Source organism: Coenobita brevimanus, chromosome 30 (assembly GCF_032717465.1).
Source record: "Coenobita brevimanus isolate Jiangsu-jjx chromosome 30, ASM3271746v2, whole genome shotgun sequence".
In the NCBI taxonomy this organism is placed as follows: Eukaryota; Metazoa; Arthropoda; class Malacostraca; order Decapoda; family Coenobitidae; genus Coenobita; species Coenobita brevimanus.
Genome location: NC_136983.1, coordinates 39,040,752 through 39,112,840, shown reverse-complemented (window position 1 = coordinate 39,112,840; position 72,089 = coordinate 39,040,752).

Sequence of the window (72,089 nt, the reverse complement as noted above, 5' to 3'; positions counted from 1 at the left end):
AGTATACATGTACCAAATTTGGTGCTTTGGGCCAGCGTGTAACGATTTGGTCATTTTTTGGCCATAAGCCACCCCACTAATGTGAACTCATATAAAAATGAAAACCATTATATACTATAGCCCATTGATTTATGATGCTTGTCTCCTGCCCACCCAATCCGCATATTAAGAACAGAAATTACAGGTCTGGAAATAAATATATACCTACCGAAGTATTTTCGTCCATGATGAAAGCAACAGAGAGGTCCTGTGACGAAGCTTGTAACACGGCATTCAGTATCTCCACCGTCGTCACAACTGAGTTAGTGTCCTCTGTACCTTCAAAATTATTATCCTTATCATCATCATCACTTATCCTGGGGTGATCCCCTTAGCCTCTTCAGGACAAGAGGCCTTCATTAAGTTAAAATATAACTGACATGGGGCCAAATTCTTGTCGCAGAAAGTCCCTAGCATCTCTTCCTTTGAGGGCGTCCACACGTGTGCTGGACCAAGTGCTGGCAACATGTAAACAACACAATACAAAACATGCTGTAAACAAGTTCCGAACAGCTGATTCCAGATCATGCTGGCAACATCATGATAAGTCTCGGCTGTCTTATATGGAAACATTGCATCATCTCTGCTGCCAGTAGATTCGAAGCTGTACCGAAACATGTTTGTATACAACTGTCCAAATACTGCTGCATACATATATCCTAACATGGTGCCAGCTGTGTTGTCAAAACATGTTCAAGAACAAGTGTGGACGCGCTTTTAGCAACTGCTTTTCTTTATGGCTGGTTAAGGTCCTTTCGTACGTTATTTGTGCAGAGTATCGGCGATACTTGAATGATTTATCCAAAACGAAGGAGGACAGTAAGGTGAAAAAGCAAAATAAATCACCTAGAAAAAGAGGTTAGGGAGCTTCCTTAATTGATGAGAAAACGGAACATTATAAAGATAAGTAGAAAAATGATTAACCCCTTTGCTTCTATGGATGCTTCGTAAGCTGAATAAAAATGTCACGTCTCAGTTTCATTGCGTAAAGATCTGTTTCATGGTTTTAAATGCCACTGCTCAAACGAACCGATACGTCATTATTATTTAACGGTGCATCTCGAGACCATTCCGTCGAATTACTTCTGGAAAGTGTAACATTTTGAAGATACTGCATGGTTCTAAATCCAGGCATTTCTTTTATGATTCTGATACTGCATACCGCTTTGCTCCTGGGTCCCTGTTCTCCTCAGTTAAGGAAGTCCCTTAACACCTTTTCCTAAGCGACTTATTTTGCTCATTAGACCTTACTGCCCTTCTGCTTACCTAAATCATTCTAATATCGCTGTAATCTGCATAAAGAATGTGCAAACGGATATTTACCAGTCGTATCCAATAATGAATGTCAAGGAATAGGTGCTAGGTTGCCTCCTTATCCGACGAGAATCCGGGCCTTGGTCATTCATGTTGCTGCTGGCAGAGTGAGGGAAGTTTGTTATTTTCTTGGTACATTCAGTATTATCAGTCTCTCCCTGCACACACTGTTATCAGTGTCTCTCCCTGCACACACTATTATCAGTGTCTCTCCCTACACACAGTATTATCAGTGTTTCCCTACACACACTATTATCAATTTCTCTCCCTACAAACAGTATTATCAGTTTCTCTCCCTACACACAGTATTATCAGTGTCTCTCCCTACACACAGTATTATCAGTGTCTCTTCCTGCACACACTATTATCAGTTTTTCTCCCTACAAACAGTATTATCAGTTTCTCTCCCTACACACAGTATTATCAGTGTCTCTCCCTACACACAGTATTATCAGTGTCTCTCCCTACACACAGTATTATCAGTGTCTCTCCCTACACACAGTATTATCAGTGTCTCTCCCTACACACAGTATTATCAGTGTCTCTCCCTACACACAGTATTATCAGTGTCTCTCCCTTCACACAGTATTATCAGTGTCTCTCCCTACACACAGTACGAGTATTACCAGTGTCTCTCCCTACACACAGTATTACCAGTGTCTCTCCTTCTGGCACCTTGCCAAAAACCTTTCTAACAACTTTACCTCATCATCCTTCACTCCTCTTTTCTGCTCTCATGGGTCTGTAGCCTACCAATTTCTTCTACTGATAAAGCAGATCTCTTCGCACAGACTTTCTCCTCCAATTCCACCTTAGACGATTCCGGTGCTGTTCCTCCATCACTTCCCGCCTCTGACTTCCTCATGGCTGACATTAAAATTTCTTCAGCTAATGTATTTTCTGCTATCACAGACCTTAATACTAATAAGGAATATGGGCCTGATGGAGTCTCTCCTGTTGTTCTCAAGAACTGTGCTTCTGTGCTTACACCCTGCCTAGGCAAACTCTTTCGCCTTTGTCTATCAACTTTTACCTTTCCTTCTTGCTGGAAGTTTGCTCTCATTCAGCCAGTCCCAAAGAAGGGTGATCACTCCCAACCCTCCAACTATCGTCCAATTGCTTTAGCGTCCTGTATTTCAAAAGTTTTCGAGTCAATTCTCAATAGAAAAATTTTAAGGTATCTTTCCTATCACAACCTTCTTTCTGATCGTCAGTACAGGTTCCGTCAGGGACGCTCCACTGGCGATCTTTACACCAACCTTTCAGACTCTTGGTCATCCTCCTTTCGGGACTTCGGCGAAAGCTTTGCCATTGCACTTGACATCTCAAAGGCTTTCGATCGAGTCTGGCATAAATCTTTAATTTCCAAACTGCCCTCTTACGGTTCTATCCTTCTATCTGTGCCTTCATCACTAGCTTCCTTTCTGGTCGTTCTATGGCTGCAGTTGTAGACGGCCATCGTTCTTCTCCTAGATCTATCAACAGTGGTGTTCCTCAGAGTTCTGTCCTATCACCAACTCTCTTCCTTTTCTTCATCAATGACCTTCTAAGCTGTACATCTAACCCTATCCACTCATACGCTGATGACTCCACCCTTCACCTTTCCATTCGGTTCCCGCAACGCCCATCTCAGCAGTTACTTCAACAAACAAGGGATGAGGCTATGGCACACCTAATATCTGACTTGGCTCATGTCTCTGACTGGGGTAAAAGTAATCTGGTTGTTTTTAATGCATAAAAGACTCAGTTGTTGTTGTTGTTTTTTTTATGCGAGGAAGAAGGAACCAAAGGCCATGAGCCTGCAGTAACAGTTCCCTCCAAGAGAAAAACAAAATACAATATAGAGCCAAATTCAAGATCCGATCATTTTGAGATGCCTGGACACACTGCGTTTGAAAGACTGGAGATCATTGGCAGCAGGAAATACAGACAGAGGGAGACAGTTCCAGAGCTGACCTGTTGCATAAATGAAAGACTGGGAGTAACGGTTAACTCTTGCATTAGAGAGTTGGACAGAGAAAGGATGAGAGTTTGGTGCCAGACGGGTGCTACGCGCCCGTCGTACAGGTGGAGTAATGCAAGCAGACAGTTCAGAGGAGCAGTGACCATTAAGGTAGCGATAGAAAAGACATAAAGACGCAACAGTGCGGCGAAGAGACAGAGGTTGAAGGGAGTCAGTAAGAGGAGGAGAGTTAATGAGATGAAAAGCCTTTGACTCCACCCTATTGAGAAGAGCTGTATGTGGGGAGCCTCCCCACACATGAGAATTGTACTCCACACAGGGGCGGATAAAACCCCTGTATAGAGTCAACAATTGCGCAGGGGTAAAGAAAGAATGGAGTCGGCTTAGCACACCCAATCTCTTAGAAGCAGATTTTACAAGAGATGTAATATGATCTTTCCAAGATAAGTCCCGAGTAAATGAAACCCCAAGCATGTTCAAGGATGATGCAGGATTAAGCTGAATATTATTAAACATTAGTGGGTATACCTGTGGAAGATTTTGTCGGGTTGATAGGTGTAAGAACTGAGTCTTAGATGCATTAAAGACAACCATATTATTTTTACCCCAGTCAAAGATACGAGCCAAGTCAGACATTAGGTGTGCCATAGCCTCATCCCTTGTTTGTTGAAGTAACTGTTGAGATGGGCATTGCGGGAACTGAATGGAAAGGTGAAGGGTGGAGTCATCAGCGTATGAGTGGAAGGGTTAGATGTACAGCTTAGAAGATCATTGATGAATAAAAGGAAGAGAGTTGGTGATAGGAGAGAGCCCTGAGGAACACCACTGTTGATAAAACTAGGAGAAGAACGATGGCCGTCTACAACAGCGGCTATAGAACGACCAGAAAGGAAGCTAGCGATGAAGGCACAGATAGAAGGATAGAAACCGTAGGAGGGCAGTTTGGAAATTAAAGATTTATGCCAGACTCGATCAAAAGCCTTTGAGATGTCAAGTGCTATGGCAAAGCTTTCGCCAAAGTCCCGAAAGGAGGATGACCAGGAGTCTGAAAGGTAGGTGAGAAGATCGCCAGTGGAGCGTCCCTGACGGAACCCATACTGACGATCGGAAAGAAGGTTGTGATAGGAAAGATGCCTTAAAATTTTTCTATTAAGAATTGACTCGAAAACTTTTGAAATACAAGACGTTAAAGCAATTGGACGATAGTTGGAGGGTTGGGAGTGGTCACCCCTCTTTGGGACTGGCTGAATGAGAGCAAACTTCCAGCAAGAAGGAAAGGTACAAGTTGACAGAGAAAGATGAAAGAGTTTGCCTAGGCAGGGTGTAAGCACAGAAGCACAGTTCTTGAGAACAGGAGGGACTCCATCAGGCCCATATGCCTTGTTAGTACTGAGGCCAGTGATGGCAGAAAATACATCAACTGAAGAAATTTTAATGTCAGCCATGAGGAAGTCAGAGGGGGGAAGTGATGGAGGAACAGCACCGGAATCGTCTAAGGTAGAATTGGAGGAGAAAGTCTGTGCGAAGAGATCTGCTTTATCAGTAGAAGAAATAGCTACAGAACCATCAGAGTAGAAAAGAGGAGGGAAGGATGAGGAGGTAATGTTGTTAGAAAGATTTTTGGCAAGATGCCAGAAGGAGCGGGAAGAATTCGAGTTGGAGAGTTGAGAGCATTTAGTATGGATGAAATTATTTTTAGTAGAGCGAAGAACAGACTTAGCACGATTCCGGGCAGAAACGTAAAGATGATTGTGATTCAGGGGTGGGTTGGCTCCGGTACCTTTTGTAGACCCTCTCCTTGTTGCGGACAGCATTAGAACAAGTGTGATTAAACCAAGGCTTTCTTGCGTTAGTCAAAGGATATGAGAAAGGAATGTATGCTTCCATGCCCGAGAGAATAACCTCTGTAATGCGCAAGGCACACTCAGATGGCTCACGGCCATGGAAGCAATAATCATTCCAGGGAAAATCAAAGAAGTACTGCCTGAGGGCCTCCCAGTCTGCGGCTCCAAAATGCCACAGACGACGTTTCCCTGGAGGGTCCACAGGCCGTACCGGAGTGATAGGACAGGTTAAGGTAATAAGGTTGTGATCGGAGGAGCCCAACGGAGAGAAAAGATTAACAGAGTAAGCAGAAGGATTAGTTGTGAGGAAGAGGTCAAGTATGTTGGAGCTCTCTCCAAGGCGGTCAGGGATACGGGTAGGGTGCTGTACAAGCTGCTCTAGGTCATTAAGGATAGAAAAGATGTAGGCTTGTTCACCAGGTGGATCCGTGAAAGGAGAGGAGAGCCAAAGGTGGTGGTGAACATTGAATTCTCCAAGAATGGAGATTTCAGAGAAAGGAGAAATGGACAGAATGTGTTCCATCGTAGAAGTAAGATAGTCGAAGAATTTTTGATAGTCATTAGAATTAGGGGATAAGTAAACAGCACAGATATATTTAGTCAGAGAATGACAGGAAAGCCGAAGCCAGAGTGTGGAGAATTCAGAAGAATCAAGTTCAGGAACACGAGAGCAAGATAAGTCGTTGCCTATATATACACAACAGCCACCTTTGGCTTTGAAATGAGTATAGAGAAAGTAGGAGGATACAGAAAACGGTTTGCTGTCAGTTGCCTCAGACAGCTGAGTCTCCGTTAGAAAAAGAAGGTGAGGTTTAGAGGAGGAGAGGTGGTGCTCAACAGAGCGAAAGTTAGAGGAAAGGCCGCGAATGTTGCAGAAATGAAGAAGAAGAGAGTCGGACAATGGTTCCAGGCACCTTGAGTCGTCACCGGGAGAGGGGCAGATGGTGGGGGCATTTATGTTCCCCCCCCCTGGGGACTCCGAGGCTTGACAAAACGACGCCATTTTTGGTAAATTTTGAATAGGAAGTGTAGTGTGTACTGTGCATGTAGTTTGGTGAAGATAGTTAGAGAAATTGTACTGGAGAGCATGCTGGTCTACTCTCTGTGTAATTGAGACACTGAAAAAGCTCAGCAAAGGGGGATGGTCAGGAACTAGTCCTGAGGGCTGATGAAACGGGAGCTCCGACAAAATCTTCCTCAGGTGTACCTACTAATGTTTAATAATATTCAGCTTAATCCTGCATCATCCTTGAACATGCTTGGGGTTTCATTTACTCGTGACTTATCTTGGAAAGATCATATTGCATCTCTTGTAAAATCTGCTTCCAAGATATTGGGTGTGCTAAGCCGACTGATTCTTTCATAACCCCTGCACAATTGTTGACTCTATACAGGGGTTTTTATCCGCCCCTGCATGGAGTACAGCTCTCATGTGTGGGGAGGCTCCCCATATACAGCTCTTCTCAATAGGGTGGAGTCAAAGGCTTTTCGTCTCATTAACTCTACTCCTCTTACTGACTCCCTTCAACCTCTGTCTCTTCACCGCACTGTTGCATCTTCATATCTTTTCTATCGCTACTTCAATGGTCACTGCTCCTCTGAACTGTCTGCATGCATTCCTCCACCTCTACGACGGGCGCGTAGCACCCGTCTGTCCAACTCTCTAATGCAAGAGTTAACCGTTACTCCCAGTCCTTCATTTATGCAACAGGTCAGCTCTGGAACTGTCTCCCTCTGTCTGTATTTCCTGCTGCCTATAATCTCCAGTCTTTCAAACGCATTGTGTCCAGGCATCTCGTAATGATCGGATCTTGAATTTGGCTATCTATTGTATTTTGTTTTTCTCTTGGAGGGAACTGTTATTGCAGGCTCGTGGCCTTTGGTTCCTTCTTCCTCGGATAAAAAAAAAAAAAATTACCAGTGTTTCTCCCTACATACAGTATTATCAGTGTCTCTCCCTACATTCAGTAATATCTGTGTCTCTCCCTACACACAGTATTATCAGTGTCTCTCCCTACACGCAGTATCATCAGTATCTCTCCCCACATTCAGTATTATCAGTGTTTCTCCCTAAATTCAGTATGACCAATATCTCTCCCCACATTCAGTGTTATCAGTGTCTCTCCCTACACACAATATTACCAGTGTCTCTCCCTACACACAGTATTACCAGTGTCTCTCCCTACACACAGTATTATCAGTGTCTCTCCCTACACACAGTATCATCAGTGTCTCTCCCTACACACAGTATTGCCAGTGTCTCTCCCTACACACAATTTTACCAGTGTCTCTCCCTACACACAGTATTACCAGTGTCTCTCCCTACACACAGTATTATCAGTGTCTCTCCCTACACACAGTATCATCAGTGTCTCTCCCTACACACAGTATTGCCAGTGTCTCTCCCTACACACAGTATTATCAGTGTCTCTCCCTACACACAGTATTATCTGTGTCTCTCCCTACACACAGTATTATCAGTGTCTCTCCCTACACACAGTATCATCAGTGTGTCTCCCTACACACAGTATTACCAGTGTCTCTCCCTACACACAGTATTGCCAGTGTCTCTCCCTACACACAGTATTATCAATGTCTCTCCCTACACACAGTATTACCAGTGTCTCTCCCTACATTCAGTATTATCAGTGTCTCTCCCTACATTCAGTATTATCAGTGTCTCTCCCTACATTCAGTATTATCAGTGTCTCTCCCTACACACAATATTACCAGTGTCTCTCCCTACACACAATATTACCAGTGTCTCCCTACATTCAGTATTATCAGTGTCTCTCCCTACATTCAGTATTATCAGTGTCTCTCCCTACACACAGTATTATCAGTGTCTCTCCCTACACACAGTATTATCAGTGTCTCTCCCTACACACAGTATTACCAGTGTCTCTCCCTACACACAGTATTATCAGTGTCTCTCCCTACAGACAATATTACCAGTGTCTTTCCTTGTATTCAGTATTATCAGTGTTTTTCCCTGCATTCAACATTATCAATATCATCAGCGTTATCAGTATTTTCAGTCTCTACCCACAATCAGTATCACCAGTGTCTTATCAGTGAGGATGAACTGTTGCTTGAAATAATTATAAGGAACTTTGTTATATAACAGATAAAAAGTATTGTGCTGATACTGTGCTTATCTTTTTAAGGAGAAAATATGGCAAACAATACTATATAACCCAACAGATCAGATAGGCAATAGAGCTTATGGTTTTTGTTTCACACTCTGGACATAGACTTCACAGCCCGTTCTGAAGGCCCAATAATACATCCTTCTAATATGCACCTTCCACATGTTACCACTTTGGCGCTAACACCCACCGTCCATACTGAATACATTCTAGGGCTGTCTCATACAGGACTGGTGTATTGGTTTTAGCGGGGATATCTTTACAACAGGTCGGCGGGTCGTCTGATAGGTCAGTAAAATTTGCTTTAATGAAATCCAAATCCTCATACGGTTCACTCCCCCTGCCGGGATTCGGGCTTGGGTCCATTAGGATTACAGGCCACCTCTCACGCTTTTATATACATATATATATATATATATATATATATATATATATATATATATATATATATATATATATATATATATATATATATATATATATTTCATACTAGCTTTACCCTCAGTTGTTTAGTGTGTAAAAAAAAAACATACAGACTGACAGACAGAAATAAAACCAAGGATGGGTTCGGGGTCGTGTATTAATTTCATTCGGTTTTTATGCTTGTTTGTTTTCCTGTCTGTCTGTTTGTCTGTCTGCTAACAACTTTACGCGAAAACTACGGGTGCGACTTTGACAAAAATTAAAGGGACGATGGGCAATGACCTTCTGATCACCTGTATAAATTTTGGGCCAAATTGGGCCAAAGCCTAAGCTGTAGGTCCAAATAATGTAAAATAAAAAAATCGTTGTTTCGCCATAAACATGAAACAAAATCCTAAAAGTGCATCTTTCAAATATGCATCATATAACATGCCTCATTACATCAGGGGGGTCATCCCCCAGTCAGCGGTAGGGGGTTCAGTACCAGGTAGGTCGGGCCTAAAATTTCAGATGGGCATAAAATCGTAAATTTTCTCCCGATTTAATCGAAAATTGATATGTGACATCTCTGCCTAGATATCCTGTTGTGGTTATATATCAGCGCTAAAATGACTGCCGGGGACGGGTTTGCTGTGCCTTGGCACCGCTTCTTGTTTCATTATTAAAATTAACATTCAATTTCTGAAAAGGACAGTTTTTAAAGAACACTTATGACCCGCAATTACTCCAGGCGGTATATTCGTGTGGTTAGGAATTAACCAACACCTGTTCCTTACCGGTTTATTTCCAATTCTGCCCCGTTAATATAAACCTATTTGTTATTCGTTCAGTCTATGTCGATATTAAAAAGATACAAGAACCAAAAGGATAAGATTAATGGGTACTTCGGAAAATGGATCGCCGCGGAAGAGGTGCTAGGGAACCTCCTCCTTAACCGACAAGAATACCAGCCTCAGAGACGTGGTGGATAGTGTCAATGGACCTTATGAAGATGAGATGTTTGCAGGCGGATGATTCACTATTTTGTGTTTTTAATTTGGTGGTATCATTAGGAGTTTAATTGATGCAGCCATTTTTACCATGAAGAATGTGAAAAAAAAGTTTACATCTTAAAGAATATTAGACACAAGCTTTCATTTTAAAGACCCAGTTAAGGTACCCTGAAAACGTATAGGACAGGTTGATTTAATGATTGAGTAGGAATCAGTTCGTATCTGTAACCACTTCATTATCATACCAAACCATATTCACAACTACAAGACGGGGCGATGAGAGCGCCAGAAGCAAAGACAAAGACAGAATTGGAAAGGTATCAGATTGCATGCACAGTGAATTGAGCGATAAAATCATTTACACATTACTTAAGACATCGAAATTCTGGTTATAAGTCACTATACTCCGTTTTTTTTTTTTTTTTTTTATCGAGGCGAAGATGAACTTGACAGATTGGTGATTATTGGCTGATTGCAACATTACTTCATAATCTAGCATTATTAACTGACAACAAATATCTGAGAGGGAAACATGGGCAAGTAAATATTTTTTGGACATGTTGCATTCAGCCAGTCATCATCAACCTGTCAAGTGCATCTTCGCCTCAATAAAAAAAATGGAGTATAGGAACCGATCTGCCCATAGGTACTGTGGTATACATACACGTATAACACACACGTGATATGTCGAATGCAAAGTAACCTGATAAGTGGCTATACACATACTTTGAGGAAATATTGATCCATCGGCGGCAGAGAGGACTGTATATTCCAACTCAAGCAGCAAGAAGAACCAACACACCATATCTGCCTTCATGCAGGACACTGAATTACTCTTGGGTTCAGCTGATGGTCGCTGTATGAAGGGAATTGTATAAATAGCCAATACCCTTTTCACCCTAACTTGGCCTTGATTTTCGTCCTTTTGCAGCTTATTTCACATAGCTCATTGACAAAAGAAAAGAATACTACAGCTCTTCATCCTTTCCTTATCACTTATTCATGACTAGCACCATAATCTAATTAACTGTCACAACTCAACACTGAAGATGGAGAGATGGCGGTTTTAGGCCAAGTTAGAGTAAAAAGGGTGTATATATTGCAGCAGATGTCGTGCTATTTAATACGTGCATTATAACCTACAGCTAATAGTAACCCTTTCTTATGATGACTGGATGAAAAAGTACATTCTCCTGACGTCAAGACTTGATTGATAGTCAACGTCTCATATATTCAGCAAAGTAACATTAATATCAATTGTATGTATCATCATCATCATCATCATTATCATCCCGTTTCTTTTTCCTCTCCAGGTGTGAGGCGAGGTAGGGTCCACAGAGTAAGACTCAGGAAAACCACGACAGAAGGAGAACTAACGAACAATATGCACAGTGAAATGGACCACACACTCAGGACGGTATTCGCCTGTGGTTAGGAAGCATACTGACTTCCGTTCCTTATCTGTTTATTTCTGATTCTTCTCCGTTTCTGTATTGTTGTGTCTTATTCCTGCAATCTATGTCGACATTAATAATATACACGAAGCAAGAAACATGATAATAATGGGTAGTTTGGAAAATAAATCGTTAAGGAAGAGGTGCCAGAGGTACCCGACTAGAATACGGACCTCATTCACTTACCAGTTAAGCCCTCGAATCCTGACACCACCTCACAGGTATAACCACCCTCACATATGCACTTTAATTCACCACTCAGATAATGTAAATCCGCTGACTTTAAAACAAAAAAAGAGGGGGGAGGGTCTCTTGCTGTGCACTCGTCTGTACAAACTTCAGCCAACTAGCTTATACCCTTGTCAGTTCCCTTGCCTCCTCATCCTCCTTACATCACTTTCTCACACCTCCGTGATCTGCGTTGCCTCCTCCAAACGTACATATCCAATATACTATACAACTAGCCGTGTGTCTGTGTGTGCGTGTATCTGGGGCAGCCGAAACTACACATTCAAATCGCACCAAAATTGGCACAAAAATCGCCAAAAAAAATCGCTGATGTGAAAAAACTAGGTCCCGTCGCGATTGAAAACTTTTACTATATGTAATGAACGATCACATTTTGACCAAAAAACGCTGCTCCCAGAGCCCGGTATAGGATCTCTGTAGAATTTTTTGCCAGAGGTAGAACTAAAATAAATTGTAGCAGTAGCCGTGTGTCTAGACAAGTGTGTACTTCGGACTTGCGTTTGGACAACTTGGGTTCCATTCCCGAAGCAGCAAATAACACGATCAATTGGTTAGCTGCAAAAAATCCAGCACATAAACGCAAGAGCCCTCAGCAGGACCAAGTGCGAGGGACCCGAAGGGCTCACGAGCACTTGTTTTAATATTATTTAAGGGGTCGTATTATGGCCGGAATTATGGCTAACCCACCTCAATTTACCACTCCGCAGTTCCTACTAAACACTCTCGTTCACTGGCCACCAAAGACATTAAGTTTTCTGTATATTTGGGAATGGTTGCAGGAATCAGATGACAATGAGGCCGGACAGCCGTTTCGTGGGACACGTGGCAGTATAGGGAGGCTTCGACCAAAGATCTTAGCTCTTTCAACCCTGTCTCAAAATGTGACCGAGAGACCGGTGGGCTCCCTCCGTCTTTGTTAGGAGTTATCAGTTACTATGTTAATCATATTTACATTAATAATTGAAAGTACGATTTACTACTTCATGAAATCAACAACATAAAGGTAACTTCAATACTCTGAATTAGTTTTGCCGAAAAAAAAAATAATTTTTTATCTTCATAACTGAAAATTCCATACACTCAATACTCTCTTTATCGGAACATTTCATACTAGCCGTTCCTAATCCGCAGTTTCAATCCAAAAAACATTAATTTCTGTACATTGCATTTAACCAATATTTATTTCACTTTATATGAAAATATCTCCAAATAAATTCCAATACAACTGTGTATGACGACAAACGCAGTAGCATTTTACTGGACGGTCTATATGAGGGACCAACAACCATCAAAAGCAGTTAGTTCCTTGGATCAGTACCATCAACTTATCATTTTGTGGTTATTTCCTATGCCCCTAACAACAACAACTATAACACGCCAGAGGCACCTACAGTATATACTGCTCTCACAAAGGACACATCTTAATGGGGGACAACGTTTACACACACACACACACACACACACACTTCACTATTCTTTTATACCAATGTTAGCTGTGGAAGATATTGAAAATCGACAGAAAAAAGGAAAAGTACTGTTTTCATTTATTTGACAGCAGTCGTTTAGCACACTACAGTACAACTTCGAATACAAAAGCATTGTGTTTATATTGCACTACATTTAACAATCAATGCTGGGAACGCTACTAGTAAAATGTAGCGGCGCTCCCATTCCCGTTACTAGCTCGAAAAAGTACTGGCGTTACTGGTTTCGCTACTTGATACTAAATGTACCGGCGCTCCCGCTCCCTCTACTTTGGATAAGAAAAAGGTACACGAAGGAAAGGTTAACAAAAACCTGATATATCAATACACTATATACTGTTTGGATAATATTAGTCAGAGTGGTTATGTTGTGTACCAGTAATGTCAGTATATACTTATACTAAAAAAAAAAAAAAAATCATATACATGTCGGTTTCACTTTAATGAAGCTTAGAGCCGAAGGTACAGGGAAAAGCTATTTACTGTATAATATAACAAATGTTCTTTTACATTGTTACCTGGTATACCTACTGAAAGTAACATACGTAAGTAAAAGGCAAAAGAATGTGGCCTACCATTGATACATATTATATAGATTTATTGTATTTTCAGTGATACCTATTTAAGATATGTACGAAAACGAAAGGGAAATGAACTGAGGCTTTCTTTTAAAGGCTATTTATACAATATCATTGTTTTTTCATTACTTTAAACTGAAAGTAACATACTGTTACGAAATAATAAAGTAGTAAGAATTAGTCTGAAAGAGAGAATGAGGGAGAGAGCGGGAGTTAGAGACGGGGATAGTTAGGTGTGTGTGTGTGTGTGTGTGTGTGTGTGTGTGTTAGCACTGCCTACATCTAGCTGACATCCTTATTTATCTTTACTTAATTTAGATGATCGATAAATAACTAGCATATTCCTGACTTATTACTGCACATTACTAATAAGTAATAATTAATAAATTACTGATGTAATGTAGAGCAAACATCATTAATTGATAGAATTGACGAAAGTATTATTTTTCGTCATTAATAAATACAACCAAAGCCGTCGGCATATCTGTATGTACTCACCGACTCCGGATCTGTATTTGTCGCGTGAGCAGCGAGGATCGCGGTAACGCATGAGTACAGCCAAAAAGTAGCGGTGCTCTCAGTTCCGCTACTGGCTAAAAAAAGTAATGGCGTTACAACCATGGCTATTAAAATAGTAGCGGCGCTATTCCCAGCTTTGTTAACAATGCCAACAACGGAGACTGATATGTACTTTTATAGACAGGCTGGAAAGTAAAACAACGATATGGGACACCTACAGTATGTACTCACGACTTCATATTAAAATAGTGCTGAATTCTGAAGCAGTCGTGAAGCAAACTTAATACATACCAGTCCCATATCAGTGTTTCATTTTGGTAATTAATGCTGCTGACTGGATAAGTTTTGATGGCGTCACACATTCATACTATAGTCGTTTTAGGTTTTCGTCCTTCTGTTCCTTTTCTTGTTTATTTCACGTAGGTTAATAGCAGAGAAAGACAATATACAGTATACTAACGCTCTACATCCGTTTAATAGCACTCCTTCATAACTGCCATCATATTCTAGTGTTAATCTGTTGTCAGAACTCAGTATTTAGGATGATGAGACTGCAGTTTTAGGTCAGGTTAGAATAAAAGGAGTACAATGTCTTTGATGCCTTTGACAGCACTGGAGTAAACATCTGAAGTAGGCTAGAAAACTGAGCAAGGAAAATGCATGATATAAGCAGCATGTACAGTAGCAGTGAAGTTTACTGAATTCACGGAGAATAGTTTATTGCAATATTTAATTAGGACGTAATAAAAATGTACTAAATAGCTCTATAAACTTCTTGTCTTTGGCTGATACCTACAGTAACTCAATATTGACACGATAATATCACAAATTTTACTTATCAATATTCTTGCCCCATACCTAACATAGCAGCGATAATTATTTAACACAATGTTGACACAGCGGCTTTAGACAGATGTAAGTATCCTCCTGTATCATTGTACATCTTACATTTCTTGTATCCTAGCACTACCATTTACTTAACCACTTCACTAGGATGACGCATTTTGCACTTAATTCCACGATGGTGGTACGTGGTGGCAATCATGAGCCACCCATTATTTTTTTTTATGCATGAAAGAAGGACCCAAAGGCCACGAGCCCACAAACTGTTCCTTCCACGAGAAAAACAAAAACAATACAAGAGAGAGCCAAATTCAAGAACCGATAATTTGGAGATACCCGGACACACTGCGTTTGAAAGACTGGAGATCATAGGAAGCAGGAAATACAGACAGAGGGAGACAGTTCCAGATTTGACCTGTTGCATAAATGAAGGACTGGGAGTAACGGTTAACTCTTGCATTAGAGAGCTGGACAGAAAAAGGATGAGAATTTGTTACTACACGGGTGCTACACGCCCGTCTTAGAGGTGGAGGGATGCAAGCAGACAGTTCAGAGGAGAGTGACCATTGAAGTGGCGATAGAAAAGAGATAAAGTTGCACCCCTGCAGCAAAGAGACAGAGGTTGAAGGGAGCCAGTAAGAGGAGGAGAGTTAATGAGTCGAAAAAGCCGTATGTGGGGGAGCCTCCCGACACATGAGAGTTGTACTCTACATAACCCGCGTATAAAGTCAGCCACTGTGAGCGGTAAAGAAGGTATGGAGTCAGCTTAGCACACCTAATCTCTTGGATGCAGACTTTACAAGAGATGTAATATGGTCTTTCCGAGATAAGTCCCGAGTGAATGAAACCCCAAGCATGTTCAAGGCTAATGCAGGATTAAGCTGGATACTATTATACATTAGTGGGTATTCCTGTGGAAGATTTTGTCGGTAGATAGGTGTAAGAACTGAGTCTTTGATGCATAAAAAACAACGAAATTATTTTTACCCCAGTCAGACATACAAGCCAAGTCAGACATTAGGTGTGCTGTGGCCTCATCCCTTGTTTGTTGAAGTAGCTGCTGAGATGGGCATTGCGGGAACCGAATGGAAAGGTGAAGGGTGGAGTCATAAGCATACAAGTGGATAGTGTTAGATGTACAGCTTAGAAGGTCGTTGATGAATAAAAGGAAAGGGTTGGTGATAGGACAGAGACCTGAGGAACACCACTGTTAATAAATCTAGGAGAAGAACAATGGCCGTCTACAACAGTGGTTATAGAATGACCAGAAAGGAAGCTGTTGATGAAGGCACAGATAGAAGGATAGAAACCGTAATAAGGCAGTTTGGAATTTAAAGATTTTTTGCCAGACTCGATCGAAAGTCGTTGAGATGTTAAGTGCAATGGGAAGGAGTCTGAAAGGTAAGTGAGAAGATCGCCAGTGCAGCATCCCTGACGGAACCCATACTGATGATTAGAAAGGAGGTTGTGATAGGAAATATGCTTTAAAAATTTTCTGTTAATAACTGACTCGAAAAATTTTAAGATACAGGTTATTAAAGCAATTGGACGATAGTTAGAATGATGAGAATGGTCACCCTTCTTTGGGAGTGGCTGAATGAGAGCAAACTTCCAGCAAGAAGGAAAGGTACAAGTTCATAGACGAAGGCAAAAGAGTTTACCTAGGCAGGGTGTAAACACAGAAGCACAGTTCTTGAGGACAACAGCAGGGACTCCATCAGGCTCATATGCCTTGTTAGCATTGAGGACAGTGATGGCAGAAAATACATTAGCTGAAGAAATTTTAATGTCAGCCATGAGGAAGTCTGAGGGGGGAAGAGATGGAGGTACAGCACTGGAATATTCTAAGGTGGAATTGGAGGAGAAAGTCTGAGCGAAGAGACCTGCTTTATCAGTAGAAGAAATAGCTACAGAACCATCAGTGCAGAAAAGAGGAGGGAAGGATGATGAGGTAAAGTTGTTAGAAAGGTTTTTGGCAAGGTGCCAGAAGCAGCAGGAAAAATTTGAGTTGGAGATTTTAGAGCATTAAGTGTATGGATGAAATTATTTTTAGGAGAGTGAAGAACTGACCTCGCACAATTCCGGGCAGAAACATAAAAAAGATGTGATTCAGGGGTGGGTTGGCTCTGATACCTCTTATAGGCTCTATCCTTGTTGTGGACAGCATTAGAACAAGCGTGATTAAACCATGGCTTTCTTGCATTAGTCAAAGGATATGAGATGGGAATGTATGCTTCCATACCCGAGAGAATAACCTCCATAATGAGCAAGGCACACTCAGATGGCTCCCGGCCATGGAAGCAATAGTCATTCCAGGGAAAATCAAAGAAGTAGCCTATTGCCTGAGGGCCTCCCAATCCACAGCTCCAAAGTGCCACAGTCGACGTTTCTTTGGAGGGTCCACAGGCCGTACCGGAGTGATAGGACAGGTAAAGCGTTAAGGAAATAAGGTTGCGATCAGATGAGCCCAACGAAGAGGAAAGGTTAACCGTGTAAGCAGAAGGATTAGTTGTAAGCAAGAGGTCATGTATGTTGGAGCACTCTGAAAGAAGTCAGGGATAATTTTAGGGTGCTGTACTAGCTGCTCTAGGTTACTAAGATTAGAATAGATGTTGGTTTGTTCACCACGTGGATCAGTAAAAGGAGAGGAGAGCCAAAGTTGATGCTGAACATTGAAATCTCCTAGAATGGAGATTTCAGAGAAAGAAGAAATGGATAGAATGTGTTCCATCGTAGAAGTAAGACAGTCGAAGAATTTCCCATGGTCAGTAGAATTAGGGGATAAGTAAGCAATGCAGATATATTTAGTCAGAGAACGACAGGAAAGCTGAAGCCAAAGAGTTGAGAATTCAGAAGAATCAAGTTCAGGAACACGAGAGCAAGATAAGTCGTTGCGTACATATACACAACAGCCAACTTTGGCTTCGAAAATAGGAGGAAACAGAAAAGGGTTTGCTATCAGTTGCCTCAGACAGCTGAGTCTCAGTTAGGACGAGAAGGTGAGGTTTAGGGGAGGAAAGGTGGTGTTTAACAGAGCGAAAGTTAGAGGAAAGGCCGCGAATGTTGCAGAAATGAAGAAGTGAGTCAGACTGTGGTTCCAGGCAACTCGTTGAGTCGTCACCAGGAGCGGGGTGGATGGTGGGGGCATTTATGGTCCCCCCTCCCTGGGGACTCCGAGGCTTGGTTATTATTCTTTTTTTTTTTTTTTTTATGAATAACAGAACGGAGGAAGGAAAAACAAATGGGTAAAAAAAAAATATTCCATACACCAGATTACTGGTGTCCTCTGTTCATAAAATATCTGTAACAGTTAGACTTGAACGTTGTGGGTTGAAATTTGGAGGAAAACAACTCTGGGGAAGCGAGTTCCAGAGAGATGCAGTTCGGGCAATGAAAGAATTCTGATAGGCAGAAGTTCTGCAATATGGTTGATTGACATTCCAGTCATGAGCGCTACCAGATGCCCGTGTAGCACGAGGGAAGGCATGGAGAGGTGGCACCATGGACGCAACTTCGTCTGAGCATTTGCCAAAAAAATATCTGTAAAATAATGCAAGGGAGGCAACATTCCTTCTTACTTGCAGGGGAGGTAGTTTATATGTAATGGCAGGGTTGTTAATGATTCTAACAGCTTTATTCTGAATTTTGTCTAGTTGTCTTAATGCAACCTCTCCACAACCATTCCACAAGGGTGAGCAATATTCAAGCTGAGAGCACACATGACTTATAAATTATAGCTAACTGCTCATCGGCGAAGAAGTTACGGACTCTGTACAATAATCCAAGTTTCTTTGAGGCGGTTTTAGCAAGTGATCTTACATGAGAGGTCCAGCTGAGGGCACTGTTAAGTGAGACATCAAGAATTTCAATACTTTTGGAGATGGGAATATTAGTAGCACTGAAGGTGATGTACGAATCTGGCAATATCTGTCTATTAGTAAACTGTATATATTTAGTTTTACTAGCAATAAAAGAGACAAGGTTGTTTTGTCCCCATTCACTGATTGTAGACAGATCTTGATTTATGGAGATGGCTGTACTGAGTTGAGAGGTAGGGATATTAGACTTTGTAAATGGATGTCTGAGTGTGAATGAACTATGTAGTGTTGAGTCATCTGCATATGAGTGAATGGGATTGTGAGTGACAGATAAGAGATCATTAATATGAACCAGAAATAGGGTTGGCGCCAGAACTGATCCCTGCGGCACGCCGGCGTTAATTGAGTGGAAATTCGAATATACATCATTTACTTTTACTCTTATTTTCCTGTCACTAAGATAAGAAGAAATCAAAGGAACAAAAGACGTTAGTCCATAGCAAGGGAGTTTGGACAGCAGGGAACGGTGCCATACTCTGTCGAAAGCTTTAGAGATATCAAGAGCTACTGCATGAGTTTCTCCAAAAAGATCAATTGATTGATGGATGGTATGAGTTAAGAGATTGAGTATGTCAATGGTGGATCTTTCTTGGCGAAAACCGTATTGTCAATCACTAATTAAGTTGTTGGATTCAAAATGTTTAACAATATGCTTATTAATTAAAGTTTCAAATACCTTTCCAATAGAAGATGTGACAGCTATTGGTCTGTAATTGGAGGGGTCAGACGAACTTCCTTCTTCGGAACTGGGTGGATATTGGCTTCTTTCCATGAATTTGGGAATAAAGAAGTACGTATGCATAGTCTGAATAATTTAGCTAGGACAGAGGCAAGTTCAGGGGAACACTTTTTCAAAACAATTGGCGGAATTCCATCTGGGCCTGGAGCTTTGTTGGTAGGTAAATTGTCTAGAATGGATTTTACGTATCTTGTCTGTATTTAAAGTGGGGCAATTTCGGGAGAATCAAGTTCCAGTACTGAGACATTCTGGCTGGTATCATCTATGGTAGAGTTTCTGGCAAAGGTACTAGCAAAGATATTTGCTTTCCCACGTGGGTCATTTGTAATATTGCCGTCTGAAGATTTTAGTGAGGGAATGGAAGATGACTTGTTAAAGTTATTATTGAAAGAATTAAGAGTTGACCAGAATATTCTATTGTCATTAGGGTTGCTAAGTAGTTTTGATGCTTGCTTTTGAAGAAAGTTTGATTTAGATAGATTTAATACAGCTTTTGAATGATTTCTAGCAATTTTAAATTGGGAGAGTGATTCAGATGTTTTTGATTTTAAGTAAGAGTTATATGCTAATGACTTTTGGGCTGTTGCTCTGGCACAATTGCCATCAAACCATTTTGGAGAGTTTGATCTTTTAGTGAATTGTTGACTTGGTATGAATAAATCCATACCAGCTAGTATTAAGTCGCAAATGTGGGACTAGGTAGAATTGGGATCACTAGAGAAGAAAGACTGCCATGGAATGTCAGCAAGATAATTTCGCCATTTTTCTTTTCTAATTTTGACAAGGAAGTGTTCTGTGCATGTAGTTTGGTGTTGACAGTTAGAGAAATTTGATATGGTGCTGCATATTTCTTCCTCCCTCTCTGTCATTCAATTTATGTGTCTGCCCTCCTCTCTTTCCTGTTTCTCCCATTCCTTCCTGTCACATTTTTTTACTCCTCTTTCCACTTCAGGTGGCTCTACATTAAAGGACAAGCCTGATGGCTTCTTGTAACCTAGGAAACCATTTACAATGTTGGGTGGCAACCATATAACCAAGCTGCGGGGTGAATTGGAGCTTGCTATGGTGCCCCTGTTAACTGGGTGGAGAGACGCAAGTGCAACGCCCATTCAGGAACCATGTCTCCATATTATTCCTCACGCTTCACTGCGGTGAGGTGGGGTCTTCCGCAAGGGCACATCGGTTCACCATACGGGGCAATCCTGCAGGGACAGGTGCTCCCCTGCGGTTGATCGATTTGCTTGGCCAGACAGACCGGGGTTACTCAGCAGCAACCAGATAATTCTATTTAGTAGAGAAGAACGCCTGATGGTAAAGTGGTTAGTGAAAGCTTAATGTAGCCACTCCACTTCAGAAAGTATGCCCTAAGCTGAATAAACTCAATCTGGGGATCCAGATATTAACATGATCTCTAAGACCCTCAGTTAAAGGAGTTAACCCTTTGAGTTCAGGTAACGTCATTATCTAATTTGATCTTACTGCTGCCAGACGATTTTAAATGAAAGACCTCTCGTACGGAGGGGGTTTATTCATGCTACATCCAAGCCCTTCAATTCGAAAAAATTTAAAGGTGTATTAAATCGTCAGAATAGGGTATGAATAAAGAAAATGCGTCATCCTGAGTCAATGGCTTAAACAGCCTGATCTTGTGTGTACAGAGGAGCACAAAGGAAAGCAAACAGCAACAGACCTTATGGTCCTTTCGGGGTTGTTTCTTATAACTATGACTATACGATCTAACTCTACATGATGAAGGCTAAGGATAGTGAAGCAAGAAGGCTACCCCCACCTCCAAACCCTCCAGTTAAAACTGGTAAGAAAAAGTGAGAAAAACCACCATGCAGCATGGAAAAAGTGACATGGAATTTTCATAGGAAAGACTGAAATGGAAAAGATACTTACTATAATACTGTATCTATAAACATTTATGAATAACCTGAAAGAGAAAGTAGTAAAGTAAAATGAATAATCGAATAATGAATAATGCATGACAACATGTACGGGTAAGTTGAGTTAACGGGGAGTCTGCGGACACAGAGTGGAAATTGCACAGTGTACAGTGTGGATGTTCAGGGGTGGTGCGGCAGCCTTGCCTGGCTCTATTAAGGTAGGCAGCAGTCAATCAGCCCCCAGCTTCGTTCATTCCACTAAGACTAGGAGCTTTCCCATGCGGGACAAGCACACAAGTCACCTCCTGAAGCAGTGACCCCTGGTACATTTTAAAAAATCCTGTTGGTGGTCACTTAACTAACAGGGATCCTCAGTGATCCACAGCCCATCACAGGTCGATAGTATGAGTAGTGACCGTTAACTCAGGGCTATCTGTGCATATCCTAATCTGCGCATATATTATATTTGCATTCATAAATTGATCCAGGTTCTGAAAAAAAATAAATAACAAAATAAAAAATTATACATACACAAGTGTTTTGTTCAGGAGTATACATATTAAGCTGGGGGTTAGTCTACAAATACTTATCGAGGTGACCTTTAAAGGTTAGTACTGTATTAGAATTTACTACATTGGAGGGCAATTTATTCCATATATTTACAACTCTATTGAAGAAGAAATGCTTAGCTTCATGCGACTGGAATCGTTTGCCAATTATTTTATACCCATTGTCTCTAGTATGATTCGAGTGATCAACTGTGAAGTATTTATCAAGAGCCATGTTTCATGTCCTTTGAACATTTTGAACTCTTGAATTAGATCTCCTCGTAACCTCCGTTTAGTTAGGGTAAATAAATTCAGGCCTTCTAAACGTTCCTCGTACGGATGATTTCTCAATCTAGGTATCATCTTTGTCATTCTTTGCTGCACTGTTTCAAGCTTTTCCATATCCTTTTTATAATACAGTGACCAAAACTGAAAGCAATACTGCTCTGTTATCTATTTTAGTATCGTCAGCACATTTTGAAATTTGACAACATAATCCTTCATCAATATCACTGATATATTTTAAGAAAAGAATAGGACCTAATACTGAACCCTGCGGCACTCCACTTATAACGTTTATCCTGTCAGACTCTTTTCCGTTTATTACAACTCTTTGCTTTCGTCCGGTGAGCCAATCTTCAACCCACCCAAGGCCCCTGCTGCTGAGACCATGTGCCTGTAGCTTTTGAAGGAGTCTTTCGTGTGGAACTTTGTCAAAAGCCTTTTGAAAATCAAGGTGAACAACATCAACTGATTTAGTGTCGTCATACATGCTCAGTATATCATTGACAAAGTCCAGCAGATTTGTGAGGCAAGAGCGATTATTACGAAAACCATGTTGAGAATCTTTGATGAGACTATTTGATTCTAAATGTCTCATAAACTTGTCTCTGATAATAGTTTCAAGCAATTTGCAAATCACCGATGTTAAACTAATTGGGCGGTAGTTTTCTGGCTGTGCTCTGTTGCCTTTTATGAAAATTGGGGTTACATTAGCAAGTTTCCATTCATGTGGCACCTTACTGCTCTTAAGTGATAGGTTAAAAAGTTCAGATAAGGGCTTTGATATTTCATGCTGTAGTTCCTTCAAAACACGTGGAGATATTTTGTCCGGTCCCGGTGTTTAGTAATCATTTAATTTGCTAATTGCAATTAGTACGTCGTGATCACTAACTATAATGCCAGTGATTATGTTGTCCTCTTCTATAGGGATGGGGGAAACAAGCGAAATCGTTTGTATATTTTCTGTTGTAAATACTGACACAAAGAGAGTATTAAGAATTTTTGCCATCATAGTTTCATCATTAGTGTGCTCACCATTACCTGTGATTAAGGGACCGATTTTCGGAGTTATTACCTTTTTGCTTCCTATGTAACTGAAAAATTCTTTGGGATTTTTTTACTGATTCTTGCAATATGTGCTTCAAGGTTTTCCTTACTGCATATAATAAATTTTTTGGCTTTCCGTCAAAGGTCATCGTATTTATTTTTATCACTTTGAGTCTTTGTGGTATTGTACTTTTTATATGCAAGATTTTTTGCTTCCAGACAATGTTTAATGTCGGAGGTCCACCATTTGGGTTTAGAATTTTTGGCAGGCCTTCTGTTGTGGATTGGAATACATAACCTGACACCGTTCAGTGTTTCTGTAGAATAATTCCATGCGTCATTGATATCTAAAGTTTTGGCTATAGGATGCTAGTTACCTGCACCAATAATTGACTTAAATTTCTTAAAATTTGCTCTCTTTCCTGCATGTTTGTATATAGGTCTAACCCTGTGTGTGAGGATAGCGCTTCTCCCCATTTTGGAACTGGTAAATTAAAATCACCAAATATTACAGTGCATTGCATACAAGATATTTCGGCAATTTGATTGTAGATTTTATTATCGATGTTGAGTTGCTGACCAGGTGGACGATAAATTAACCCAAGAGTGATTTTATGAGAAGTTTCATTTTTAAGCTGAATATAATTAGTGTCAATGTTTTCAATAATTGGCTTGGTAATTACGACTGGATGAAATCTGGATTTGATATATAACACACACACCACCCCCTACTTGATTCTTCCTTTCACTACTGAAAATTCGATAGCTTGGTCAAATAAACTCTGCTAGACAATCTCTTGGCTCACTATTTAGCCACGATTCTGCTATACCAATTACATCATAGTCTTTAGTAAATACAAAGGCCTCTAAATCAGAAAATTTATTACGTAGACTACGCGCATTTACAAGAAGAGCTTTAATGTGTTTTACTTTCTGATGTGTGAAGCTTCCATTACTTTTTGATTCATCGGATCGTATGACATCTACGTTTGCCTTCCTTGATTCTTATTTTTTCTCCAGAAAAACTTACAGCATCACTAAGCAAACAACCTAGTCGGGCAGAACCAATGGCATTCAAGTGTAGTCCATCATTCGCAAATAATGTTCGCTGCTCGTAAAGCTGGTTCCATGTGTCTATGAACTCAACTCCTTCCTGCAGGCAAAGTGACCTGACCCTATTATTGATACTAAAAGCTTTACTGAAGAAGGCATTCCCTGTACCAATCGTTGGGAGTATTCCTGAAATTAAGATGTTGTTAGTTTTCTCCTTGTAGCATCGAATCATCCTCTAGTACATCTCTATCAGCTCCTCTGATTGGGTTTGTACGACATCATTTGTACCTGTATGAATGATAACTAGGCTATCATTTTCTGCACTCTCAAAAACATCATCCACAGCCTCCGTTACGTCGTCTACTCCTTCACCTGCATGATAGTCCCTCACAGTCCATACCTCATGGGACTCTTCCTCTATTTGTGTGTGTGTGTGTGTGTGTGTGTGTGTGTGTGTGTGTGTGTGTGTGTGTGTGTGTGTGCGTTATTACATCTTACCAGCACACCTTATTATAGTTACGCTACAACCTTGGAAAAATACCCCTGTCTTAACATTCATAAATGTTTACCAATATTCAAGTCCTGCGGTGGGATTCACAAAGGTACGAGTATTTATAAGGGGTTCCCTGTAGTATCTCAGTTCTTGCAGGATGGTAGGCAACATTAGATTCTTCCCCTGCCTTATGTTTTTTCATCAAAAACAATTCCTGTCCACGAGAGGAAACCTACCACAGCTGTTATCTGTTTTGGATGGAAGGACACAGATAGAACACAGTAGAAACTTTCCATGTCTCCAGTTCTTCTTGCAAAAACAGATCATGGTTGTGACAAGGTATGGATCGTAAATATCGCTGAGAATCCCATCCCTGGATATGTTTCTGATGTAGCCTTCCCAGTGGCGAGTGACAACTGAAGAAAAGATATGAAGTTTTCCTAGCCAGGTTAACAGTGTCAGTATTTTTTATTATCTCTCTCTCTCTCTCTCTCTCTCTCTCGGGAAAACTTGAGGGATTAGACATACCATTACACAACTCCTTCTCTACATCGGGCGTCTCCAAAGGTAAAGATATCAGTTGGACATTAATGAAAAATAAATTAACTAGACATCATCACGCCAAAGGATTAACAGACAGTCTAGTGGACAAGATAGTTTATGTATTTGTCTGTGGACATACACTACACTGTTCACTCCCAAGGCCCAACAGTCATTAAACCTTCACGAAATAGCATAGATCACACATGTCATCACTCTGGTACTTACACCCACAGAGGAGTCTGGTTTAATGCTTAGGCTCTCTGATTAGGGCTGGTGTGGCGTTGTTAGCGCTGGTGTTGTTTATATGTCGATGGATCATGTAATAAATAAACTAAGAATGACTGGACGATATTCCACTTCCACAAACCGTTCCCAGCACTTGCCTAGGATAGATATCGCATTCTCTCGGTCAGCAGTCCACCACTCCACCACATGACGCAAACTGCAGGTGGCGGCGTAGCATATAATGGCGTTTGCAAAAATCACACATTTCGATAATGAATACCTATAAGAAAAAGGACTAAAGTATATCAATGTCAATTTTTGTAAGTACTGTATTGTTTTTGTTTTAACTTGGCCCAGATTTTCCTCTTTCTGAAGCTTATTTTATGTTGTTCAGTGGAAGAAAAAGACAATACTGTTGCTTTACATCCTTTATATAGCACTTCTTCGTGACCAGCATCTTATTTTTGTATCAATCCCCTCTTACAACTCAATATTCACGATGGAGAGATAGAAAAATTAGGCCAAGTTAGAGTTAACAGAGTATAGTTCATTCTCTTCAGTATCACATCAGTTGAAGGGTTCTAAGTTCTTTTCATTTCACTGACGTCTTTTGATATCCAGACGAATTACTCAGCCTGAGACATTTCGAACTGGAAAAAGTCGATAAAAAAACTTATGAACATACAGTAATATACCACAGATGGCACTCCACTGGACCATCCTGTACTCTTTTCACCCAAGAACTTTCTCCAGAATATTGTTCATTTGCGGCTTATTTCGCGTATAGAAATTTTCTTAGTTAATTTGTTTTCCCTCTTCTGTTAAGCCTCTGTAAAAGAAAAAGAAAAAAAATAAAATTTGATAACAGAAAGAGACAATGCTACAGCTCAACACTCGTTCCACAGCACTTCTTTATGACTAGGACCATATTCTAGTGTTAATCATTTTATTACAACTCAGTATTCAAGATGGAGAGATGGCAATTGTAAGGCAAGTTAGAGTAAAAAGAGTATATTCATCACCTGCAATGGGTATGACCACAGTGGAGTAAGGCAAGGATAGCTAAGGAGATACCTTGTATTTCTGTTAAGTTGAATAAAATGGTGTGAAGGAGGTAATAACTTTACTGAAATGGTCAGTGTTTTTGTTCGTCACTTCAAAACACATAACTTTTGCAAACTGTGTTCCGTAAACTTTATTGTAGTGACTGGCTTTGCTGATTGTACGAGGAAAGTTACTCTTGTTCGGAGAGCGGTAGTATCCCAGTTGATGAAGCTCATATTTTGCTTATAGATCCAGTTCACTCCGTCTTATTTGATCTATTCTACGCTGTGCTCTCCTGCTGCGTAGGTTGCCTTCCTCCTGCCAACGCATCACCCACCTACGCACAGTTGTTGTGCTGGCTCCCGTCCATTGCCCAATGGCTTTGAATGACAGTCCATTCAGCCACAACCACACGATCATCTCACGTTCCGCCATCACTGTCCTCATGGAAGGAGGACGGCGCTGTATGGTCAACATCTGTGCAGACTTGTATTTACCCTTTCGTCTCACGGAATTAAATCTTGATAAGACTATCCGTCATAAACTGAAATAAAATACGAAGTTCTGTATTCTCCGCCAAAACAAAAATAATGGTAGTTTTTGACATTATACTCTAGGCGACTTGACATGCTTTATAAAATACACATCGTTTGACGGTCACCAAAATAGAATCTTGTGTTCGCAATAATGAATAAAAAAAGGTTAAAGCAAATTCTTTTTCATATCTCTGCTTACAAGACCCTTCTAAACCCTTCTTAGATATTGTGGAGTATGCAACATGTCAACTCTGGAACTGTCTCCCTATGTTTGTATTTCCTACTATCTGTGATGTCCAGTTTTTCAAACGCAGTGTGTCCAGGTGTCTATAAACGAAAGGATCTTGAATTAGGCTTACTGTTATTATTATTTTTTTTAGGGCACAATCTTGCGGGCCTTTGGCCTTTGGTCCGTTCTTTCTTACATTAATAAAAAAAAAAAAAAAGGCCTACCTCACACTGCTCGTATGATGTTTTTTTTTTTTTTAAATGCTAGCAAGAAGGAACCAAAGGCCACGAACCCGCAATAACTGTTCCCTCCAAAAGAAAAACAAAATACAAGAGAGAGCCAGATTCAAGATCCGATCATTTCGAGATGTCGGACACACTGCATTTGAAAGACTGGAGATCATAGTTAGCAGGAATTACAGACAGAGGGAGACAGTTCCAGAGCTGACCTGTTGCATAAATGAAGGACTGGGAGTAACGGTTAACTCTTGCATTAGAGAGTTGGACAGAAAAGGAATGAGAGTTTGCTGCTAGGCGGGTGCTACGCGCCCGTCGTAAAGGTGGAGGAATGCAAGCAGACAGTTCAGAGGAGCAGTGACCATTGAAGTAGCGATAGAAAAGAGATAAGATGCAATACTGCGGCGAAGAGACAGAGACTGAAGGGAGCCGGTAAGAGAAGGAGAGTTAATGAGACGAAAAGCCTTTGACTTCACCCTGTTGAGAGGAGCTGTATGTGGGGAGCCTTCTCACACATGAGGGTTGTACTCTACACAGGGGCGGATAAAACCCGTGTACTGAGTCAACAGTTGTGCAGGGGGTAAAGATGGTACGAAGTCAGCTTAGCACACCTAATCTCTTGGAACCAGTTACAGATTTCAAGGTTATAGAGGGATATAACAAACAAAGGCGGTGGTTGAATCGGTAGAGTGGCGGCCTGCAGTCCTGATGGGCCCAGGTTCGAATCCCGGCTGGGGTAGGGAGCAGTTTAAGGATTTGAATTTCTTAAAAAACAGACTTTCCTGATCTACCAGATGACCCACCGACATGTCATAAAAATACCCCCACTAATACCAATACACCAGTCCTGTATGAGACAACCCTAGCATGTATTCAATATGGACAGTGGGTGTCAGCGCCGAACTGGTGACATGTGAAGGTGTAGGAGAACTATTGAGCCTTAGGATAGGCTACTGCCCCCGAGATATAGGCCCTGAAGCCTTTGCCCAGAGTCGGACACATTAAAAAAAAAAAAAAAATCGAAGCATCATAAGTGGTGGAGATGACAGTCCCCTTCATACTCTGTGCTCTTACTGGAACACTGATCAAGCTTGTACAGGGGTGTGCCGCAGTACCCTATACCGTTATACCGACCTGAGTGAATTTCGTATATTTTAACAAACTATCTATCTATCTATCGTCAGACGCCTTAATCCCGCAAGGGGTGGCCACAAATAAATCGCCTCCATGTCACCCTGTCCCTCGCCATTTCACTGTCCTGTTCCCAGCTTACAACCCCCTATCTCATATACCTCTCCACTCCATCCCTCCATCTCATCCTTGACCTCCCCCTCCCTCTCCCCCCTCCACCTCACTCACATACACTCTCCTCATCAGGCTTTCACTCTCCATCCTCTCCACAAGTCCAAACCACCTCAGTGTATTTCTCCTAAGGTTTCCTATCACATCCACATACACAAGATGACGCTCCTTCACTTCCTCATTTTTCAGTCTGTCTCTCCATGTGACTCCACATGCTCCTCTCAAAAATAACTTATTTCCACTGCACTCAATCTTAACTTGTGTCCCTCCAACATGGTCCAACCTTCACTTCCATACGTTAGACTTAGTATCACAATACTGTCATGTAGTAGCTTTTTCACTTCCATGCTCACTTCCCTGTCTCTTATCACTGCTTTCAAGGAACCAGCAACCTTTCTTCCCTGTTGCACCCTTTCAAGCACTTCCCCCTCTAAACTTCCATCCTTACTTATCACACTACCCAAGTACTTAAATGCATTCACATTTTCCATTTCCTACTAAATCCAACCACACTGTACATTCAGTGACTTCATTTCTCTCGAAGATCATCACTTTACTCTTCCATACATTCACCTTTAGATTCCGTTTCTTACACACTCTCCCAAACTCATTCACCAAGCCTTCCAGCTCCCCTTCGTCTTCATTTAACAACACAGTATCATCTGCAAACAATAGTACAGGTAGTTTCCAAATGCTGCCCTCTCTCACTCTCATCACTCTCCATGTATACCTGTGGATCATTTTGTGCCTGAAGAGAGTATTAGCTATCACCAACCCCTTCCCGGCACAAATGTCCACTAAAGCACTGCCATTCTCATCCATCACTGGAGGCACACCCAACTCGCCAACTACTTCATCCACCTTCTCATTCCCTACCTTTCCATTTATATCTCCAGTCAAAAACACTCTCTCACCCCTTTCAAACTTTTCCAAGCATGCTTCCACATTTGTCCAAAACTCTTCTCTCACTCTCCTTGCACGATCATGCGTTGGTGCATAAACGCACACAATCGCCCACATTTGTAGTCCAACCTTCCTACCTTTCCATTCATATCTCCAGTCAAAAACACTCTCTCATTCCTTTCAAACATTACCAAGCATGCTTCCACATTTGTCCAAAACTCTTCTCTCTCTCCGCTTGCACGATCTTACGTTGGCATATACACGCACACAGTCCCCCATATTTGTTGTCCAACCTTCAGTCTTACTCACACAATCCTCGAGCCTCTTATATTCTCCTTCCATCTGTTACTCACAACAATACACACTCCTTCTTTTGCCCTCTCATTCTCTCCTGCTCCTGCCCATATACCCCTTCCATACTCCCATATATATATATATATATATATATATATATATATATATATATATATATATATATATATATATATATTATCAAACTAATTCCGTAAATCACTTATGTGTTATTTTCCTGACCAGTCATTGCTGGTACTTCAAGAGCTTTGCCTAATATATTATTTCTATTTTTTTTTTCTATACCTTTTCCCAGTTCATGATGAAATGGCTGACTAATAGGACGTGGGGTCAATTCCAGCGGGGGTAATAGGTTGTTCTTTTGTCTTTAAGTCGTCATTGATCTTTCACATTATCTACGGACATCTCATAAAAACCTATTGGCAAATATCATCACACCAGCAATATGATGCGCATAAGACAGCTGGGCCTTAGGGAACAGACTGGACGACCAAGAAGGAAGAATATATTGTTGATGTACAATATAATGAAGATGTTGAATGTTGGAGATCAAGTGCTATAGGAATTGCGCCTTGTTTATATATATATATATATATATATATATATATATATATATATATGGAGCCTCTGTGGTACAGTGGTAGAGTGTGCGTTTCATACATGGGTGAGCCAGGGTTCACGCCCCGCCAGCGTAATAAACTTTGGGAGTGTTCATCAGGCCACATACTGCATTGGCAAACACAAGGGGTGCTGTGGTTGAACCAGTGTCGCTTACTATAAAGTATGCTTGCACCCAGTCGGCTTGCGTGGGCCGATTACACTTGGTTCACAGACTACACACACATCCAAAGCCACTCCAACACTACAATTACACTTACAAGCACTTCTCACCCTACATACAATCTCTACCAGACGGCCTAAGCCACTTGGTAGAGATACATTGGCTGTATCGTCCCGACTTCGGTCGGGATAAGCCGGTCCTGCAGTGGATACTCAAACGGCTGATGATGATGATGATGATGATGCAGTATATATATATATATATATATATATATATATATATATATATATATATATATATATATATATATATATATATATATATATATATATATACGATGTGTCTACCATAAAGGATCACCTAATAAGCTAAGTAGAAATTAACTTATATATATATATATATATATATATATATATATATATATATATATATATATATATATATATATATATATATATATATATATATATATATATATATAGATGTAACACTAGCTGGTATAGATTTATTCATACCAAGACAACAGTTCACTAAACGCTGAACTCTCCAAAATAGTCTGATTGCAATTGTACCATAGCAACGGCCCAAAAGTCATTTAGCATTTAACTCTCACATAAAAAAGAAAAAAAAAATCCAAATAACTCTGTCAATTAAAAATTGCTAGAAAACATGCGAAAGCAGTAATGAATGTCGCTAAATCAAACTTTCAAAACCAAGCGTCAAAACTACTAAACAATCCTAATGACAATAGAATTTTCTGGTAAACTCTCAATTCTTTCAATAATAACCCTTAACAATTCATCACCCAGTCCCCCCCTAAAATCTTCAGACTCTAACATTACAAATGATCCGCGTGGGAAAGTGAGTACCCTTGCCAGTATATTTGCCAGATTTTCTACCTTAGAGGATGTCAGCCAGAACTTCCCTGTACTATACCTTGATTCTCCCAAAATTGTTCCACTTAAAATACAGACTAGATACGTGAAATCCATCCTAGACAATTTACCAACAAACAAAGCACCAGGCCCAGATGGTAATCCTCCAGTTGTTTGGAAAAGTGTTCCTCAGAACTTGCCTCTGTTCTATATAAATTATTCAGACTATGCATACGTACTTCTTCATTCCCTAAATCATGGAAAGAAGCCAGTATTAACCCATTTCCAAAGAAGGGAAGCTCCTCTGACCCCTCTGTTTACAGACCAATATCTGTCACGTCTTCTCTTTGTAAAGTAATTGAAATTGTAATTGATAAGTATATACAGTAGTTAAACACCTTGAATCCAATAACTTAATTAGTGATGGACAACATGTTTTACGCCGTCAAAGATCCACCAATGATACTCAATCTCCTGACTCATACCATCCATCAATCAATTGACCAACAAGGAGAAACTTATGCAGTAGCCTTTGATATTTCTTAAGCTTTCAACAGAGTATGGCACCGTTTCTTGCCATCCAAACTCCCTTGCACTTGGTTCACAGACTAACATTTTTTTTCTCTCCCTGTTTTCCTTATATCTCAGCAACAGAAAAATAAGAGGAAAAATAGATAATGTATATTCCAATTTCCACTCAACGCACAAGGATCAGTTTTGGTGCCAACACTGTTCCTACTTCAAATTAATGATTTCTTCTCTGTCACCCACAATCACATCCATTCATATGCAGATGACTCAACACTTCACAGTTCATTCACACTCAAACACCCATTCAGAAAGTTTGATATCTCTAACTATCAACTCAGTGCAGCCATCTCCATAAATCAAGACTTATCTAAGATCATTCAGTGGGAACACAATAACCTTGCCTCATTTAATGCTAGTAAAACCAAATATATACATTTTACTAATAGACAGATATTGCCAGATTCGTATATTAACTTCAGTGATACTAATATTCCCATCTCCAAAAGTATTGAAATTCTCGATGTCTCACTTAAGAATGCCTTCAGCTGGACCTCTCATATCAGATCACTTGCTAAAACCACCTCAAAGAAACTTGGATTATTGTACAGAATCTGTAATTTCTCCACTGACGAGCAGTTAGTTATAATTTACAAAAGTCATGTGCGCTCTCAGCTAGAATATTGCTCACCCTTGTGGAATGAATGTGGAGAGGTTGCACTAAAACGACTAAATTCAGAGCAAAGCTGCTGGAATTATTAGTAACCCTGCTAATGCAATAAACTAACTCCCATACAAGTAAGAAAGAATGTTGCCTCCCTTGCATTATTGTGCAGATACTTTTTTGGCAAATGGTTAAACGAAGTTGCGTTCATTGTGCCACCTCCCCATGCCTTCGCTCGTGCCACACGGGCATCTGATGGCGCTCATGACTTGAGTGTCATACAGCCATATTGCAGAACTTCCTTCTAACAGAATTCTTTTATTCTCCAAACTGCATTTCTCTGGAACTCGCTTCCCCAGAGTTATTTCCCCGCAAACTTCAACCTACAGCTGTTCAAGTCCAACTGTTACAGATTTTTTATGAATGGAGGAGGACAGTAATTTGGTGTATGGATTATTCGATTATTTTTTCTATTCATTGTTTTTCCTACCTCTGTTCCGTTATTTAAATATACATACATATACATGTACATACATACGAGTATATATATATATATATATATATATATATATATATATATATATATATATACAGAGAGAGAGAGAGAGAGAGATTATATACCTGTCCTCCGTTGTGCAATCTGTTGTGTAGATGTATTTCGTCTAATGACTAAATGCCCTTATCATTATAGCGACGGTATTCACAATTTGTTGTAGTTTTTGCCAACACCTGTTTGCCAAGTTTGTATTACAACACACCCTAAGCCACACCAGCACCACACTAACACCCTACGCCACACCAGCACCACACTAACACCCTACGCCACACCAGCACCACACTAACACCCTACGCCACACCAGCACCACACTAACACCCTACGCCACACCAGCACCACACTAACACCCTAAGCCACACCAGCACCACACTAACACCCTACGCCACACCAGCACCACACTAACACCCTACGCCACACCAGTACCACACTAACACCCTACGCCACACCAGCACCACACCAACACCCTACGCCACACCAGTACCACACTAACACTCTACGCCACACCAGTACCACACTAACACCCTACGCCACACCAGCACCACACTAACACCCTACGCCACACCAGTACCACACTAACACCCTACGCCACACCAGCACCACACTAACACCCTACGCCACACTAGTACCACACTAACATCGTCAGCCACACCAACATCACACTAACACCGTCAGCCACACCAGCATCACATTAACACCGTCAGCCACACCAGCACCACACTAACACCGTCAGCCACACCAGCACCACACTAACACCGTCAGCCACACCGGCACCACACTAACACCGTCAGCCACACCAGCACCACACTAACACCGTCAGCCACACCGGCACCACACTAACACCGTCAGCCACACCAGCACGGCGCCACACTGTCAAGACTCACCAGTGGAGAGGCGATGGTCAGGCAGCGGCGGGTGAGGCAGTCGGCCACTCAGGGTCAGGCTGCCAGTGACGCGGACACACCGACACGCCCCTATTTATTGCACCGCACACTCCCTCTCCACCCTCACACCCCAACACCCTCATCCACCCCAAAACCCTCACCCTCACTAGACGCTGACAGCCTGACACTCCCCTCACAGATCACACCGCCCTTCCAACCTATGACGCCGTAATCTTGGATTATTATCATTATAATTATAATTATTATTATTAATATTATTATTATTATTATTATTAACATTATTATTATTATTATTATTATTATTATTATTATTATTATCATCATCATCATCATCATCATCATCATCATTACCATTACAATAGTAGTAGTAGTAGTAGTAGTATTTGGGAGGGTTTCTACCATCCACTAATTGCACACACACACACACACACACACACACACACACACACACACACACACACACACACACACACACACACACACACTGTCTAGAAAAATTCTTTCGTTCATACAGTTTGTAGCATTATGTTCTTGAGCAATTTAATCATCACATAATTCCTTGATTATTTCCTGTACACGACTTATAGCTTTTTAATATTACCATTTCCTTTCCGAGGAGAAGGTTTGGTTCTGTAGTTGACCTAATATAGACTATTCCAGGTACATGGACCCGTATTCTCGTTGGCTAAGGAAGCTCCCTACCGGACCCAGGTTCAAATTCCCGCTGGGGCAGGGAACAGTTTAAGGATTTGAATTTCATTACGGCAGACTTTACCGATCTACCAGAAGACACGCCGACATGTCGTAAAAAAAAACCCCGCTAATACCAATACACCAGTCCTGTATGAGACAGCCCTAGCATGTATTCAATATGGACGGTGGGTGTTAGCGTCGAAGTGGTGACATGTAGAGGTGTACGATATGTAGGAGGACTACTGGGCCTTGGGAGCAGGCTAAGAAGCCTATGCCCAGAGTCGACCACCTAAAAAAAATAATCCTAATCGATTTATTTATTTTTTTACTACACCTTACTCTCTTCTTCCATATTACACAAATTCATCTAATATCACCATACTCTGCAGAAACAGCGTACAAGTGGATATTAACCATCCATATTCAGAAATAAATAGCCAAGGAAGTACAGTAGTGTTAGGGAGCTTCCTTTACTGAGAAGAGTACGAGTCTATCTATCTATCTATCTATCTATTGCCAGACGCCTCAATCCCGTTTGGGGTGGCCACAAACAAATCGCCTCCAAGTCGCCCTGTCCCCCGCCATTTCACTCCCCTGCTCCCAGCTCACACCCCCCTCTCTCATATACCTCTCCACCCCATCCCTCCATCTCATCCTCGGCCTCCCCCTCCCTCTTTCCCCCTCCACCTCACTCACATACACTCTCTTCATCAGTCTTTCACCCTCCATCCTCTCCACATGGCCAAACCACCTCAGTGTGTTCCTCATAACGCTTCCTATCACATCCACATCAACACCACAACGCTCCTTTATATCCTCATTCGTCAGCCTGTCTCTCCATGTGACTCCACAGGCTCCTCTTAAATAACTCATTTCCACTGCTCTCACTCGTGACTTGTGTCCTTCCAACAACGTCCAAGCTTCACTTCCGTACGTTAGAGTTGGTATCACAATACTGTCATGTAGTAACTTTTTCACTTCCATGCTCACTTCCCTGTTTCTTATCACTGCTTTCAAGGAACCAGCAACCTTTCTTCCCTGCTGTACCCTTTCAAGCACTTCACCCTCCAAACCTCCATCCTTACTCATCACACTACCCAAGTACTTAAACGTACTCACATTTTCCAATTCCTCACCATCCAACCTCGCTGTACATTCACTGACTTCACCTCTCTCAAAGACCATCACTTTACTCTTCCCTACATTCACCTTTAGATTCCGTTTCTTACACACTCTCCCAAACTCATCCACCAAGCCTTGCAGCTCTCCTTCGTCTTCACTCAACAACACAGTATCATCTGCAAACAACAGTACAGGGAGTTTCCAAACACTATCCTCTCTCACGAGGGCCACTCCAACATCCACTACCCTACCTTGTACCTCTTTTATTACCCCCATCCATGTACAGATTGAACAACCATGGAGACATGACACATCCCTGTTTCAACCCAACCTTCAAAGAGAAAAATTCACTTAGTTCACCATCCACACGCACTGCAGCCTTCGCACCATCGTACATACTCTTCAAAGCATTCAACAACTTCCCATCTACTCCATATATTCTTAACACTTTCCACAATCCTTGTCTATCCACCCTGTCATATGCTTTCTCCAAATCCATGAATGCCGCATACAACTTCTTTCCCTTCTCTAGAAACTTTTCCACTAAAGATCTGAGAATGAATATCTGATCTACACAACCTCTTCCCTTCCTAAAGCCTCCCTGTTCTTCTCCAACTAATTTCTCTGTTCTTTCTCTAACTCTGTCAATAAGTATCCTACCATACACTTTTCCTATTATACTAAAAAGACAAATGCCCCTATGGTTACCACACACTTCTTTTTCCCCTTTTCCTTTGTACAAGGGAATAATTATACCTGACTTCCAATCCTCCGGGACTCTACCTTCCTCCCAGGCTAATCTGCACATCTTCCACATCCATTCTACTACTATCTCTCCCCCATGCTTCAGCATTTCACCACACACTCCATCAATTCCTGGGGCTTTCCCAGATTTAACTTTCTTCATTGCTTCCACAATTTCTATCCTACTGATTTCTTCCTGTCTTCTCACCTCCCTCCTTCTCCCAGCCATTCCCCAGCCACTTATACTCGCATTACTTCCATCCTCTACGTTCAACAATTCCTTAAAGTGTTCTCTCCATCTGCTCACTTTTTCTCCCTTCTCCACTAGTAGTCTACCATTTTTATCTTTCACTCCCCTGCTAACTTCACTTCCACCCTGTCTTACTCTTTTCACCTCTCTCCAGACCATTTTCTTACAGTCCCTCCACTTTACACTCAAATTTCTTCCAAATTCCTCATCCACTCTCTTCTTATTCTCTCTTACTAATCTTTTCACCTCTCTTTTCCTTTCTACATATAACTCTCTCTTCCGCCTCTCAACCTTTCATCATATTTACATCAGTAATACACAAGACGACACCAGAATAACATCTGTTTGTATTACCTGGTTACTTCAGTGCACAGCGCCGTCTTGCCATCGGTTCAGGAAGCTGGTTTTCAGTTTCACCAAGAGTTCTGCGTGGAAAAAATTATTACTCGTTTGTACGAATTTTTTTATCCAACCTTGATAGACTATATCACATACCATACTTGAATGTATTAATATTTATGAATAGGAAAATTGAGTGAGGTTGGATGAGGAGGAAATGGAAAATGTGAGCGCTTTTAAGTACTTGGGTAGTGTGATGAGTAAGGATGGAAGTTTAGAGGGTGAAGTGCTTGAAAGGGTACAACAAGGAAGAAAGGTTGCTGGTTCCTTGAAAGCAGTGATAAGAAACAAGGAAGTGAACATGGAAACGAAAGTTACTACATGACAGTATTGTGATACCAGTTCTAACTTATGGAAGTGAAGCTTGGACCTTGTTAGAGGGACATAAGTCAAGAGTAAGAGTTTTAAGATGAGCATTTGGAGTCACATGGAGAGACAGACTGACACACGAGGAAGTGAAGGAGTGTTGGGGTGTGGATGTGGATGTGATGGGAAGCATTAGGAGAAACACACTGAGGTGGTTTGCCCATGTGCAGAGGATGGAGAGTGAGAGAATGACGAGGAATATGTATGTGGGTCAGTTGGAGGAAGGGAGAGGAAAGGGGAGACCAAGGATGAGATAGAGGGATGGAGTGGAGAGGTATATGAAAGAGGGAGGTGTGAGCTGGGAGAAGGGCAGTGAAAATGCGAGAGGGCGAAATGGTGAAAGGGCGACATGGAGGCTATTTGTTCGTGGCCACCCCCTACGGGATTGAGGCGTCAGGCAATAGATAGATAGACAGACAGATAGAGGGTGTGGCACAGTTATGTTAACGCTGTCACTGTTAACGTCAAATTATCAGAACCACTTTGTTACACCCACCTGTGCATTCGCAGGAATGGGGTATTATTTTATACTGTGTGTGTGTGTGTGTGTGTGTGTGTGTGTGTGTGTGTGTGTGTGTGTGTGTAATTTCTGATCCAGTTTGAGCCACATTTGATGGATGGGTTGAGGATCTTCCCAGGAGTTGACCAAATGTTTTTGTAAAGAGTAGGTCGCAGGTCATGGTAACGTGGCAGGGTTACCTTACATACTTTTTTTGTCCGATTTAAGCCAAACTAAGTGGAGTGTCTGCGAGGGCAAGGATGAAGGGAATCGATATTGAGGTCGAGGTCATAGGATAAGGCCAAAAGTTGTACCCCATATCTAAGTTTGATTGGATTTGGACCAAAATTACTGGAAGAGTTGTAGGTCAGGCAAGGAAGAGGAAATTCGATTATTATTATTATTATTATTATTATTATTATTCAGCTGAATACAATAGGCTGAACTGGATGAGTGCAAGCGCTGTAAGTATCTGTGACATAGTCACAATACTGGCATAGTCACGTAACGCCGAAGCACCTAGAGCACCGAATGAAATGATAATGAAAAAAAAAAATAGTGATAATAAGAAGATAGGCTAACAAAAGTCTCAGAGAAAAGAAGGAATAGAGAAGATGAAGGTGGAACGATGAACGCTGAATCAGAAAACTCTTCAGCCATGGACACTGGTTCTCAGACTGGGAGCATTTTACGGGGGCCACGGCGGGCTAGTGTAAGATGTACGGTACATCAAAGTGCGCCTGTATACTTGCACTTAGAGTCTTCTTGCCATTTTCCACAACATATTTATGTGAATCTGGTATCTCCACCCATCCACACATAAAACGTATATAAAAGCTGAAACCTATTGGATGTGGACCCAGATATGAGATGTGCATTATCAGGGACTTGACGACCTGAAAGAAAACAGTGTCATCCATCCCACTGCTATGTAACAAAATAGGAATACTGATTAATAGTTGTAAACAGTAAAATAAATGGATAGCACCAAAACAGGTTTTTCCTCATTATTTGTGAGGAGCTTCGGAGAAAACTGAAGGGGAGGGGGCGGGGCACGAGGATGTTAAGATCCCCACAAGTGAAAGGGTTTGAGAAACACTGACCAAGGATTGGAATGACCGAGAGGGAAAAATCAGGAAACACCTTGTAGTTCTATATTTCTCTAACGTTTCGGACTGCACAGTGTCCATCCTCAGACAGACTTGAAAAGTGAGGAAATCACAGATATTTAAACACAAGACGTCTCTGGGACCTTTGTTCTGTCTATTACTGATTGGCTGCCTTCTCAATTGTGTTGACCTGACTTGGTGTTCTTACCTTGACCTGACCTCGCTCCTTCCTATACCTAATTGCTCCTTCTTCCCCTCCCATTTGGTGAGGTCAAAGCTATACCTGCAGCAGTGATTGACCAACACACACACACACACACACACACACACACACAAAGCTTTCTTTGATTAGCGAGTTGATTTGTACACCTATGTGCTGTCGCTAAAGCTTTTCCCTCCCACTCTTTCCTATCCATTTGTCAAAATGTACCAGGCACATAACAGTCTAGCTTTGAAGATGCTGACATTAGGGACAATGTGTACGTCATCAGACAGAACGTTCCACATATCAACATTCGAAGAAGAAAACACCACTGAAACTGGTAACACGGCATCTCATCGGCTGTAAGTTTCAGAACAGTAAGTTAAAGGACAAGGTTGTAGGGCTAGGTAAACTTACATAATTTTTTAATTACATTTTTGCCTAACAGTGAAACGAATAAGTGTCAGGTAAAAATGAAATATTTAGATATTGAGAACAATCGGTGGAAGGTCAGGGTCACTAGGCAAAATCAAATATTCGGCTAGCTTAATTTTACTTAGCTGATAGTAACAAAAGCCTGACATGGTTAACCTATCAGATATTGATACAAGTATATACTGCTAAAGAAGAGGTGATAGGAAGACACTTTAGAAGAAACTAGAAGGTTCAGAGAGAGCGCATACCTCCGCCATTGCCAGTATTAATTATTATGTCTAAACCGACCTCCGTCTCTCCTTGTTGGCGTAGGTAATTAAAGGACTTATTAAGGCTGCACCTGACCCTTCCAGTTCTCAAAATTTATCCTAAGGTGAATTAACTCATCAGTTGCAAGGGTATAGTTAAAAAACATCCCAGGACTCAAAGAGGTAAGGACACGCTCTTGATACACCTACAGCAGTGCACACTTAACGTCTGATTTACTAACAGTATTACCGATATTTAAGACTTGGCCAACAAAAAACTGTTATTTTTATTATGATCACACACACACACACACACACACACACACACACACACACACACACACACACACGTCTTCCTGTTCCTCGCCATATTCCCACAACTATCCTCCTGTCTTCAGCAAATATATAACACGGCTTGTCGTCATATATTATTGTATTGGCGTCTCAGTTTCTCGTGCTCTCTTCAACCAAATCAGCGGCTGTGATTATGGATATACTGAGTTAGGCCCGTGCTCTCTTTAACCCATTCACCAGACATTATTATCATTTTATTCTTGCCAACGCCAGGGTACTCTTATTAAACTTAAAAGACCTTGTTGGCGTACACGGGGCAGAAATTTGCTAACATGTCAAAAGTTATTGCTAGCCAAATGATCAATAGTCAGCAGGATTCAGTTTGCTAGAAGGTTTGTTGCTATGTTAAGTACTCAGGTGAACTAAATAGTAAATGTTTAATTATTTTTCAGTGTCAGTTAAATAATCTATGAGAGCGTCTTTTGTCGATAAATTCAGTATCCCACTGACTGGGGAAGAAAGGCAAGAGAGTTCATCATCATCATCTTCATCATCTGAACACTATCCAAACAGTGACAAAATCCTGATCAGTCAAGAAACAGTGTAAGAAAGAACTGAAGTCAAAGCTGGCCATCCTGTAATACTGAACAGTCGTGGTGTTGCTCGACAGACCATAATGACGCGATACTGACGTTCCCCAGATTCAGACACGCCAACCTGGCTTTCTTTTCTTTTTTTGTCAAGGAAGTTTTTCCCTTGAGTTTGGAAACAACAAAGTGATATTATGCTGGTTTTTCTTGAAGGCTCTGGATGAACTACTTAAAACCGTCGCCAGTTAGGCCCGCCATACTCCTGAGAAGTTACCACAGCCAATGAAGCTGGCAACACATCAATTTCTGCCTCCTGACGCTGCAAGCAACTGCTACGTCACATAATTACTGGTAGATTCATAAAGTGCCTGTTTAACTGAAATCTATTCAGTGAAGCTGTGCAGAGTTCATGAACTGAAAATCAGTAATGAGAACGTTTTAGCAAGAACTGAGAAGATCAAAGTAGCCCAGCCTATAGTACTACACATTACAGGTGGTGGTATTAGAGTGCGGTCACACTTGCTCCAAACATGTGATCGACCAGAAAGCGAGGCTCAGGGTTCACCCAACGTTCATACATAGTATAAAGAGGTGGTGGGTACTCGCAGGCGAAAAGGGTACAGCCATGCACATGTCGTCAGCAACCATACTCCCGGGACAGACCTTAGTTCAGTGTTGGTTTTCAGTCAGTCAAGGTCAACCCAATTTTCTATCATTAATTTTGTTTTGCTTGAAATATGCCTGACAAATGTGCTCATTCGCTGCTCACTGCACGCGCAAAAAGACGAAGTTTCCCTTTATCGCAAATCAGAGAAATGAGAACTCCACCAGAAATGGATTCGTCATTGTGGAAGAAAAGACAAGATCAATGATGATAGTGCACGGATTTCTAATCAGCATTTTTTGGCTCAAAGGTATCAAGTATCAAGGAACAAGGAAAGTTGATGAACCCAAATGAGAAATTGTATGAAAAGCTTCGGAAGATGGAAAGATTATTCAAGTGTTTTCATAGACAGCGAGGATTATAGTCTGGGGAAAAAATATATAGTCAAAGTACTTTTTAGTAGATACAGCCAGGCATGTAGATGTGCCACTCGTAATAACTTTCTCTGTTCACGGCCTCATTTATTTTAGAATGTGTATCTTAAATAATAAGGTAAAATCATCAAGAAAATGCAGTTGAAACATGTCAAAGCTTTGGAAGAGCTAGATAGAGGAGATTGAATGAGGGAGAGATATTGTGCAGACGGTTTTGGTGTGAAAGAACAACAGAGAGAGGAAGTGACAGAGGGAAGGAAAGACTGAGAAAGGAGGATGAGAGTGAGACAGAGGAGACAGGAGGGAGATATGGAGATAGTAGAGTGAGGGTGAGACAGGTACGAAGGTAGGGTAAAGGAGATAGTGAGGGGGAGACAGAGGAGGGAGATAGAGGGAGTTCGAAAGAAGACTGAGATTAAATATAGCAAAGTAGGAAGGAGAAACAGAGAGAAGGAACAGGAGGAGGAAAAAACAAAGGAAGACACAGAGCGAGAAAAGCGAGATAGGGGAAGACAGAGGAGAGGGTATGCATGCTACCAATGATGATGTCTACTGTATAAATCCTTCTTTTATTTCAGCAGTAGAATACGCATATCCTACTCGAGTTATCCAATTCTCTTAATGTTCTTATACTGTATATATACTTTACTATTCAGACACAGTGTCTATGTAACAGAATAGACTGTCTACACAGCTTCGTTGGTTTTATACTCTTATGTTTCATATTATAAAAGTTTCGGTTGGTTAATCAACGGTATATATAATGTTAGAAACAATTTTCTACCCATCCTCATTGCTTTGAAGCAACATAACCACTCTAAACAGAGAAGAAATGGACAACAAGGCAACATCACACTGCTCTCTGGCAGGCAATTTAAAGCAGGCAGGCGAGCTGTGGCCTCCAGTTTAGGTCAGCATCAGAGCCGTATACAGAGAGAATTTGGCCATGCTTAGTCACAGCAGGTCATGCGTGATTGGCCAGTTCAGGTCACGTGATGTCAAGGGGCCGTATTGCCTCCCTCCCACCCGTGCTTCCCGCGTCAGACGGCTCTCAGCTCACCTTTTTTTTTTTTTGTGTGTGTGTGAGGAAGAAGGAACCAAAGGCCATGAGCCCGCAATAACAGTTTCCTCCAAGAGAAAAACAAATTACAAGACAGAGCCAAATTCAAGATCCGTTCATTTCGAGATGCCTGGACACACTGCGTTTGAAAGACTGGAGATCATAGGCAGCAGGAAATACAGACAGAGGGAGACAGTTCCAGAGTTGACCTGTTGCATAAATGAAGGACTGAGAGTAACGGTTAACTCTTGCATTAGAGAGTTGGACAGAAAAGGGATGAGAGTTTGCTGCTAGACGGGTGCCACGGGCCCGTCGTAAAGGTGGAGGAATGCATGCAGACAGTTCAGAGGAGCAGTGACCATTAAAGTAGTGATAGAAAAGAGATAAAGATGCAACAGTGCGGCAAAAAGACAGAGGTTGAAGGGAGTCGGTAAGAGGAGGAGAGTTAATGAGACGAAAAGCCTTTGACTCCACCCTATTGAGAAGAGCTGTATGTGGGGAGCCTCCCCACACATGAGAGTTGTACTCCACATAGGGGCGGATAAAACCCCTGTATAGAGTCAACAATTATGCAGGGGTAAAGAAAGAATGGAGTCGGCTTAGCACACCCAATCTCTTGGAAGCAGATTTTACAAGAGATGTAATATGAACTTTCCAAGATAAGTCCCGAGTAAATGAAACCCCAAGCATGTTCAAGGATGATGCAGGATTAAGCTGAATATTATTAAACGTTAGTGGGTAAACCTGTGGAAGATTTTGACGAGTTGATAGGTGTAAGAAATGAGTCTTAGATGCATTAGAAACAACAAGATTATTTTTACCCCGGTCAGAGATACAAGCCAAGTCAGACATTAGGTGTGCCATAGCCTCATCCCTTGTTTGTTGAAGTAACTGCTGAGATGGGCATTGCGGGAACCGAGTGGAAAGGTGAAGGGTGGAGTCATCAGCGTATGAGTGGATAGGGTTAGATGTAGAGCTTAGAAGGTCATTGATGAATAAAAGGAAGAGAGTTGGTGACAGGACAGAGCCCTGAGGAACACCACTGTTGATAGATCTAGGAGAAGAATGGTGGCCGTCTACAACAGTGGCAATAGAACGACCAGAAAGGAAGCTAGCGTGAAGGCACAGATAGAAGGATAGAAACAGTAAGAGGTCAGTTTGGAAACTAAAGATTTATGCCAGACTCGATCGAAAGCCTTTGAGATGTCAAGTGCAATGGCAAAGCTTTTGCCAAAGTCACAAAAGGAGGATGACCAGTAGTCTGAAAGGTAGGTGAGAAGATCGCCAGTGGAGCGTCCCTGACGGAACCTGTACTGACGATCAGAAAGAAGGTTGTGATAGGAAAGATGCCTAAAAATTTTTCTATTGAGAATTGACTCGAAAACTTTTGAAATACAGGATGTTAAAGCAATTGGACGATAGTTGGAGGGTTGGGAGTGGTCACCCTTCTTTGGGACTGGCTGAATGAGAGCAAACTTCCAGCAAGAAGGAAAGGTACAAATTGACAGACAAAGGCAAAAGAGTTTGCCTAGGCGGGGTGCAAGCACAGAAGCACAGTTCTTGAGAACAACAGGGGGGACTCCATCAGGCCCATATGCCTTGTTAGTATTGAGGCCAGTGATGGCAGAAAATACATCAGCTGAAGAAATTTTAATGTCAGCCATGAGGAAGTCAGAGGGGGGAAGTGATGGAGGAACAGCACCGGAATCGTCTAAGGTGGAATTGGAGGAGAAAGTCTGTGTGAAGAGATCTGCTTTATCAGTAGAAGAAATAGCTACAGAGCCATGAGAGTAGAAAAGAGGCGGGAAGGATGATGAGGTAAAGTTGTTAGAAAGGTTTTTGGCAAGGTGCCAGAAGGAGCGGGAAGAATTCGAGTTGGAGAGTTGAGAGCATTTAGTACAGATGAAATTGTTTTTGGCAGAGCGAAGAACAGACTTAGCACGATTCCGGGCAGAAACGTAAAGATGATGTGATTCAGGGGTGGGTTGGCTCCGGTACCTTTTGTAGGCCCTCTCCTTGTTGTGGACAGCATGAGAACAAGCGTGATTAAACCAAGGCTTTCTTGCGTTAGTCAAAGGATATGAGAAAGGAATGTATGCTGCCATGCCCGAGAAAATAACCTTCGTAATGCGCAAGGGACACTCAGATGGCTCACGGCCATGGAAGCAATAATCATTCCAGGGAAAATCAAAGAAGTACTGCCTGAGGGCCTCCCAATCTGCAGCTCCAAAATGCCACAGACGATGTTTCCCTGAAGGGTCCGCGGGCCGTACCGGAGTGATAGGACAGGTTAAGGTGAGAAGGTTGTGATTGGAGGAGCCCAACGGAGAAAAAAGATTAACAGTGTAAGCAGAAGGATTAGTTGTAAGGAAGAGGTCAAGTATGTTGGAGCTCTCTCCAAGGCGGTCTGGGATACGAGTAGGGTGCTGTACAAGCTGCTCTAGGTCATTAAGGATAGATAAGATGTAGGCTTGTTCACCAGGTGGATCTGTGAAAGAAGAGGAGAGCCAAAGGTGGTGGTGAACATTGAAATCTCCTAGAATGGAGATTTCAGAGAAAGGAGAAATGGCTAGAATGTGTTCCATCGTAGAAGTAAGATAGTCGAAGAATTTTTGATAGTCAGTAGAATTAGGGGATAAGTAAACAGCACAGATATATTTAGTCAGAGAATGACAGAAAAGCCAAAGCCAGAGTGTAGAGAATTCAGAAGAATCGAGTTCAGGAACACGAGAGCCTAGTGTCTGCAAACAATGCACAGTGCAGTGACCAACTACCATAGTTCATTAGTTCGATATGGTTCTCTGTGTAGCTGTGGGCTGTGGTGTACGGCCTGGGATGGGTAGAGTAATGCATTGATTTCCCAGAAACCCAGACAGACGACGACAGTGGGAAATTAAAGTCAGACGTAAGAACTGGAAAGCTCACGACAGATCATACATATGTTTGGTAAGTTCAAGTTTTTTCTCCTTCGTACTTATGAGCAATTTTCAGTCTACAGCCACTGTTATATTATATCGTGACTCTGGAGAAAGATTTCATAATAATGTGCATTGTTACCGAAAAATAATTTATCCTCAGGATCATTTCGAGGAGGATCAGTATGAATGTGGAAGAGTTGATGGCCTGAAACGACTGAGGTCCACCGCTGTTCCTACAAAGTTTGTGTTCACAAAATCAAGTGCTACACCACGCAAACCTCCACGGAAAAGGCATATAACGTGCACAGAACCTATAGATCCCGCTGCAAAACGAGTACTTGTTGAACACTCGTATGCAATGTCTAAAGTTAATGATGCTCAACATGAACTACAAACATTTTCTAATGATCTCCAGTCTTTCAAACGCAGTGTGTCCAGGCATCTCGAAATGATCGGATCTTGACTTTGGCTCTCTCTTGTATTTTGTTTTCTCTTGGAAGGAACAATAATTGCGGGATCGTGGCCTTTGGTTCCTTCTTCCTCGCATAAAAAAAAATATATATATATATCAGACAGTATGCACACACACAAATTACTGTTAGTACTCGCAGGAGAAATAAGAGTATGCATCACAGAACGTATTAAGATTTAAAACATATTAAGGTAACTTAGTGTTAGCACTAGCAGCAGGTATAAAAAGGAATATCTGTGTACACAACAACACCAACAATTTGCCTTATGACATTTCAGCTGCAAATGATTGCCAGAATATCACTCCCGAAGCTGTTGGTGGATATTCTGGCGATGATGATGATGATGCAGAAATTACTACTCCATGCACAGCAGGAAAGAGAAGCTACACACAACAGAGGAAACAGTTGCTGCTGTAAACCCTGTGGAAGAGTTACGGGAAGCAGCATTAATGAGGACGATAAAACTTCTCAGAGAAAAGGTTGCACGTGAGCGAAAAGAAAAACATAAAGCCTTAAAGCAGAAAGCAGCTCTAGAAGGTAACTTGACAAAGGTTTTTAACAGGATCAGGTTACTTGTCTCAGTCGTGGCAGGCAGGGAGGTAATTTTCGAGGGATGAAATGGTCAAATGAGACAATTAAGAAGGGTCTTCAGCTGAGGTTTGCTTGTGGGTCAACAGGGTATAATCTACTTGTGCAACAAAAGCAGCTCTTGCCATCTCTTCGGTCACTGAGGAGAAGACTCGAGTTTATAAGTATGGAACCTGGCATTGTGGAAGAGGTGTTTTCTTTTTTACAGATAAAGGTTGCTGCTATGAATCCAGAAGAAAGGGAGTGTTGCATGATGTTAGATGAAATGTGTATTCAAGCGGGTCTCCAGTACGACCGATCATCAAGCTGTTTGAGGGGTGACGTGACACTTCCTAATCACAGTGATATAGCAACTCATGCACTCGTCTTCATGTTAGGAGGAATAACTACAGGATGAAAATAAATAGACGCTTACTACTCTACAGGAAATAGTGTCAAGGGGGAAACTCTAAAGCCTGTAGTTTTGGAAATAATAACACGAACGAAGGGCATTGGATTACATGTTAGTGCCATTACATCAGACATGGGGAGTGCAAACCGGGCCCTTCTGAATAGTTTTGGTATTATTTGTTCACGGCACTGTAAAGTAGTAAACAAGATTCCTCATCCATGTAGCAAAGATGATTTCCTTTACTTTATGCATGATGTGCCACATATTGTGAAGAACTTATGGGCATCCCTTGTGAAAGGCAATATCATTTATTTGAGTGACGCAATTATAAAAAAATTGGAACTGTCATCGAGTGAAGTGTCAGTTGAGCATGTCAAGAAACTGTTTTCTTTTCAGGAAGACAAAGATCTGAAGCTTGCACCCAAACTAACTGTGGCTCATGTTAATCCACCTCTTTTTGAGAAAATGAAAGTGTCTGGTGCTTTAAATTTCTTTAGTCATTCAGTACTTACAACATCTTGGTTCACTGGTCTGATAAACAAGTAGTTTGATATAATGTCAAGTAGACATCCAAGTATGGCACTAAGTAAGATCAATGAATCTTGTTACGAGCAAGCCATATCTCATCTTCAGAAAGTAATAATGGTGTTCAGTGAAATAACTGTTGGAGTTAAGGCACAGTGGAAACCAGTTCAAACTAGTGTGATATTATCCACAACTACAATTCTTGATCTGCAAAGTAACTATGTAGCCAAAGGTCATAAATACTTGCTCACATCAAGGTTCACCCAGGACTGCTTGGAAAACTTGTTCAGCTCTATCAGACTGAAAAATCCAGTACCAACTGCCTTAGAGTTTTGACAAGCTCTAAAAGTTATCTCGGTGCTCAGTTCCTCAAAAGTTCAAATGCAAATACAAGCAATTACATGGTGGACGACAGGGAACATCTTGCTGACTTTCTTGATAAGCCAAAAGTTGAAGCAGACAAAGATGCTGACAGTGAAACAGACAAACTGGGTTTAGAAGAGATTTCAAGAGACACTGTACTTGACTAAACTGAGATGAGCAGCCTACATTACATAACAGGTTACTGCATCAGAAAAGTAAAAAAGAGTAACACTCATTGCTCATCCTGCTTGCGGGCAGTCGAGAATAAGCAGACACTACAAACAGATACTGTGAAAAAGCTCACCCAACATAAAGAGTATAAAGAAAACTGCCTAGTTTATTACACTGATGACTGCTTGAGTGTATTTCAGAAAGCAGAGACTATCTTTAGAGAGAGTGAAAAGAGTTTCGTAAACAAGAGCAATTTGGTAGGCCGCTTAGTGTCCATGACAGAAGCTCAGACAAAAAGTGTCGTATTTCCTTCTTGTCATAATATTAAGAGGAAACTACTTAAACACTTCTTCACTTTACGGTTGCACATTTATGCAAAAAAACAAGAAAACATTCGTAAGACACAGGTTCAAGCAGCAAAAGGGAGAAGTGTGTTAGGAACTAAAGCATGATGATGAGAGCTGCAGTTAGGAACTATACGTAAATAAAGTTATTCTTGTATCCATACTTCTAATTTTAATTCTTAACGCCAATGTAGTGTAATGAACAATCTTATTAAAAACCATAATCAATCATCAGTGATTTCATTTTGGCTTGATGAGAAGCATAAGCGGGCGCAGGCAACGGCGCGGGGTAGCAAGGGAAGAGGGAGCGCGAGGAGGGAGGCAAGATGGCGCCTGGGCAGTCAGTGGCCAAACTCTCTCTATCTACGGCTCTGGTCAACATGGCTCCGCCCACCTGCACGTGAGTACACCACTTCTTTACACCATGCAGTCAGACTCGGACACCATGGCGGCTCTAACCCAGTGCTGCATTTTCTCTTGAAGGTCACGTTTGGAGTAAATGTGGCCACATACTAAGTGACATGAGGGTCGTCCAGCAGGTGTACAACTACTGGATATGGCAAAACAAGATCCTCACCACCAACAAGGCTGTGAACATCCACCCAGTCTGAACTCCTCTCCACCTGTGCCATCCACTTACCAGCTACCAGATGACATGCATATCATGACCGACATTATCGTCACAATAATAATAATCACCATTACCATCATTATCATCACAGTAATCACCATCAATCCCATCGTCACCGTTATTATCACCACCAGTATTCCATATGGTGCGGATCTAGGAATCACCCCTGTCCGTCTGTTTTTCTGTCTGTCCGTCCGGGCCTGTATCTCGGAAACTACCTGGTGAAGTGCCTTTACATCACACAAGACAGAGTATGTGTAGCAAATGACGCCCGTTTATGTAAAATTGCCATATTCTCTATACTTTACGAACTATGACCATATAAGGAAAAGTCTGTCTTGTTTTTTATTATGGAAACTTCCTGCTGGATTCTCTTCATATCTTACAGAAAAATAAAGTATGAGTCCTAGTTTATGTCCTTCTATATAAAACTGCCACACTGTATATTTAAGAGCTATTTCCATATAAAGAAACTAATCTATATATATAGCTGTATCTTGAAAACTACTTGCTGGATCATCTTCATTTCTAAAAAAAATTTAGTGTATGAGTCCTAGTTTATGTCCCTACTAATGAAACTGACATACATTTTAGTGTATGTTCAAAGGTCAACTTCTTGTCCTCTGAACATGAGAGACTGAGCTGGGGTTCCTTTCAAGACCGGGTCTAGAGCATGCAACTAGAGGAATAGGGCATAGAAACTCGGGTCAACCAACCTTACACGTATATTGCCATAGTTACAACAAATTACTGAACACAATATTAATACTATACATTGTATGAGACTGGTAAAAGTCACACTACGACAGGTGGACTCAAGTTTGGGCTGCTGTGGACTTGGGCTGGTCATGGGTGTTGTCCGGGTGTGGGAGGGATCTCCTCAGGTGTGCCCTCCTGCAGGAGGCACAGGACCATTGCCAGGGGCCGGGTGGTCCGAAATGGGCTGCTGGACGGCGTGGAGGGAGGCCCTTCCCTAGTGGGGCCTCGGTGGGGAGGGCAGCCCTCGGGACTGTGGCCAAACGGGATGAGCAGGCGGGCTTGTCTTCGCCTGCTCCTGGAGGACTGCTTGCTGATGGGGTTGGGGATGTCATGCCCCGGAGTCCTGTGGGCACCCCTAGGTGATTGGAGGCTGTGGTCTCATTCAGGTTGAGTCACTGTCAGGGGCTGCCTGCGGCATCCCTTCCTCCTGGAGTCTGACAGCGAGGGGCATTGTCAGGGCGCTGGCTGCAGGGCACGGATCCCCAGACTCACTACGGGGCCTCGCCAGATCTCCTCCAGCTGCAACTCCGCCAGGGAACTGCCTCTGTGGGGAGAGAGAGAAGGGTGTCCCACTCGGCCTCTGGATGGGTGGTGAGGCAAGCAAGGGACGTTCTTCCTGAGGGGAGTCACAGGGGCAGCAGATGAGGGATGTACAGTGGCTGATCCCTCCCCAGGGCAGACAGTGGCCATCACCGCGGTTCTACTAGCCCCTGAGACAGCAGGTAAAGGGGTACAGTGGCTGATCCTTCCCCGGCGTGGATGGTGGCCATCGCTGCGGTCCTGCTCCCTGAGGAGGTGGCAGATGAAGGATGGATGGTGGCTGACCCTTCCCAGGCACTGAAGGTTGCTGTTGCCATGGTTCTGCCCCTCTCTGGGGTCACAGCAAAAAGACGTATGGTGGCCAATCACTCCTCAGTGCAGACGGTGGGTGTCACTGAGGTGCTGTTCCCAGCGGAGGCTGCGGGTGAAGGGTATATGGTGGCTGTCCCTTCCCCAGCGCAGATGGTGGCGGTCGCCGCGGTCCTGTAAGGGGGAAGTACCTGAGATGTGTACAGTGGCTGACTTCTCCCAATGCAGACGGTGGCCGTCATCAATGCTACAAGTCCCACCCTGATCCCGGCGAGTGCTGGCCCAGGTGGAGAGCAGTATGCCAAGGCAGCGTTCTCGTGTCTTGCTCCATTGAGGGGAAGAGGGGCGCAAGGTAGTGGGGGATAGGCTCGTCTTAACTGGGTCCTTCACGCGCCCTATGCACCTCCCTGTGGTCTCCCCCTGGGTTGGGTGTTGCAACACCCTGTATGTGGTTCCTCCATGGGGTGGGCGTCGCGCCACCCTTTCTGTGGTCTCCCGTTGGGGTGGGTATTTCACCACCATCGGTGGGGAAAGTCACGTCCCCGTGCCTTGAGGTGGTAGGTGTCTGAAGTGGTGGTCTGGTGGGTTGGTGTGAGGTGGCGAAGGAGGGTGGTCCAGTGGTGGGTGGGCGGGTTTGGTTTTTGGTGCGGAGTGTAGGTGATATGGAGGGTGGAGGTCTGCGGTGTCTTCAGAAGGAGGCGGAGGTGAGGTGTTCCTCGGATCCGTTGGTGTTTCCCCTGGGAAGGGGTCCAGATCATGTGGTGTATTCTCATCTCTGGTGGTGGTGAGCGGCCAATGTCTCCTGGCTGAATGATGGCGACGGGTGAGGTGCTGGGTTTTATGGGATTGCCGAGGGCAAATGCAAATCCTCTTCTTGGAGGATTGGGTCAGTGGAAGTTTCCAGTGTGCCTGGTGTAGTCTTAGTGTTATAGGGGCTGTGTTGGGTGTGGTGGGGGTGGGGAAGGGTGGTTTTGGTGATGTTCGGGGTGTGGGTGAGAGTGTGTTTGCGTACCTGGCTGGTTGGTGGGAGATGCAGCCGAATCTGGTTGTGGTGGTGATCAGTAGTTGGGGCCACGTGGTGCAGTGGCCAGGCATGGATGGGTGGTTGATTGTTTCAGTGGTGGAGTACGTGTGTTGGGGAGTGGAGTTGTGGTGGGGGATATGTGGCTGGTGGTTTGGTGTAGGTCGTGGTTGTGGAGCAGGGGGTGGGTGTGGGGAAGAAAACTGTGTGGTTGTAGGGGTGGCGGCAGGAGGTGGGTGATGTTGGTGATGTGGTGGGGTGACTGGGGGTGGGTGGGGGGTCTCCAGGCTAGGTGGCTGGGCCTTTATGTTCTGTGGTGGCGGCATGGTGACGGGAGGTGAGGTGTCAGATGAGGTTGTTGGGGGTGCGTCGGGGGCCTGTGAGGATGGTGTGGAGTGGGTGGAGGGTGGGATGGGGTAGGTGGGTGTAGAAGAGGGAGTGGGTGAGGGTGAGGAGGAGAAGGGTGTGAAATAGCAGGCGTACGAGTCAGGTGTGTCATCTGGGATGGCGAGTGGTGGTGGGGTGGCGTGGTGGGTGGGGAAGTGAGTGCAACGTGGTTGGGAGGTGTTGGGTGGGGGTGAAATAGTCGCATGTGACAGTTGTGGTAGGTGCGCTGGGTGTCATGGTACTTGATGATGACTTGGTAGGGGTTGGAGATGTTGATGATGGTGTAGGGTCCCACGAACCATGGTAAAATCTTGTTTGGGATCGGTAATTGCGCTACTACTTCCGAGTCTCCTGGCTTGTAAGGGTTGGATGGGGTGATGTCAAGTTGTAAGACCTGATGTTTTTGTAAGTGCTGCAGTCGGATCTTGAGGTGGTGAATGCTGAAGGGGGTCGGACGTGTGGGAGACATGAAGGGGGCTGGAGGTGGTGTCATATAGGTAGGAATAGGGGGATTTCTCCAAACACCCATTCGTGGGGAGTGATGCTGTCTTTTCAGGGGGAGGTGTTCATCCCCACTGTAAATTTTTACATGTGCCAGCCAATCTCCGCTTTTTGTTCCTTCTATTCGAGCCTGCACGTGGTTGAGAAGGGTGTTGTGGCTTCTCACATATCCCTTTCCCTTGGGACCAGGAGAGAGTGGAGTGGGAGATCTGGGAGCCAAAGATGGTGGCGAGTTCTTTCCATATCTTGCTGGTAAATTCCAGGGCATTGTCTGAGTAAAGGGTATGAGGGATGCCAAAGTAGGGGAAGACATGGCGGACGAGTGTGTTGGCCACGGCCATGGCATGGTGTTTCTTGGCTGGGCAGGCGATGAGAAATTTCGAGTAAGTGTCCACGAAGGTAATGATGTACTTGTGGCCAGCTTTAGATGGTATGGGGCTGGCTACGTCCACAGACTAGAGTTGCCATGGTTTGTGGGTGATGTTCTCCAATGGGCCAGGTGTTTGGGTGATGTCCTTGCCTAGTGGGCAGGCCCGGCAGGCCTGGATGACTTGTTTGGCCAGGTTGGAGGGGCCGGGTGTCCAATAAATATCATTAACCCCTACACCGTGGGCATGTTTACCAATGTTTTGCGTATCCCGCGGGGTTATTTGGGCTCCGACAGACTCTCAAAAAATATTTGCCAAAAATCAGTTATTAGTCCTAGAATAATAAAATTACATATGCTTATGGCACATACCTTCAGCTTTCTCCTGGAATGTTTGTTGAGCCTTCATCAGTTACCGTAGGACTTGTGGAGACCTCTGAAGTTGGGTAACGAAGTCTCCACTTTACACTTCCCGACAACCCGTAATATGATTACCACAGCCAGATATTAACACTATAAACACTACTCTATGATTTTCAAGTAGTTTGGGATCCATACTCCAAAAAAAAAAAAAAAACACTGTGAAAGCAATGAAAATTATGAGCGCGTCTGACCACCGCACTTGCGCTAGTTAGCTCTTGGTATTCTGTCATTTATTATTCATAAAACCCCTCACACTTTATATTCCTATTACTATATCACACTTATATATATCTGGAGTTTTTCTCCATAAGTTTCCTTCAGTAGTATTAGTTTATTGTCACTGAAGTCATTCAATTTTTCATTCAGTAATATACGTAGAGAGCCACGGATTCACTTTCACTGTTATAACAAAAAGTATTTGTACTCATATTCTTATATTACTAATTACTTACATTACTATTTACATTTCTATTGTATTTTCAATATTTACCCTTCTATTTCACTTACACTATGTTAGTCACTGTCACTTTCAGTAAGATAAAACTATAATACACTGTTCAATCATATGTACTGAACATCCATTGCTTTCACTTGCTATTTGCACATTATTTACACATTATTTACACATTATTTCCACATTACTCTCCATTCCCACTTGCACTGTTAGAACTGCTTCTGGCTGTGGTAATCAAAGAAGCAGGTAACACAGAGGGGAACCTGGCACTCAGCGCACTGCCAAGAGGTGCGTTTGTGCTCAGGTGTGTGGCGGGTGGTATGTGCACACACCTGACACCTGTGGATCACAGCCTTCCTTTTACCTGTGGCAGGCATTAGCTCAAGTCTGTGCCGATCTATATACGCCCTCTGCTCAAGTCGGTCGGGAAGTGTTACTGGATGGCGCCTTGGAGTTGCTGCTGTCACCCTACCATATCTTTCCAGCAGCTGCTGGACACAAGTCCTGGCGAACAACCTTAGGGAGAAGGACTTGGGTGACTTGACCTTCATCTTGTACAGGATGAAGGCGTTCAGCATCGTCATATCTATGAGATGCAGAAAAACTTTCCTGCACCACCTAGTATTCTTCCTGAGGCAGTCAATCTCACCAATCATCATGTCGGACTTCTCCACCAGCTGCATGTTGATATTGTAGTCCAACACAGCATCAGATTTCATCACAGGTTCTCCTGTCCTACGGTCGACCTTCCCACTGTCTGTCATTTCCCCCTTATGTACGGTGGTGAGCATGTGCACGACCCTCATGTCATGCCACCGTATTGCCAGCATCTTCTCAGACTTGTGTAGGTGCACATCTCCTCGCTGCGAGGTTCCTGCCTCTGTGAATTTAGGGAAGTGGGCACAATTACTTTTGACAGTGCCGCAGGAGCCAATGCCGTGCTCTGAAAGGTATTGGGCAAGTTTCGGTGCTGTATAATAGTTGTCTGTATACAGCACATGATTCCCACTAAAATACTTTTCAAGGAGTACTTTCACTTCACAGCCTCAGAAGCCAAGGGGGTGTGTTTTATCCAGATCGACAGTGCTGGCTGAATAAATGACGAAGTCAAGGATGTACCCCGTCTTACAGTCGCACAGTACAAAGAACTTAATTCCAAAGCGATGGGGTTTGCTTGGAATGTACTGTACAAACCGAAGACGTCCTCTGAACAAAACCAAGGATTCGTCAATGACAACCTTCCGAAAGGGGTGGAAGAATGACATAAACTTATCCTTCACTCTGCTCAGAATCTCCCGGATCTTCCAGAGTGGGTCGGTTTGGGAAGGTACATCGTTGTCGGCAAAGTGCAGGTTTCCCATGATGTTCCTGAAGCGATCTCTGGCCATGTACTTATTGAAGGTGGGTGAGGGTAGTAAGGGGTCCATGGACCAGTATTCTTCCAACTCATGCTTCCTGGAGTGTGGCATGAGGAGCATAAGGGCAAAGAACACACACAGCTCCTGCACTCCCAGCATGGACCACTGTTGCACCTTGGCTGCACCTGTACCACTTGCAGCATGTTGTGATTCATACCTGTTGGTCTCATCACATGTGCTGCATGACTTCGTCATCTAGGAAGGCCAAAAGGTAGTCCACACACTCAGCATTATCGTCAAGAGTGAAGGCAGGCTGTACTCCTGAGAAGCTCTCATCAAAAACTAAATGTTCTGGCACAAAATCGGACCCTTCCGTCCACGCGAAGGCGTCCAGGATTCCCTGTCGTGGCGGTGTAGGGTGGGTGGTGGTGGTGGGTGGCTGTGAGGCAGATTTACCCCGTTCAAGGTCACTCACACTGACCCTGGGTTGCCATACAGCATTAGCAGCCATTACTCTACTACTAACTCTACTTTTACTAGTCCGGAATTTACCTCTTCCTCTACGGCCTGCCTTCACTGTTGATACTGGTGGTGACTCCGATGACGAAGACTCCGGAGATAACTCAGCAGACGAAGAGGAAGAAATGAGTGAAGTGGGGCTTGGGGAACGGGGAGGTGAATCAACTCGGGACTCATGGTGGGCTGGGTCACGCGGGGCCATTGTTCTGGGGCTAACACGCCGCCTTTTCACTCCCTTCCCAAATTCCTTCCCTTGCTGCACTAATGGCTCCTTTCCCTTGGAACTAGGGATAACTTCCGACACTGAAGCACTTGTACTAGCACTTTCTGGCACGATTACCTCACCCAGCTCATCACACGATTCACCCGAATCGACAAAATCACTATCCATCATCACCATGGACAATTCTGCTAGTTCACGTGCCACTGCAGAGTCACTAAGTCCTTTCCTGCTTCCCTCACGACTTTTTATGGTGTAGAGGTCACGGGACCCTTTGCAATGGGCGCAGAAGCGGGAGAAATGGCGGGGCGCGAGTGCGACATGGTCTGACCACAGCAGAGGACAAAGAACTAAATCCCGTGGCTTATCTGAGAAGGCATGGGTTGACATTGACACTGAGGCTGACAGCTGCTAACTTACATGCTAATAAATTATTGGTAGAAAATCTCAGCAATACATAAAGAAATAGGTAGTTCCAGGTGAATGTAAATGTCACTTAGGCTTCTCCCTTCCTTTCTGATAAATATTTTTATTACAGACATAATGCAAAGGGGAAATTACCGTGGTAATGTAGCGAATGAATGCACGTGAGGTGTTGTCAGGTGATAATTAGCCAATTCCTGGTGTATACCACTATCACTTACCTTATTTTTTTTTTTGGTATATATTATTTTGTGTAAGTATAGGGCATAGGGCTTATTTCAATGGATGAAATCTGTGGAAAAATCCGGGGGAAATTTGCTTAGTGCAGCGCGACCTGGGAGGTGAGAGGACAGGGTAATGGAGGGCAGGTAGGGAGGGGAGTCAGGAAGGGGGGAAAATCACTAAAATGTCAACAATGGATGGGAGTACAGGTGAGATTTGGAGTGCTGACTAGTGTTGGACATTGGCAGTACTGATAGATGATACAAGCCACCACTTGAAAGCCCGGGATAATTCATAATAACACAGAATCACAAAAGTCACGCCCCGCGGTATGATCCATTGTGCCCGAGCGTCACAAAAATGGCGCCCCGCGGTTAAGGGGTTAAATACTTGCAGTAGCTTCTTGGTGACGAGATGGATGCTGTTGTCTGAGTGCAGATGGGTCATTACGTCAAGGGCGGTGTCAGGGTCGACCACAATGTGTCCAACTTGGGCGAACAGATGACTGTCATATTGGTGGAGCTTAGAGAATACCTGGAGTTGTATCCAGTGGGGGTGATCTTTGTTCTGCCACTGGTGTATGAGGCTGGAGGTGGCACTGATGGAGTTGATTGGCAGGCAGGACAAGGCGTTGGCATTGGTGTGTAATTTTCTGGGTCAATAGGAGATTTCAAAGTCAAATTCCTCGAGAGTTTCCCTCCACCTGATCAGTTGGGCATTGTCGATGTGGGACTGGCATAGCCATTCCAGGGTCTGGTTGACTCTTATGATGGTGATGTGTGTGCCAGAAAGATAAGCTTGGAAGTGCTCTAATGCCCAAATAATGCCCAGGCACCCTTGTTTCCTGGTGGTGTAGTTTTTTCGACTTGGTTGAGGGTGCAGCTGGCACAGGCAATTATTTGCTCTCGCCCTCCTTGGACCTGGGTTAGGACAGCACCGATCGCCACTAGGGACACGTCGGTGTATAGGCGAAAGGGCAGGGTGTAGTCAGGGAATGCGACGATCAGAGCGGTGATGAATTTGGTTTTGAGGGTGTGGAACGCTGTGACTTGATCGTCGGTCCAGAGGAAGGGCTCGCCCATTTTAGTCAAGTCGTGGAGAGGTTTTCAATGTTGGCGAATCCTTTTATGAAATGCCGGTAGTAAGAATATGTGCCCAAGAAAGGCACACACTTCGTGGACATCTTATGATAGAGGGAGGTCTGCAATAGCCTGCAGTGGGTCAGGGTCGAGTGATATGTCTTCCTTAGAGATGATGTGACCCAGGAGGGAGACAGACCATTCAGCCAGGATGGTCTGAGCTTAAGTCCCACCTGGCAGATGTGCAGGAAGACTTGTTTGAGGTGCTGGAAGTGACTGGCCCATGTTCGGCTGAAAATGATTATGTCGTCCAGGTACATCAGGCAGATTTCCCAGGTGAGCCCACTGAGGACTGGCTCAATTAGTTGGGAAAACATGGCAGGGGCGTTGCAGAGTCTGAATGGGAGGACATTGAATTCATATTTCCCGTTACTGGTCGAAAAGGCTTTTTGTCCTCTGTCCTCTGGGTGTATGGGGACATGGCGATATCCTGATTGTAGGTCTAATGGAGAGAACCAGGATGTCCCATATAGGGAGTCAAGGGAATCGTCTATCCTGGGTAGGAGGGTGGCGTCCTTGGTAGTCACGTCATTTAGTCGTCGATAATCCACACAGAAACACATGGTGCCATCTTTCTTTTTGGCCAGGACAACTGGAGAAGACCACAGGCTGGTGGATGGAGAAATGACGCCGGCATCGAGAATTTCCTGGACCTGCCAGTCTTCCTCAGCCCGTTGTTTGTTTTTTTTCCGCCACGATGGTTGGCGAATACGTGGTCCTATGGTGTGAATCTCGTGTGTCAGGTACGTGGTGTGGCCAAAGTGTGCCGGTCATGACGAAAATAGGTCTTGGAAGTCAGGGAGGAGGCATCGGAGGCTGTCAGCCTGGTGGAGTGAGAGGTGTTCAGGTAGTTTGGCTAGGGTGGCAGCGAGGAAGGAGGGGTGCACAAGGCTCGGCTTCTTCCATTTCTCCAACCACTAATCCTCTGGGGAGGGTGAGGGGGGATGGTGATGTTGGTGACACGTACTGCCGCAAGGTGACTGGGGAGGAAGGTGGGAGACAGTAGGCAGGAGAAAGTTCCAGGAGGTAGGCAAGGAGAGAACAGGATGGAGGTTCCGTTGGGCCTGTTCAGGTGTAGCCAGGCCTCATGCTGGGGGGGGGGGTTGTCAGGGTGGAGGCAATGGTTGCAGGGAAGGTAGGGTGTGGAGAAGTGGGGGGGCATGGGGGTAGGGGGCAGGGTTGAGGACATGGCAGTGGGGTAGGGCAAGGGAGGGGGTGGGGGTGTGCATGTGCAGAGTGGCTGGGAGGGGGGGGTCTGGAGGCTTCTGGAAGTGGACACATCATTAATGACAGTCGATGCTGGTGTGTAACTTCTGCAGGAGGTCCAGCCTCAAGTAGTCATCGTAGTCACGGCAGATCGAGTCGAGAATGATGAACTTGTGCCGGGTGGATACTTGCTGTTGGTTATCAGCACGTAGGGCCCAGGTTTCCCCACGTACTGGCAAGGGGTCATGCCCTGCATCTACGAGGTAAGCTGATGTGGGGAGAAGTGGACCAAAAGCCAAGATGTGGCAGGAGTAGAAATGGCTGTAGAGGCAGTACCTGGCTGCTTCTGTGTCGACCAGTTGCCTCGCTTTTACCACATTTAGGCTCATCTTGTCGTAGACTGGAGGGTGGTATTTTTGTGAGGCGGCCCCCACCACCTGGGGGAGGTGGAGGGGTGGTTCTAAAAATCCAGCTATTGTGGGGCCACTTCCTCTTCGGGCTCCATTTCCCTGGGGCTGGTGTAGTTGGTGGATGGGGCATCATCCTCGGCACCCTCATTGTCTAATAAGGAGACTTTGTGGCACCCATATGTGATTGTCCTGAGCTGGGCAGCCTTCAGTTGTTCACTGATGTCGTGGATAGGGCATCTGTGGATGCAGGCCGAGAATTTCCAAGGGTTGATGGAGATAACATTCGTATTCTTCTTGGGGGTAGGGCACCTCTTGGTAGGGTGTGCCCTGGGTATGGTGGGTGTTGCTGAAGAGGTTGTGTGGGTGGGGGGTGTCCGTGGTTTATGGTGTGGCATTACCCTCTGGGTGGGGAATTTACTGACTGCACTGATATGCTTTGGGGTGGAGCGGGCGGCTAAGAGGCGTCGCACTAGTTGGACGTCTTTGTCGAGGTCATCTGTTGGGTCATATATCATAAAGTGTTCCCTTATGGTCCTGGGGAGGATCCTCAACAGTGTATTAAATATATGCTGTTCCTGGTTGGCTGTGTTAGTCTCTGGGTGAGCAGCAGTGACAAGTCGCCTGGCCTGGATGAGTGTGTCATCCAGGTTGCCGTTGTAGGTAAGGGTGTCGAGCTGTGACAAAGCTATGACTTTTCCCAAGGATGGCATGACTGTCTGAATCACAGTTTGGATGAATTGTGCCCATGTCAGCTCTGGGACGATCTTGGGGAAATACTGTACTTGAGACTGTTTTGCCCTGGTGTGGTAGGGTAACTGCTATCTTCTCCCTGTCATGATCAAATCCTATGTCTAGCAATGGCTTAACCATGGACAGGTATGTATTAATATCGTAGTGTTGGGGGCTGAACTTTGGCAACTGCACATGTGGTTTGGCTGCCATTTTGTTAAAGTTTCCCTTATGTTCCTCGTTGCTCTCTGACCGAATCAAGAACCACCACTAGCCACCAGTGTTATGCTATGTGTTCAAGGGTCAACTTCTTGTCCTCTGAACACATGCGACTGAGCTGGGATTCCCTTTGAGACCAGGTCAAGAGCATGCAACTAGAGGAATAGGGCATAAAAACTCAGGTCAACCAGCCTTACACGTATATTGCTTAGTAACAATACTGTACACAATATTAGTACTATACACTGTACAGGTAAAAGTCACAGTAAGGCAGGTGGACTCTGGTTCGGGCTGCTGTGGACTTGGGCTGCTCACGGGTGTCGTACAGGTGTGGGAGAGATGTCATCAGGTGTGCCCTCCTGCAGGAGGCATGGGACCACTGCCAGGGGCCGGATTGTCTGGAGTGGGTTGCTGGGCAGCGTGGAGTGATGCTCTTCCCTAGTGGGGCCTCGGTGGGGAGGGCGACCCTAGGGACTGGGGCCGAACAGGGCGAGCAGGCGCGCTTGCTTGTGCCTGCTTCTGGAGAAGGACTGCTTGCTGATGAGACTGGGGAGGTCACGCCCCAGACTCCTGGGGGTGCCCCTGGGTGACTGAGGGCTGCAGTCTCGTCTGGGACAAGTCGCCGTCAGGGGCTGCCTGCAGCGTCCCTTTCTCTTGGAGTCCGACAGCGATGGGCGTTGTTGGGGCACTGGTTGCAGGGCACAGATGCCCAGACTCATTATGGGGCCTCGTCAGATCCCTGTCAGCTGCAATTCCTCCAGGGAACTGCCTCTGTGGGAAAAGAGAACAGGGTGTCCTGATCAGCCTCTGGATGGGTGGTGAGGCAAGCAAGGGATGTCCTCCTCGACGGGGGTCACAGGAGCAGCAAACGAGGGACGTACTGCGGCCAATCCCTCCCTGGTGCTGACGGTGGCTGTTGCCACAGTTCTATTAGCCCCTGGGACAGCAGGTGAAGGGCATATGGTTGCTGACCCTTCCCCAGTGTGGATGGTGGCCATCGCTGCAATCCTTCTCCCTGAGGAGTTAGGAGATAAAGGACGAACAGTGGCTAATCCTTCCCCGGTGCAGACGTTGGCCGTTGCCCCAGTTCTGCCCTTCTCTTGGGTCACAGCAGAGAGACATACGGTGGCTGATCTCTCCCCGGTATGGATGGTGGCCATCGCTGTGGTCCTGCAGGATGTAGTAGCTGAGAAGCGTATGGTGGCTGACTTCTCCCCAACATGGACAGTGGCCGTCGTAGCGGTGCTACCCGGGACTGTATTGCTACAAGTTCCACCCCGATCCTGGCGAGTGCTGGCCCAGCTTGAGAGTACTCTGCCGGGGCGACGTTCTCGTGTCTTACTCCATTGAGGGAAAGAGGGGTGCAAGGTAGTGGGGGACATAGGCCTGTCTTGACTGGGCCCTTCACGTGCCCTATGCACCTCCCTGTGGTCTTCCCCTGGGGTGGGTGTTGCACCACCCATTCCGTTGTCTCCCGTTGTGGTAGATATTTCAATGCATATATGTATATTCTTTACCACATGGTGGGGCTACATCTTTTCCAAAGACTTGTTAATGTTATGCTTAACCTCATAATGTTCATCTTCAAAAAAATAATCACACCTCACTCCAACAATCACGGGACTATAGCTCTATCGATGGCAAAAAGTTCAGAGTTAACAGAAATGTATGAGTTGGCAACTGAAACCTGAGGGCACATTCAATCAACCATACACTAGCACCCAGAGATTCAGTCAGCATGGACCCATCGGTGTACTACTGGTGGGACCCCAAATTACTAATGATCATTTTACAGAACAAGTGGTGGACCTCCAGCTCCAGCACCTTGGTCTTCGGTGCTGGGAGCCATGAGACACCAACAGTGAGGTTTGGAGGTTCCCAAGACGCTATTTTTTTAACCTGCCGCATTGCAACAGATTTTTCACCAATGACTCTCCCAATCCAATTCTGGGAGATTTTTTTTGGGGGGGGGACTAAAACCTTCACTTTTTTTTGAGAAACATCAAAAATTCAGAGAGGAAAAGTTCACCTGAGCTTAGAAATGCTGATACAGGTGACCCTACCATCACCTGGTACTGTGTTCTCTTCAGCCAGGCTCCAGAGATGACGCTTTCTATGGGAAGGGTAACTCTTCAGAACAACTCAGAATAGGTGGATATTTATTTATTTGGTACGAATTTATATGTAGTACAAGAGTGTATTGGTTTTCACGCAATAATACAGGTGATATAAGCATTATTTCACTCGCCAAACACATCAACATACCACACTCTCTTTGCCAACACTACCTCCTCAACACTTCTGCATGTTTCTTCCTCTAATGCCACATAAACTTTGTCCTCCACATTGTCATCGATTGGGGAATCATGCCCGCCTTGAATTTCGTACCATGGTGCGACATCTCTTTACTGGCTAGGTCACTAGTAACAGGTGAGTTGCCGAGACAATGGCGTGTTGGGGGGTGGGGAGGTCACACGAGGTAAGGCATTGTCCCCACCTGGCCTTGGGTAGAGGAAGGTGTCCCGCATATACGTACCAAAAATCACGCGCGAAATTTGAAAAATGTGCAAATGATGGACCTTGCAATTGTAGTGTATTTATAAATGTTGATGGGAGTTACAGTGACAAAACATTCAGGAGCATATGTACGTCAATGGGACACGGCGGGTTAAGTACCAACCTGTCACAGTCATTGAGGTCCACACCAAACTCCTGGGTCAGTAAGTTGAGGCAAACAGGAAGTGGCCTACGAACTCTCCCCACATATGATAATGGTGTTGATGCAGGGGGTAGGGGCTACAGTACAGGCCACATTGTCCATATCACTTTTCCTGAGTGTTCTTATACCATAGGACAGCAGCAAGTGCTTGCGCTGAATACAGAGGGGAGGTACTATTGCGGCCAGGAGTTCTTAGCCACCCTTGTCCAGCCAACCCGTGTATGTGGCAGCGTCGCATTCACGAGCACAGAAGTTACCTTCAATGCATTTCTGTCGACAAATATCCCTTCAGCTTTGGGCATATACTAATGGATAAAGCAATAGTAATATTTACTTTGAAGGTTTGAGTCTGATAACACGAATATATCATACTGATTATTTAATAACTTGTTTCTCGTATAGAGCCAAGCAAGTGATAAATATGTATATTTGGCTCCACTCCACGACTTCCTGTAGATTTGAACCTGCGACCACAGAGTGAACAAATTCGAAGCATTCATTTGTTACCGGTAGAGAAAGAGAGAGAGAGTAGCAGGTGCTCGTGAATTTTAGAGGAATGAGGTGGAGAAATGAGGTGCTCAACACAGTTAAACAGGGATTTTTCCTTTCCTTTCGGTTGGCTTTCTATGCCTAAATGGCTAAATGAAGGTAAATTATGAAATATAATGACTGGATGACGACGTGGTAATAGGGTCTGGCTAATGGTTGTTTGGTCCAAGGTGTGCAGCGGTAAGCCTAATTCCAGGCAACGATCACTGTTAAAAGTTGGATATTTTAGGTCCCATTTATTGTAAATATCTCCATGTATGTTTATGGTACGTGTATGCCCCTATGGAACTATTTTCACCCCATGAATTTTTTCATCAATGGACATTTGCATCACTCGGAGCACAATCCCCCATGGACTTATTTTCCTTAGACTTTTTTTTTTTTTTTCAAAGACGCCTACTTTTCTACGTAACCTATTTTCCCATGAACTAATTTTCCCCATTGATGTATTTTCTCCCCATGGACCAATTTCTCCGTCGACCTTGAATCTCTCCATGGATGCAGGTTTCCTACATGGACGTATACCCTTGGATGTATTTTCCATAATGAACCTATTTTCCCCATAAACCTGTTATCCGACATAGTTATATCACCCACTGATGCGTGCAGTTGAAACACAGACCTCTTAACCAATCAATAGACGTATTGCACGATGGACCTGTTGTAACTCACTGGATATATATACCTACTTAAGCATGATTCCAGAATAATATCCCTTTTGGACCGATTTTCCCAACTCGGACATTAACTCAAATCACCTAACCCCAGTGGCCTGTTTTCCCACAATCCGTCCATCTACCTACACACCCACCCATCAACGCACATACCCACAACCTTACTCAATACAGTATGTCTCAAAAGTAGGATGACACAAACCCGTCTCTTGCCTTGTCCTACAGGTAGCCTCACCACCCACCCCACTTAAACAATGCACGAACCCCACTCCACCCCACTTAACCAACCCAACAACCCTTTCCCTCCTCTCGCCCACCCACTCCACCTAATCCGCCTGTAAAACAAACAGCCTACACTAACCAATCCACACACACAGTCACCAACCTACCATCCCTCATACCATGCTCCACAACTCAGATGACTCTCACACACACACACACACACACACACACACACACACACACACACACACACACACACACAAACAGAAGCGGGGTGGATTTCCTTACACGTAAGATGAGTACACCGCTAACTCAGTCTGTCGGTAGAAAATAGTACCGGAAACTCTTTACAGGGAGTTTGCCAGGCCGTAGTTAACGGGCTTCATTCCGGCTACATACACATGATTTTATGCGATATGAGTAAATAAGGTGCTCGAGCTAATCAGGGAATTTTTCCTTTGGCTGATGACGAAGGAGTTTATTTATCCCAGGATAACGTCTCGTCGGACAAAATGAAAGATGGGTTTTATTCTGAGTAACGCCAGTTGACTTTGTCAAATAATTTAGCATGCCGCGTAACTTCTATTTAATGCCTAATGTTAGCATTTGTTTCTCTCTCTGGTGGTTGGCACCTGGAGATTTTTGGCAAACTCATGAGTATTTTTCTCATTAACTAGATATCTGCTTCTGGACAGAGAGGCAGATTACTTTCTTAAGCACAGCTTTTTTGTTAAATTAACAGCATTTATCTCCTAATTCATTATTCCAACAAAAGCAACCCTAAAAAAAAAAGAAAAATCACAAAGTAAGGCAAGTTCTAGTGACTGATGGAAGAAATATTCACACTGTGCTGATGGAAGAAATATTCACGCTGTGCCCTGTTTTCAATGGACCACAGGAAGCCAGGGTTTCTTATCCCTTGCATTTCCCTGCGCCAGTCTGCCTCCACCTCATTATTCCAAAATTCGCAGGAGCCCACCATACACGGTCTCTCTCTCTCTCTCTCTCTCTCTCTCTCTCTCTCTCTCTCTCTCTCTCTCTCTCTTTCTCTCCTGTTAACAAATGAATGCTTCGAACTTGTTCACTCTGTGTTCGCTGGTTCAAACCTACAGGAAGTAGTAGAGTGGAACCAAATATACATTTTTGTCACTTGCTTGGCTCTACGAGAAACAAGTTATTAAATAATCAGTATGATATATTCGTGTTACCAGAGTCAAACCATCAAAGTAAATATTACTATGGTTTTATCCAATAGTACAAGCCCAAAGCTGAAAGGATATTTTTCGACAGAAATGCATCAAAGGCAACTTCTGTGCTCGTGCATGCGACGCTGCCACATACACGGGTTGGCTGGACGAGGGTGGCTAAGAACTCCTGGCCGCAATTGTACATTCCCTTAGACTTCCATACGAGCTACATGTGTACACCTGAAGGCTCCAAGACCCAGTCGTAAACATTTGTTCTGTAACACGTCCAACCTCCCCAGTGTGGCATCCGATGCCAACCCATGCACCAGTGAGCCATAGTGTAGCTTAGATCTAATAAGGCACACCATTATTAGAAATTTTCTATTGGCTTCCAAAGTCGTACCTTCTACGTACTTAAGGGTATTTAACAGTTTATCACAACAAGCGAGCAAATTATTAACATGAATTTTACAGTTCAACCTATGATCAAAATGGAGGCCCAAAAACTTTAAAGAATTTTTGAAAGGTACTGCCTGATTATCCAAAGTCAAGTGAAATCAGGGACGTTACGAGTTGTAAAAACTACAGCAACACATTTAGGGATGGAAAACTTAAGTCCCCACAGCAAGGACCACTGGTGAACAGAATCAAGGGCTGCCTGAATCTGTCCAGCCGATAAGTGTGCATTATGGGAAGAGTGCCATATTGAACACTCATCAGCACAGAATGAATATTTAAGATTCCTCGGGATGGGAGCTGATGACAGAATATCACTGATCGTAATACTAAACACAGTGGGATTATGCACACTTCGCTGGGGTACCCTGTTTTCTTAGATAAATATCCGTTGATACGATACTGGGCAGTTTTACAAAGAAAGTGCTATCTCTTTTAAAAAATGGAAATAAAGATAGGTAAATTACCTCTTAAACCTTAAGCAGAGAGTTTCATTAGCATACTTTGTTGCCATGTCATGTCATAGGCTTTATGTATTTCCAGGAACACCCCTATCGTGAAAGTTTTAATGGCAAATGCCATTGTAATGCTATGCTCCAAATTCACTGAATGATCTGGTGAACTTCTATATGTATGCAAGACACAATGTCGACCATTTAACAAATTCTTTGACTCTAAAACAAAAAGAAGCCTATTGTTATCCATTCGTTCCAAGGCTTCAAGTAGACAAGAATTCAACACAACAGGACGAAATGAAGTGGGTTTCATAAGAAGACCACCCTATTTGGGTATCGGTATGACGTTTGCTAAGTGCCATGAGTTTGGAAACATTCGGGATGCCCAAAGCCCATCATAAAATGCAATTAATGCAAAAAGCTTAATCAGGTTGTCCTGATGCTAGGTCACACCATACGCGATAGTCTGGTCCAGGTCTGGTGTCTTTTTAAGATATTAGGGCAAGAAGAAGTTCATCTACTGTAAACTCTTGGTTGTAAGAGAAGTCTAAGTCTTCTTCCTCAAAGTTTGATATTTGTAGTTCAACCGTGAGTGTATGATGTTGAAAATGCAGGTTATAATTGTCTGAGATACTGCCATTAGAAAAACTCCTGGCGAGGCTGTTTTCTACGTCACGGAATCATCATAGATGGTGGTATTCACCTGCTGAGTGGTCACAGGAATATAAGGGCTCTTATTATATAATATTTTAATAGTGGACCAGACTTTTCCTAAAGGATTAAATTATCCACTGTGGACACCAAAGCCTACCAAAATTCACGTTTAACCCTTCTAATCATTCTTCTTGCCTCAACCATTGCTCATTTGTATGCAATAAAATTTTCTTCAATAGTACTGAAAAAAATATATATATATATGTCCTACTGCATTTCCTTAATGCTTATGGGCATTCTGGTGTCCACCAATGAGCTCTATGCTTTACATGAACTGTAGAAGTCTTTGGAATAGGAACGTCAGCTGTGTGAAATATGGAATTGGTATAATATGGGGCATTTACGTCTGTGGATTCCCCAGATATACTGTATCTAAACTGGCGATCGTTGAGAAGGATACCCAATCTGCCTTCTTAAAGTTAAATTTTGGAGGTGGAGGGTCCGAAATAACCTTGGGTGAATAAGAATGACAGATGGGTAAATGATCACTTCCCAAGGAACCGCCACAAGGATCCCACGAGAAATCTTGATGTGTACCTTGGGGGGCAGAAGATAAGTCAGTGCCTGAAAAGTTACCAGTACGATGGTTTACTTGAATCGTTCTACCATCATTCAGAAGACAGAGGTTGGACCATCGTTCCTCAAGCTACCTCGCTGATGGTGATTGACGTTAGAGTCGCCTAACACTAACTTATTTCCAGGAGTGTGCTCAAAACGTGAATTCAAAGCATCAATCACTGGGGCCATGTGGTGGACGGTAGAGAGAGTAAACAGACAGATACGTTTTATTAAATATTCATCTGTACGTGACAGCTTCCAGTAGAATTTAAAATCATTTCCGTTTGTGGGTGTCATTTATGTAAGTACTGTATATGGCAACTCCGTGACCATCATATCTTCAATAAGAGTGGTAGTGTTTGAACTGTAGAGCATCAGGTTGATCCACCAAGCGCATCTCCTGTAAACAAATAATGTCTGGCCTGTGTATTGAACACAGGATGGCTGTATTGTTTAGTTTATTCCCAAGAGTCCTACAGTTCCACTGTAATACAGTATTTTCTTTATAATAGCAGGGTTATTAATATTTCCAACAGCTTTGTTCTGAATTTTGCCAAGTTGTTTTAAAGCAACCTCTCCACATCCATTCCACAAGGGTGAGCACTGTTCAAGCTGAGAGTGCGCATGACTCTTATAAATTATAGCCAACCGCTCGTCAGTGAAGAAGTTACGGACTCTGTACCACAATCGAAGTTTCTTTGAGGTTTCTTTTGAGAGGTCCAGCAGTGGGCACTGTTAAGTGAGACACCGGGCATATCATTACTTTTGGAGATGAGAATATTAGTACCAAGGAAGGCATTATACGAATCTGGCAATATCTGTCTATTAGTAAACTGTATATATTTGGTTTTACTAGCATTAAATAAGACAAGGCTGTTTTGTTCCTCTTCATTGATCGTTGATAAGTCTTGATTTATGGAGATGGCTGTACTGAGTTAAGAGTTAGAGATATTAGACTTTGTAAATGGTTGTTTGCATGTGAATGAACTATGAAGTGTTGAGTCATCTGCATATGAATGGATGGGATCCTGAGTGATATGGAACCAGGAATAGGGTTGGCGCCAGAACTGATCCCCGTGGCACACTGGTGTTAATTGGAGTGGAAATTGGAATCATACATGCATCTACTTATATTTTTTCTGCCTCTAAGATATGAGGATGCGGAGGAGCATCCTCATATCTGTTAAGCTTTAGGAAATATCAAGGGCTACTGCACGAGGAAGTTTCTCCATGTAGGTCGATTGATTGATGGATGGTATGAGTCAAGAGACTGAGAAATCGTCGATGGCGGATCTTTCGTGGCTTGAAAACCAAATCTGCCTATCACTAATTCAGTTGTTGGAGTCCAAGATGTTTAACTATGTGCTTATTAATTAAAATTTCAAATACTTTACAAAAAGAGATGTGACAGCTATTGGTCTGTAATCTGGGAGGTCTGAGGAACTTCCTTTCTTTGGAACTGGGTTGGATATTGGCTTCTTTTTTCCATGAATTAGGGAATTCGAAGAAGTACACATGCATCAGGGTTGGGTCCAAGTACAAAGGCTCCCGTACTTAGTCCAAGTTAGAAGTACCCGGGAAATATTTTAAGTACAATTACGAAGTACAAGAAGTACAGCCATTTTCCAATTTCCTTAAGTCCAAGTCTAAGTACATGCCATTGTACTTAAGTACAAGATACTTTATACCATACGAAAGTGCTCCTGTTTCGAAGAAAGTGACATGAAATGAGCTGCGTTCTAGAACTTGTTGTTAGGTAATGTAAAGTGCTGTGCTGGTCTAGTCTACCTACTCCCACAGCTTAACATGTTATTACCTGATTAATATCATTATGGAAAGCATTTGGATAATTACATAATAGATATCTACTAAATAATACCTTTTTATAAAGTCCAATGGAATATATAATTTTTATTGTTAAATATAATGTACTTGATTGTACTTGAAAGTACTTGGTATTTTGTTCAGAAGTACTTAGGGTGTAAGTACAATTACAAGTACAACCAAAATTTTAAACTCCAGAGAGTACAGAGTACAAGTACATGAAAAACTGTGAGTTAAGTCCAAGTACCAAGTACAAGTTACTGTACTTTGGACCCAACTCCTGATATGCACAGTTGAATGATTTAGGTAGAACAGAGGCAAGTTCTGAGAACACTTTTTAATAACAAATGGAGGAATTCCATCTGGGCCTAAAGCTTTGTTGGTTGGTAAATTGTCTAGGATGGATTATAATAATCTTGTCTGTATTTTAAGTGAACAGTTTCGGGAGTGTCAAGTTCTAGTACTAGGACGTTCTGGCTGACTTCCTCTATGGTAGAATTTCTGGCAAATGTACTGCCAAAGATATTTGCTTTCCCATGCTGGTCATTTGTAATGTTGCCATCTGAAGATTTTGGTGGGGGAATGGATGATGACTTGTTAAAGTTATTACTGAAAGAATTGAGAGTTGACCAGAATATTCTATTGCTATTAGGGTTGTTAAGTAGTTTTGATGCTTGATTTTGAAGAGAGTTTGATTAAGCAAGATTTATTACAGCTATTCCATGGTTTCTAGCAATTTTAAATTGACAGTGATTAACATGTTTTTTTTATTTTAAGTCAGAGTCATATGCTAATGACTTTTGGGCTGTTGCTCTGGTACACTTGCTATCACACCATTTTGGAGAGTTTGATCTTTTGGTGAACAGTTGACTTGGTATGAATAAATCCATACCAGCGAGTATTAAGTCATTAATGTGGGACTGGGTAGAATTGACGTCACTAGAGAAGAAAGACTGCCACGGAATGTCATCAAGATAATTTCTAAATCTATCCCAGTTTGCCCTATCAAAGTGCCATCGGGTCACCCTGACAGGTTCAGAATGGGGTGGTTTGGGGGTGGGGGCTACCTAATGAGGCTCGCACTCTAGACCAGCATCGTCAGTCCTGGCAGAATGCAATAACCATTCTACATTAATGTACGTTGCCAAAATCACCCCAAATGGTAATTTCGGTGCTAAGGGCAAGAGTTAAAGGTTACTCAACTGCGTGGATATGGCACCAAATACACTGAGTTCTGAAGAAGCATTGGGGAAGTTGATATTGATTTGATTTAGAGATTAATTTATTACGCCCAAAGAAGGCAACAAACCTTTCACAGTGCCATGTGGCCATATGTGAGGAGTGAGTACAGGGGAACTCGTGCCAAGCAGGACACGCTGTCTAGCTAAAACAAATTAACACCCACCAAAGGGGGTGGTGGATGACGCATGAGAATAACATCTAGGTTACCATCTTCCTACTGAAATGTTTACAAGTGTCCACTAATGTGAGTCCATGCGGTATTAAATCAGAGACAAGTGGACACTGCAGGCAATAATGGTCAAGGGTGTTGGCACTGGGATGTGTCACACAGCTTACAGGAGGAGAAATGAGGTGCATTGCCCGTCCCAGCCACCTGCCACACAGGTCAGTAGCCCAGTTTGAGGTGGGCACACA